At 36.7% G+C, this 60,948-nt stretch overlaps 2 protein-coding genes across 3 annotated transcripts in view; both read right to left on the bottom strand.

Annotated features, from left to right (window-relative positions):
• Positions 1–400: 400 nt before the first annotated feature.
• Hpgds (hematopoietic prostaglandin D synthase) lies at positions 401–33,138 on the bottom strand. 2 transcript variants are annotated; one of them, XM_047566201.1, is made up of 6 exons: positions 33,094–33,138; positions 24,066–24,207; positions 16,088–16,180; positions 12,567–12,676; positions 6,396–6,494; positions 401–3,189 (listed from the first exon to the last, which is right to left on the bottom strand). In XM_047566201.1, the coding sequence occupies exons 2-6, from the start codon at positions 24,196–24,198 to the stop codon at positions 3,025–3,027; spliced, it is 600 nt and encodes a 199-aa protein (XP_047422157.1). In that variant the 5' UTR covers positions 24,199–24,207; positions 33,094–33,138; the 3' UTR covers positions 401–3,024. The 2 variants fall into 2 exon arrangements, with proteins under 2 accessions (XP_047422157.1, XP_047422158.1); XM_047566202.1 differs by having other exon boundaries at positions 401–663.
• A 27,455-nt stretch (positions 33,139–60,593) lies between these two features.
• LOC124994207 (lysine-specific demethylase 4D-like) overlaps positions 60,594–60,948 on the bottom strand; it is a 1,353-nt gene continuing 998 nt past the window's right edge. The window contains exon 1 of the mRNA XM_047566002.1: positions 60,594–60,948. This exon is cut by the window's right edge and continues 998 nt beyond it. Within this exon, the coding sequence (XP_047421958.1) occupies positions 60,594–60,948 (355 nt within the window).

Raw genomic sequence — 60,948 nt, 5'->3', positions numbered from 1 at the left:
CTATCTATTTTTATTAGTCTTTTTGCATCTTAAATGCATCATATTAAGCAAACCATCTAAAATTTGGAATATTAACATAAAGTTTGAGTTTTCAGTTATTAGTTTAAAATGGATTCCTGGGTGATAATCTAAATGCATTGTTATTGGAAAGATTCTATTTAAATAACTTATTTATATAGGCAATTCTTGCTTTCCATGTTAGTGTGGATCTCTAAAAGTAGAAATAGTGCAAAACAACCCTAATAATCATTGGGAAAAATCATAATTATCCAAGACTTTTAAATTTTTTCATCAACATATTAAAAGCATTCTTATCATTGGTAATGAATGTATAAATAAGTGAAAAAAATAAAATGAATATTTAATATGCTATGTGACATTAGAGACATTGAGAATTAGTTTTATTTAGAAATTACTGAGTAGTTTGAACAGTACCATCTCTGTAATTTACAACAAGAATCTTTTTTTATGTGTTAGCAAATTGTCATACTCCTAAATTAAGATCAGCCTCCAGCATTTTATTGTTCTTTCCATATAAATACTGTTTTGTATTGTTCCTTATTTTTACAGACTACTGTAGTTTGGATCTGGAATCTCCATCAGAAGCTCCTATGTTGGGGGCTTGGTTGCCAGCCTAATGGCACTCTTGGGAGGTGGTGGAACCTTCAGGAGGTAGACATAGTAAGTTAGGTCATTGGGGCATACACTTGACAGGGTTTGTTAAGACCCCTCCCCTTCCTCTCTCTCTGCTTCTTACTGCTATGAGGTAAGCCAACTTTGCTTTATAACATCCCCCTGCCCCATAATGTTTTGCCTCCCCGCAGGCTAAAAAACAGTGAATCCAACCCACCCATGGCTAAACCATTGAAAATGTGAACCCAAATAAATCTTCATTCCTTTTAATGTACTTTTTATTGAATATTTTGTCACAGTGACAGAAAGCTAACTACCAGACTTTATTTTTTAAAACAGTTTTAGGTTCACAGCAAAATTGAGCAGAAGAGAATTCATGTATATCTCCTGTCCCTATATATGCACAGCCTCCCCCACTACATTTTTATAGTCAGAGGGGTACATTTGTTAACAATGAATAAAACTACATTAACACACTACTGCCCAAAGTCCACAGTTTACAATCTAGTTAACTTTTGGTGCTATATACTCTATTAGTTTTAACAAACATAATGATATATATCCACCATTATAATATTCAGCATTGTTTCACTGCCCCAAAACTCTGTGCCACCAATGGATCACATCTTTTCCCACATCTTGGCAACCACTTTTACTGTCTCCATAATTTTGCCTTTTTCAGCATATCTTTGAGTTGGAGCCATACAGTATACAGACTTTGCAGATTGGCATCTTACTTAGTAATATGTAAGGTTCCTTTGAGTTTCCCCCTCCACACACAAAAGATTAAGTGGACCAGCAGAGTGTCTGCCCTCAAGGGTGAGAGAGAGAGAGAGAGAAAATGGCAGGGGAGCTATTCTTAAGTAGTGGAAGTTACAGGCTAACCGTCAGACCAGTGGCTGACAAGGAAGTTCATGGGCTAACGATCTAGGTGTGTGTGTTGGGGGTGGGGGGGGCAGAATAATGGCAGAGGGGTAGTAAATGACTGCAGCCTTGTTAACCCATTGAATCTTTTTTCGTGTCTTGATGGCTCCTTTTTAGCACTGCCTGTTGTGTGTCTGTACCAGTTTGTCCATTCACTTGCTGAAGTACATCTTCGTACCTTTCAAGTTTTGACAATGGAGAATAAAGCTGTTATAAAATACCTGTGGTCCGATTTTCATGTGAACATGTTTTTAGCTCATTTGGGTAGATACCAAGGAGTGAGGTTGCTGGATCACATGTTAAGTGTATGTTTCATTTTGTAAGAAAGTGGTTCAAAGGTGGCTGTACCATTTTGCATTCTCAGTAGTGAATCAGAGTTCCTATTGGGCCATGTCCCCACCAGCATCTGGTATGGTCTTTGTTTTGGTTTTTGCCACTCTAATAGGTGTGTGGTGGCATCTTAATTTGCAGTTCCCTGATGACATCATACTGTGCACCTCATGATGCATTTATTACCATTTGTATGTATATTGTTGCTGATCTGTTCAGGTCTTATGCTAATGTTTTAATCAGGTTATTCATTAATGTTAAGTTTTACAAAGTTCTTTGTATTTTTCAATATTTTCTTTATCAGATAAATGTTTTGCAAGTATTTTCCTCCAACCTGTCTTGTCTTCTGAATTCTCTTTATCTCTTAATGTTAAGTTTTTTGATATTGACATGTACATATTTTTATCACAATCACTTTCCTTATTCTTGCCTATAAGTTCACCTTCACTGAATTCCTCTAACCACCTTTCCAGAGCCTCTTAAACTGCAACAGTGTTAAATCCTCAGAGTCAGCTCTTTTTATGTTACTCCATTTATGTTTAATTTAAATTTAAGTACAGCATATCATTTGTTTTTCCTTTGCTGCACTTTGTTGGTGAGTCTCTGATTATCCATTTTTGTAAGATGTCAAGTGGATTTATCACTAAGAAATAAGCAGACAATAGAACTATACTATGCCTTGCTATGTGTGAATAACAGTTGTACAGTAGCCAGTAACTGACATGATTGATTATTATGTGCATCTGTTATTAATGTAGTGATTTGTGGATTGAAGATCTAGCTACAAAGTTTTTATATTGTGCAATTACTTACAGTATGCTGGGGTAACAAATCCAGACCATTATTTGAGAAACTGATGTTCTTTAAAGCATTCATGCATGTTGGAACCAGTGCAAAGCAAAGACTACATGTATTGTAAACTATTTTTTCTCAATTTAAAATGTTGTTAAGCTATTCTAAAAAAAAAAAAAGATACTGGTAACTAAATACTTTTTCAAGAAGAATATGACATGAAAGATGAAAGTCATGGCAGAGGTAGGGAGGGGAGTCTGTGGATTATCTGATGGAAAGATACACCTGTCTTATCTGATGGAAAGATGACAGTGAACATCAAAACCTCAGCATGGCAACTATCAGCTAGAGTTTGGTTTGGGGCCTCCTTTGTATCCAGTCTGCAATGGCAGGAATTTCTTGGACTTTCTTCCGTAATGTCAGTAGCCTGGGATGAGTGTCCAACAGGTCAGGTTTGAAGACCAAAAGTGTGGTACTGCAAATATCCCAGTAGAAATCTGCCCAAGTTACCTAGTTAAAGGAAACAAAACTATTTTCTTTGAACATAAAGGCATAACTTTAACAGCATTCCAAAATTTCTTTAAAAGAATTTTTTAATCCAAAATAACTTTTTGTTATTACAAAAGATGAATGTGTGTATAATAGAAACTTGAAAAATGATACAACACCATATTCTTAACACCCAAAAATGTCCTTTATAGGATCCCTTCCAGGTGTATGCATTTCATCTTGTTATGCCCTTTCACTCTCCTAATTCAGAATAGTACCCCTTCTTTCATGGCATCAAATTACTGAAGATTCTACATTTACCCTGCAGATGTCCTGTGTTCAGGATAGGTATAACTATTTCATTTTGTTTCTCTTTTTCCTTTATATTTTGAAGCATAAAGAAACAAAGTAGAAGTTATCCCTAGTGGGTCTATAGTTTCAAGGGAAATATTTTTGGCTAAAATACATTATATTTTGTCACATCAGGAGAAGTATAGTCAGGTGTCTATTAGTGGAATGCTAAAATTGACACTGAATTGGGGGTGATAAATACTCTGGTCCTACTCATGTACAGTTTGAGTGTTTTTCCTTTGTGACTAGAAATTATTATATGTTACTTTGGTTCTGAATGAAAATTAAAGTTTCAGTGTGGATTATTTGTGTGTGTGTATGTGATTTCTGTCGTTTCATGAACTTAATAAACAGCTGTCAACCAAGAGACACTATTGGTTAAAGGATTTCAAGCTCAGCCAAGAAATATTTATTGAGCACCTACTGCCCAGGTCTAAGTACTGAGGATTAATTGGAGAACAAGATGTGACACAAGCCCTTCTCTAGTGCAGCTTTTGTTTTAGAAGACAAGTATGCACATTAGTACAGGTGATAAGAAAGTGAAGTGATTCTTGCTGTGCATGGTGGTGCACACGTGTAATCCCCAAAGCTCAGGAGGCTGAGGTAGGAGGATTTCACGTTCAAAGCCAACTTAGTGAGGCTGTAAGCATCCTAGTGAGACCCTGTCTCAAAACTTTAAAAAATTATTTTTTGAAAAAGGAGGTGGGGATGTGGCTCAGGTTGAGAGTCTTTGAGTCCAATTCCTGGCAAAGTAACTCTGGTGTGGTCAGAGGAGCCCTCTAGAGGTCATTCAAATTAAGACTTGAATGATAAGGGATCTGGACTGACCCAGTGTTCCAAGCACAGGGAACAGGGAGTATAAAGGCTTTTAGGGGGGAACGTGACTTGTGTCTGTAGAACAGACACAATTGTGTTTGGTGCACTGTAAATAAGGAAGAGTGCTCAGAGAAGGGATCAGGAGACAGTTTACAAAGGAATTTTAATAGAAGACAAATGTAAGTCTTTAGAAATATTCAATGAATATAATCGGGAGAGGACCATTTCAGGAAGAGCCATAAGGGGAGTCAATGGGAAGAAGTGAAGGGCTCTGTGATACAGCCAAAAGTTGAGAATGAAGGTGTGGCAAGATTACTTAACAATTCACCCCAAAGGGCAAAACAGGCAGACTGACCAGTGTCACCAGTGCTACAAGAAAGCAATCTGTGTCTTGTCTCCTAGAATGCAATCTTGTTTAAGGCAGAGACATCTGCCTACTACAGCATCTGCCCCAGAGTTTGGTTCGATGTTTGGGCAAGATTGCCTCTAAGTGGTGGTGTGTTCTATTATTGGTCGGCTCAGAGTGTCGACTGTCACTTTTTTGTGATATCAGCAGTTATTAATGGTCACTACAAAGGCCCATTAGTTTTTCAGGAGTTGGTCAGTAGTAATAGTTTATTTCAATTGTTTCTTTTTATTAACTGGAATATTATAGTGAAGAGAAACTTTGTCCGAATGATTTTTGTTACCTTGAGGCATAATTTGCATAGGAAAGGGGGAATAAATGCTGTGTTTCAAACTCCCAGTTTTTGTTTTTAACAGTTTCAGAAAAATAATGTGGCTCCATATCATCTTCTGAAGGTAAGCAATGAAACTTTGGGGGTTGTGTGTTGGGGGGGACTGGGGGGTCTATTGTTGTTAATGTTATTGAAGCTTGTATTTCCCATTTTTGGCCAGTGGGCAGTCTTCAAGTTGAATCCTGGATCTTTTCGATAGAACTCTGGTTATCTTTGATATTTTGCTTCTAGCATAATAAGGCATTTCCAGCTCAGTTTTTGTTTCCTGTCCCAAGTTGAGGACAAGACATTTCTCCAAGAAGCCCTTGTTCCATTCAGTATTTAAGAAACTAGAATCTGGATATGAAGGTGCACTCATGACTGGGGTTTGTCATATTTGAAAAAAATGTTTTTCTTTATCCTAAGATAAAGAACATCATGAGTTTATACTGTTATCTCTAGTTCAAATTCAGCAATGGGATGTTTACTTAAACTCCCTGATTTTACATCTCTACCTCCTTTTCTCCCACACTGAAGATCCTGGTTCTCGGTAGCATCAACATAATTTTTTATTTCTATACCCAAAATTTAGACATCATAATATCAGAAAAACAATACCAATAGTGCCCAGTTCCACCAAAAGTTTACTGAAAATGGCATATGATTTTTATTTTTTGTTCTGAGAGAATGTGTCTTGATGTATAATCAAATTACTGTGTTTTACAAATGATGGCATATCTTCATTAATAGACTACAATATATATTTTCTGTGTGTTCTATGCCTCTATTTGATACAAGTAGATTCATTTGTTCACTTGGGTTTTAACTTTTAGGATAGCTTTTTAAAATTGTTGTCATGTGAGTATATTAAATATTTCATGATTTCATAGTCAAATATATTATGAAAAGTTTCATTAATTTTTTTTCTTGTAGTGCTAGGGATCAAATCCAGTGCTTTGTACCTGCTAGGCAAGTGCTCTATCACTAGCCAGATGTCCAGCTTTTGTCTCTGTTGTATATCCTATTCCTTCCCTTCTTTTTTTTTTTTTTTTGGCAGGGGGCAGGATTTACTGGGGATTGAATCCAGAGGCACTTAACCACTGAGCCACATCCCCAGTCCTTTTTATTTTGTAATTTAAGACAGGGTCTTGCTAATTTCCTTAGGACCTCGCTAAGTTGCTGTGGCTGGCTTTGAATTGTGATCCTTCTGCCTCAGCCTTCAGAGCTGCCGGAATTACAGGCATGTGCCCTTTCTTTTAAGTAACATGCTTTCAATGAGGTTTTGGGTTTTTCTTTTAATTAAATACATTTGCTTATATTTTTAAAGATGTAAAACATACTTACAGAGTTACCAATAAGCCACTCTTTGTCCCCTAGGTATGTGTCCAAATCTTGTAGAAGATGAGGTGCATCATATGTGAGCAGCTTATTAAACATCTGATCCTACAAGAGGGGAAATATCAGTTTATGAATAATAGGAAAAATAAATAACATGATTTAAAAAGGAAATCGTTTTCTCATCTTTTTTCTCCCACATGAGTTCAGAAAAGAATAGAGGTAACTGTGTTTTGTTTCATTTTTTCACATTTATGATATTGTGAAGATTCAGGTCTGACTCTATGTAGATCCTAATCATTTCTTTATTACTCAGGATTTTTAAAAAAATCTTTGTCACCAGTTCTTACAGTTTTTTGTGTATAATGACTACATATTGCACTCCAAAAATCTTTTTGTGATTTTTGCCTTAATTTTTTGTTAATGGAAATGATTCTATTATGTTTTTATATTTGAAAATCTGCCTTTTTCTTAAAGTTAAATAACCTAAGTGAATATAAGTGAAGGAAAAGAAATTCATGTTTTTTGTGAGGCTAGACTCCTCCAAGTTGGGCAGTTCTGTTTCACCATTGCACTTGATAGATAAAAGCCACAATGCATCATTATGCTCTTGGGCCCTAATGGATTCTCTGTGTTTGGCCTGTCCTTGTGCCTTAGCATAAGATTTATCTGCCGTGAATATCATCTACAAAACACATCATCAGGGGTCTGGGGTTGTGGCTCAGTGGTAGAGAACTTGCCTAGCATGTGTGAGGGAGTAGGTTTGATTCTCAGCACCACATATAAATTAATGACTAAAGGTCTATCAACATCTAAAAAACATTTTTTTTAAAAAGCACATCATTTAGGTACCCTCTTTTGATTTATTTTATAAACTAATATTATAAACCAAATAATATCTTTGGAAATGAAAATATATATAAAACATTTACCTATAAAACAGATGCATTTTTTTTTTTTACAAATTGTCCTTATGGTTTTACTTGAGTCTCTTGAAGAACAAATAATTTATTCATGATTTTGTTCTTGATAAAAACTGTTTGTTCTTTATGTCTTTACTTCTGGCTGGTTTGAGTTTTGAATATGAAATATAAGCCAAACAAAAAGTTAAATATATATACATAAAATTTGTCAATATTCATAAATAATATATAATAAAATCCAATCTTTATTAAGATAAGTCAAATAGAGGATAACTGCCTCACCAATTTGCTAATTTACTTCCTGTTATGATATAGCTAGATTAATATACCTTATTATAATGCATATATTTATATAGTTTGCAAATGCATCATCACATATTTATATCCAGTTGCCAGACTGATGATTTACAAACTGAAGGTTGGAAAGCTTGTCATTTTTCCCCTATATTTTTATTGATTCATTATAATTATACATAATAGTAGAATTAATTATTACATAATCACATATACATAATATAACAATATAATTTGGTCAATATATTTCCCTAATATTGTTCATAGTTTTTTAAAAAAAACACAACACAAGAGTTAGTCCATCTGCTGCCTGAAGAGAATTTGTAAGGTGAGAGACAATGGGCCCAAAACCATGTGTCACTTCCCACAGCTCAGCGCAGCTCAGCTCAGCATCTGTGGGAAAAGTAATGGCCAACTTGGCTCTTCTAGAAGAGCTAGAAACAAGAGGGAGTTGAATGGAGCAGAATGTGGCTGCTGGACAGCTTTCTAAAAAACTGCTGTGTACATACCTGGGAGATTCTATTCTAAAGTGCATTTCCACAGCTTCGGGCACACCAATGCTGCATATATACAGAGCCAAATAGAAATGTTATAATATCTGCATTAGTGACTTCCCCTTAACCTAAGTACTCTTTACAAGTTTGGTAAATTATCTCTGTCTCATAAAATGTAAATTAGTAAACAATATAATCATTATTAAGATTCATTTTATGGGACATTTTATGGGATATATCAAAATACATAAAGAAATTAAATAAGATTATATGTCATTTTTCCAAGATGTATTTTTTTAAATGTTCCTGATAAATCCTATACAGTTACTCCTTTATAAAATATTTTTTTAGTTGTAGATGGACACAATATCTGTATTTTATTTATTTTTATGAGGTACTGAGGATCGAGCCCTGTGCCTCACACATGCTACCACTGAGCCACAAACTCAGCCCTACAGCCATTTTTATACACTTGGTAGGCTCAGAAGTTTCCTGCCTCCTCTTCTAGAAAGTTGTGAGGCAGGGGGTTTCTCATCCTGTGAAGTTATTGTTAGGTATTCTAACAAATGACTTTTAGGGGATGTTGGGAAGCTTTGTAGGTTTTCCCAAAGCATTGTTTTTAAACCCACATTACCAAGATCGCTTAGTGTTGGAAGTGCGCCATCACAGTTCTCTCAGTCCTGCTCATCCTCCATCCCCACCCTGCTCTTCAGTCAAGGAAACTCAAATATAGGCACACTGAATAGTCAAAGTGATAAATTCAAGGATTTTCATCACAACCAGTGTCCAGAGACACATTTTGTCTTTAATTTTTCTAAATCAGAAATGGAACTTTTACAAATACTGAAACATATGATTATTGTATAGTTAGTGGATTTTTTTTAAAGTACACATAGTAACAATATTTTCACTGTCCATCTTAACAGCATCAATATTGTTTTTGAAAATTTTTACCTGACCAGCAGGTGGCAGCAATGAACCCACTATGGAAAGATGAGGATGAAGTGCAGAACTATACTTTTCAATGTGTGTTTGTCAGGCCCTGCTTGTTAACTGGCAATGGTTCTGCATCATGCTCTCCTTTCATAGGATTTACTCATGAATTTAGATTCCTGACAGACTGCCATCAGTGGGATCTTTAGTACATGGAATCAAAAACTTTAGACACTTACTTTTTAAATTGACAAGTATGTATATCTTTGTATCTGCATTTATGAGGCCATGTAAAATATAGAGTTCAGGTCTGACAAATACAAGGACAATGCTGTGTTAATTATAATAGCTGATATTTATTGAATACTTTCTATCTGACCATACATACATATGCTACCATTTAATATTACCAACATACTTAAAGGGGGAGTCTATTATATCCCCACTTTACAGACAAAAAGTTTGGTCTGTTAATAGGAAGTTAAGTGTCAGCTTGTAAGAAGAAAATTAGAATTCAAGTCTGGCAGCCTGACTTCAGAGCACAAAAGTATTTGTCTAAAAGTCCCCAAAGTCTTTATATTTCATCCTCAAAGTTGAGTTTTTATTCAAGACTTTGTTATGGCTACACATGTGTGTGTAGACCCTAGAAGCCTCACATTTATATCAAGGAATCAGTAAATGTAAATACTTTTATGTCCAAATATCTCTATTGAAATCAGAAAGTCTCAATTAAATAAATGGTATTTAGAATAAATGTGCTTAAGTAAACTGACAAGGTTGCCATTTGTGGTTCTGGGCTGTGGCTTTTGGATGCAGGCCTTAACTTTGGTTAGTATCTGATAAATATAGTGCTGGGATGGCTCTTTATTGAGTGTTTAATGCCTACGATGTAAAAGGCACTGCAATGGGCTGGGAGTGTGTCAGCTGAGCAAGACTGACATGACTCCTGCCATCCTGACGCCTCCTATTGGAGTAATCAAGAGACAAACAAGTGAATGTTTTAAAAAAGATATTTTGATGAGTGTCCTAAAGAAAACCACAAAAGGGTCATAAATACAGGATAAGAGAACTCCAAACAAAGATGATGAATTCAACACACACACACACATTATTTTGTTTTCATTTCTAATGCATAGTGATGCATAGTTTTTAAAAGATGGAACCTAAATGAAGGTGAAAAAAAGAGAAGACAAGAGTAAACAATGTGAATTGTAGAGATGAGTGAATGGCACCTGCAGAGGAAAAGCAGAGAACCAACCCTACATACACCTCATGCACAGCCCTCAAGTAGCTCAGGAATGGGTAGATGTGTCTAGGTTGGGGAGGGGAAATGAAGCCTGGTGGAAAGCTTCCAAAGAAGTTTTAGTATGAGATTTTTTCTGTCATTTCATGCTGCTAGACAGGGGTCCATTTTCATCCTTTGCAAAAGACTGGAGATGGTAAATAAATGGTTTCTGGGACCAAGGATGTCACATAAAATATCAAAAAGATAGTATTTAATGAATGCATGCACACTGAACACTAAATTCTAATGTTCCCAGCCTTCTCTTACTACTTTTCTCCAGAACATGGCACCAGGCCTTTATCTCTGGGCAAGTTTTCTTGGCCTCATGATACTCGAAATCAACAAAGTCCATCCACATGCTTAGAGCTTTGAGCAGGCTGTTAAAATTCCTTACTCTTTATCATGGATTACAGAGGATGGTCTGACTTTTAAGGAAGGACAGCAACTAAAACAGTGAGATAAAAAGCAATTTTGCACAAACATACACTGGGTAGGGAGATAATGTTACAGCCATTAAATAAATATATTTTTAAAAGAAAAAATAACAAAGGAACTTGTTAAATTTAAAAATACAATATCAGAAGTTTAGAACCCAAGAGAAGATTGATGGATAAAGTTGAATTCTTCACAAAAAAAGATGGGAGATAGAGAAAGATCCACCATCTGCATAAGAGGAATTCTAGTATAATGGGACAAAGAAAATAAAGGGGGAGGAAATCATCAGTGAAAGAATTAAAGGAAATTTCCTTGAATTTCTGAGGCATGAGTCCCAGATAAAAATGACCCAACAAGGAAACAGCACAATGTATTAAAACATTGTCATGCCAAAGACTCATCATTGTGTAATTTTAGAAATCTAAGGGTAAATGTTCTACAATCTTTTAGAGTGGGAAAAAAATAGGTTGCATAACATTTTCCAAATAGTAGTGAAAAATTACTTTCAACACAGAATTCTATATCCAACCAACAAATGAAACACATAGAAGGATTAAATTAAAACATTTGCAGACAAAGAAGGTCCCCAATTTTTATTTCCTTTGAACGGTACGCTATATGGATGATTGTTCCACACACACACACACACACAAAAAAAAAAAAAAAGCAGGAGAACGGGAGGATGAACTCAGGAATGAACATTCAGGATGATAATTAAGATTCCAGGATGACAACTGTGCCCAAGTGTCTAGGGCAACCAAACCAGATTGAAGCATGGTGATTCACAAGACAGACATGTCATCAAACCTCAGTTTAGCTTTTGAAATACTAGAGGATGTGCCCCAAATCAACAATGAAGTATACAAAGAAAGAGGACAATATCCAGGAAACAGGACTCAAACTTAGTGAATGATATCAACGGGATGGCAGTGAAGGGAAGCCCAAAGATGACAGCTATGCAGAGACCTAGAGAGGACCACAAAGGAGAGAGGAGGTCTCCAGGTCAGACAATCCCAAGAAAACATTAAAAACAGCAGGTGATCTGATATCATTGGCCTTGTAGAAAATCCAGTTAGAAGACTTTGGATAATCAGGGAAGATTCAGCAATGACAATAAATGTAAGAAGAATTAAGCAAAACAGAAAAGGTAATTATTAATTTTGAAGAGGAAAAGTGAGAAATGAAATATTATTGAAGTACACTACAATGCACAGTTCTGGGTATTATTTGCATAGGCATACTAATGTAAACATGAACGTTAAGCACACTATTAGGAGTTCAGAGAAAGGCAAACAAGATGACTGTTAGATAAATTCTGCTATCATAAAAGTCCATAGAAATCATCTAAAATGGTGAGTCAGTATCATATTCACACATGCTACAGAAATATGGTGATGGGCAATCCTAAGGAAAAAACTGAAAAGATTAAAAAGAGGGTTGAATAAGGCAGGGGTTGATGTAAAGGGTAGGACAGAGAATTTCTGTACTCTGCTTTAAAACTTTTAATATAATTTGATATTTTAAAACTAGACCTTCATATGACTTAGATTAATTCCAGAGGCTTAGCAGGCTGAGGCAGGAGGATTGTGAGTTCAAAGCCAGCTTCACAACTTAGCGAAACCCTGTTTCTAAATAAAATATATTATAAAAAAGGGCTGGAGATGTAGCTCAGTGGTTAAGTGCTCCTGGGTTCAATCCCTGATACAAAATAAGAAAAGAAACAACAACAACAACAAAAAAAAAAACTTTAAAGCACCTAAGAAAATTTCTAGAAAGTGGTATATAATTAATAGTAATAGTGAACTAATCACATTACTTTTACATCTTGGTTTTTCTCTGCCCAAGGAAAATGTGACATGAAATCATCCAATGTGTCTGCAACAGCATCAACTTGACATTGTTCCATCTCTGTTTTTCCAGCCAAATCTATGAAATAGAGAAAGACCATGTTATACCTGTGAATATGTTCAATTTACCACATTAAATAGGCAATATACTCATGTGGTTGAAAACTCAAAGCAATATGAAATAGTATCCAGTGAAGGCCAGCTTCCATCCACTCATTTTGATCTTCACCTACTTAACTTATTGGTTACCACTTGTAATAGTATTATTCTTCCATCCTATTTTGCATGTGGGGGGCTGGTTACTGGGGATTGAACCCAGGGGTGCTTTGCCACTGAGCCACATCCCCAGCCCTTTTAATTTTTTGAGACAGGGTCTCGTTAAATTGATTAGGGCCTTGCTAAGTTGCTGAGGCTGACCTCAAACTTGTGATCCTCCTGACTCAACCTCCTGAGCCACTGGAATTACAGGTATGATCCATTGTGTCTTTATAAAAAAATACAAATAAGAATATATTTTCTACTACCTATGCCCCCTCATCTACCATATACCAGAGATCCTCCCTTTCAAGTACCTAAGTGGTATCCTTATTCTTTTTCAGTTGCGTGTGTGATTTTTTTTTAGGTAGATGTGTCACTATTTATTTAACTAGTCTCAACTGATGTTTATTTTCAGTCTTTTGTAATATTAATAATATTACAACAAATTACCTGTACACACATTATAATTTATTTTGTAAGAATTGTTGTTTTTATAAAACTTTCAGGCAAGTTTTTTTTTTTTTTTTTTTTTTTTTTGGTACTGGGGATTGAACTCAGGGGCACTCGATTACTGAGCACATCCCCAGCCCTATTTCATATTTTACTTGGGGACAGGGTTTCACTGAGTTGCTTAGTGCCTTGCTTTTGCCAAGGACGGCTTTGAACTCTTGATCCTCCTGCCTCAGTCTCCTGAGATGCTGGGGTTACAGGCATGCACCACCGCGACCAGTACAGGCAAGTTTTGATAGAAGTATTTGTTTTCTATCTAGAGAGTAACAGTTTAAAATAATAGAAAATATAAAAAGGGCTGGGGGCATGGCTCAGTGGTTAAGTGCCCCTGGGTTTAATCCCTGGAACCAAAAATAAAACAAAATAATATAAAATTTTTTCCATCCTGCCATTTATTAATAGTTCTTTTGCTAATAAACCATGGTCTTTTAAAATATTTTCTCAATGTGGTCAATTTAAAATGCTTCAGCATGGAAACATTCTAAAAGAGATTGCTTTTGAACAATTACATAAATTTACTAAAAGTCAAGGAACTGTATACTGACAACTGGTGAATCATGTGTAAATTATTCCTCAATGAAGGTGTTAAAAAGTGAAAGAAAGTGCTTTAGTCATTTGAAGTTCCTCTGTAAACTGTGTGTGTTGTGTGTGTGTGTGTGTGTGTGAGAGAGAGAGAGAGAGAGAGAGAGATTCAAGGATGGATTCTCCTTCTGACCAAAAGTCCCTCCAAATCCTATCATAGGATCTCCTCACTCTTTTTCATCCCTACTTCGACTTTTATATTACAGGCTTCAGCTATGATTTTATGCAGACGATTCCCATTCAACACTTTTATTCCTAACCTGCAGGCCCATATCCGGCCTCCCTTTGACTGTGTCTCTCACTATTCTCTCAACTCCTGAACTTTTTTTCAACAAATTCCAAGATGGAGTTATCACAACCTGCCTCAGACCAGGTCTTCCTTTTCCATTCAACAAATAACAGGAGGGCTCCATCTGTGAGTCAGCCTTAACTGGGGCTAAAACATTGAATCAAAGAGAGGAATCATTTGCCTACATGGCACATTTGGTGGATTAGAAAAGACAGACCTGAAAGGGTTTGCAGGTTAAGGAGAGACTTTTAAAATGAAGGTGTAGGAGAAGTAGTAGCAGTAGTACCTGGTGCACTGTGAAAGACAAACCAAGTCCTTACGCTTCCTCTCCTAGCACCAACATTTGTTTTCTAGTACCTTCGACGATCCCACATTGGCACATTTTCTCATATTTTTCTGTTCCCTCTTATTTTCTAATGCCATCTGGATTGTTTTCTGGCAGACATGGCAATCCAGTGTGAAGTATAATCAGAATAACCTTCCCAAACTCATAGCTCTTGTTATTCTGCTTTTCTAGATAAAAACCTACCACTGTTCAGTGAATTCCGTACTCTGGATTTTCCTAACCAGATCTGATGTATTTTCCTAAGAGTTTTCCTTTCTACTCCTCAACCCTGCAAATTTAAAGTTCATTTCTTTTTCTTGTGTCTTTTTCCTTCTGCCTACAATAGTCTAGCTCCGTGATTCTCAAAGTGAGGACCATGAACCTGCTGTGTCAGCATCATCGGGGAAATTGTTAAGAATAAAAATTCTTAGTTTCCCTCTCAGGTCTACTGAAGCAAAGTCTCCAGTGTCAAGACTGAGCAAAGTGTGTTTTAAGGAACCGCCTGGTTATCCTGATGCACATAAAATTTGAAAAACACTACCCAAGTCCAAACCTTCCTTTTGATATTCTAAGCATCCTTTAAGACACAACTCAAACGTCATTTTCATTTCAAAGCCTAACTTCCATAGTCAGAAATTATTTGAATCATGTTAATATAAGACTAATTTTTGTATTTTTAACATATATAACTTTATTCTAAAAATGGGAATCTAGTAGTTATAGCCCATTTTACTTACAAGCTAACCATGCTTGGCCCAGTGATGGGACAGTGGTGGTGGGGTGAGAGAGTTGGGGGCAGAGAGTGGTGATTCTGGAGATTGATTGGAAAGAAAGAGTCTTTAAAAGAGGCCAAGATTAGATTTTTAGTCAAAAAGAATGAGAAGATAGAAGAGGAGAAGGGAAAAGAAAATGGAGCATAAGATGGAAAAGGGGGATAAAGCAAAACCAAGAAGTCACAGTTTCTGTTATTTCTCATCAGTGCCACAGGTACAGGCACTAACAAAACAAAACAAAACAAAAAACACCAGAAGTCACCTTCCCACTTAAAACCGCCTCAGATGACCCTAGGTGGATGCAAGAAGACTTCCTTTCTTTCTTTTTTTTTTTTTTTTTTAAAGCATTATTAGGATGAAGAACATCATGAATACCTGATTTTAATAGTCCAAGAAGTTTTAACCTTCCTGTGTCATATGTATTTCTGGTTGAATTTAATTTTCTCTGGTAATTTATAAATACTTAATGCTAGCAAAAGTTTGGGTTAAAATATACTTGTCCAATTTTTCAGCTAAATTCAAAAAAGGACTTGGTCGGGGGGCAAGGAGTTGAGAAACGGGGCAATATCAGATTGTCTAGCTGTCTAGGAACTCACAGAAAGTTAAACTAAGATAGATGGTACATTGATACTCCTCTAGCATTTAATCCCATACTTATTATAGTGTTCAAAAATAGTTACTTAATAGATATTAAATAAATGTCATTTTTTTCTCCCAATTATTCAAAAGACTTAAGTACAATAAACAAATTACCTGTGTTTTTGGTCAAGTATCTTGCTATTGCCAGGCTCTGGTGAAGGATAAAACCATCGACTTCCAAAATGGGAATTTTGCCAAAGGGAAGAGCTTAAAACAAAATAAACAAAGAATTGACTTTATAATAGAACCAAGAGTTATGATACTTCTGTTTTTTCTGATAACTGTGGAAATAAAATATGATTTTAAAGTCATAGAATTCTTAAATATTTATTCCTAAAAGGGTTATTTGACATCTAGTGGAATCCCTACATTTTGGAAGTGAAAAAGAAGCAGTTACAGGGCTGGGGCTGAGCTCAGGGGCAGAGTGCTTGCCTAGCACGTATGAGGTACTCAGTTCGATCCTTAGCACCACAAAAAAATGAACAAATAAAATAAAGTCATCTTTCCATCTACAAGTACAAAAAATATATTTTTAAAAAAGCAGTTAGAAACCTGGTTATAAAGTTAATTACAGAACTGGTTCTAGGTTTTCAGTGTTGCTATATCCTACATCAAACATGTTCTCTTAGAATTACTACTTTTTTTAAAGGTAAACTTCATTAATTTTTTAAAAATATTCTTAGTTGTAGATGGACATGATATCTTTTTTATTTTGCGGTCTGGGGATCGAACTCAGGGCCTTGGGCTTGCGAGGCAAGCACTCTAACAGCTGAGCTATCTCCCCAGCCCTTTTCTTTTTTTTTTAAATTTTAATGTGGTGCTGAGAATTGAACCCAGTGCCTCACATGTGCTAGGCAAGTGCTCTACCACTGAGCCACAACCCAGCCCTAGCTTCATTAGTTTTGTGGCCTCAAAAATAGATCATTTTGGGCTGGGGAAATGGCTCACGTTGGTAGAGTTCTTGCCTTGCAAGCACAAGACCCTGGGTTCGATCCCCAGCACAGAAAAAAAAAAAAAAGATCATGTTAATTATTATTTAAAAACACAGTTTGAGTATTATAGTTTAACTTGCAGATGAGTTATGATGAAATTAACCAGGGGTTATAGCTCAGTGGTAAAGCACTTGCCATAGCATGTGTGAGGCACTGGGTTCAATCCCCAACACCACATAAAAATAAATAAAACAAAGGTATTGTGTCCATCTACAACTAAAAAAATAAAAATTAAAAAAAATTGGCCAAAGACTTATTTTGATGAGGGACTATGTGACATATACAATAAGGCTGCAACCATTTTTGTACAAATATAGGATAGACTCATAACAGATGCACTATTAATACTTTGTAAAACTTATTTTTTTTTAACATGGTGATTGAACCTAGAGGTGCTTAGCCATTGAACCACATCCCCAGCCCTTTTTATTTTTTATTTTGAGACAAGGTCTCGTCAAGTTGCTTAGGGCCTTGCTAAGTTGCTGAGGCTGGCCTCGAATTTGTGATTCTCCTGCCTCAGCCTCCCAAGTTGCTGGGATTATGGGCATGCACCACTGCACCTGGACCTATTTTGTTTTCTTATATAAACCTATTTTGTCACAAAGTAATAATCATTTATTGTAGAAAAATTATAAATTGAAAAAATAACTCTACTGGTTATGATCATTTTAATGTTTTAATTGATTTTCCATATATATTAAAAATCATGATATACAATATTTTGTTAACTTTTTTCTATTTGACAGTATTTTAAAAAAACTTCTAATTATGGCATTTACAGGCAAATGGATGAAATTGGAGACTATCATGCTAAGTGAGATAAGCCAATCTCAAAAAACCAAAGGAAGAATGATCTTGCTGATAAGCAGATGATGACACATAATGGGGGGTGGGAGGGGTTAGGGTTAGGGCCAGGGTTAGGGAGGGGGGCAAGAATGGAGGAGGGAAGGACTGTATAGAGGGAAAAGAGGGGTGGGAGGGATGGGGGGAAGGGAAAAATAACAATGACTCAAACAACATTACCCTATGTAAATTTATGATTACACAAATGGTATGCCTTTACTCCATGTACAGAGAAGCAACATGTATCCCATTTGTTTACAATAAAAAAATTCTAAATTAATGAAATACCTCATTTTAATGATCATGTAATACTTTACCATGTGCATGACCATAATTCTACCAACTAGTGCCTTAAATTTGGACATATAAATATTTTGGAAATAGGGAAAAGAATAAAATGTTACTCATAATCTCATGATGCTCACAAAAATACTGGAATCAGCTTTACATCTTGTGTTCAATTCTTTCATCTGCATACTAAGTACAGAATGAAGGACAGTTCATATCAGGAATAAAAATATCTTTGATTACCTAGGGGTGCCAAGTACTATTCTAGGTACCTGAGATATTGCTGTTAGCAAAACAAAGTCCCAAATAAAGTTGACATGTATTGAGACACCTTATTTACACAGTACATACACAAGAGAAAGTTAGCATGCTTAACTTGGGGAGTTTCCTTGGTACCAGGCATATAAATACCGAACATGCCCATGAGATCTTCTACTACTTAAAACTCTAGGAAGAAGGTACTAATGTGATTGGGGCTGTAGCTCAGTGGCAGAGTGCTTGCCTAGCATGTGTGAGGCACTGAGTTCTACAACTTAAAAAAAAAAAAAATGTTTTTTAAGTTTTTTGTTTTGTTTTGTTTTTAAAGAAGGTACTTATCAATCACTTTTAAAAATGCAAAAATGTTAGCAGAGTTTATGTAAATTGTCCAGCTCACACCTGAGGGAAGTGGGATTCAAAGAGCTCAGCTGGAACACTTGCTCAGTCGTTTTGATAATTCTAAGAGCCATATTTTGACTGAGATATTAAAAATCACAGCAAGCTCAGAGGATAGTATCCAAATTAGAGAAGGGTACAAAGACCATCTTTTATGAGGATTGGCTGAGGAACCTTGACTCGCTTGGTCTGGAGAAGCAAAACTAAAATATAATGTCCATCTTCAAGTATGGCAAAGCTACCAAATGGAAGAAAAAATTGACTTATTCTGACTAGCTCTAAAATGCAAAACCAGAAACAAAAAGTAATATAGAAAAAGAGGTTTTAACTCATATGAGGAATAAGTTTGTTAGCATCAGGCTATTGACAACCTGAAGCATTTGAGCCAACCCTGGAATAACTACCAACAGATGAAACATTGTCTGCATTTAACAAGCAGAAATATAAGACAAATACAAGGTCTTTCAATGGTTCCAGAATAATTCCAAGGTTGTTGGAGGTGTCACTTAACAGAAACACCTGTCAAAAAACTTTAAGGAAGTTAGTGACACTGAATATCCCTGGTGGGATATGGATGTCAAAATAGCTACCAAATAACTTGATAAAATGTCTTAGAATTAAAGTTTAGACTTGTAATAGAGGTTGTGGGGGTTAACCTTGGTTGCCAATTTGATTGCATGGAGAGATCCTGAAAATTGGTAAAGAACTTCTGGGTGTATCTGTGAGGGTTTTCCCAGAGACAGATGGCACGTGTGCCAGTCAACCGGTGGGGAAGAACGGCCCTGAATGTGGGCCGCACAGTAGAAGAAATGGGGCAAGCTCATGTGCGGGGAAAGCTCAATTCTTCAGAGTTTGCATTTTTTGCTGCTACCGTCGTTCAAGGATATCAGACTCCAGATTCTCCAACCTTTCCATATGGACTGCGCCAGTGACTCTCCAGGGGGCTTCCAGGCCTCCACCCTCAGAATGGGACCCCCTCGTTGGTCCCTCTCGTTCTGAGGCTCCAGCTTCTTGGACTGAGCAGCGGCTCCTTTCTCCTGCTCCCGCACCTATGGTCGGCCATTGTGGGCCCTGCCTTGGATCACGTTAGCCAGTCTAAAAAAATCTCCTCTTACAAGGATACCCGTATTCTCTTGGGTTTGTTCCTCCGGAGAGCTCCGACTAATTCTGATGGTGGTCCCATTCTACCCTGTGCTGTTCTTCCTGCGAGGTCAGGGCCTCCCACCAGCAAGACAGATGTGGAGCCGAGCTTGTTCAGAGGACATCTACTTACCATCTAAGGAAATGGAGCGGGGATAGAAATAGAACCCTCGGGAAAGAGAAGAGAGTGGTTTGTTGAATTTGGATGTTCATATAGTCCATGGGAAACACTACCTAAATCTAGACGTAGAATCAGAGGTGGGAAGTTGGACTGAAGTTCACAGCGATGATCAGAGAAAGAAGGAAGCTGATAAAGTTATGTAGATGCCTGAGTTAACATGCACTCCATTCTGAATTCTGCCAAAGATCTTTATCTTCACTCAGAGCGTTGTGACTGAACTCACCAGAGGCTTTTTTCTTAAGATGTCTTTTTTCTTCCCTTTTTATTAATGTATTATAAATATACACAACAGAGGGATTTGTTGTTACATATTCATGCATGCACAGTACCTATGATATCTTAAAGAAAGTTTCTTCACATACTTAGATATAAAATGAAGAATAATTTGTTCTAGATGGATTAAAATGATGTTAAGACTAGTATGAAAGCCATAGGAGAGAGATTTTATTTATTTATTTTTTTCAGTGCTGGGGACTGAACCCAGGCTTTGCACATGGTAGAAAAGTGTTCTATCACAAGCTACATCCCCAACCCCAGAATTAAATTTTATGTAAAGGATTCTTTTAAAAATTTGTCTCCTTTCCATTTTCTGTTTCCTACCTATTCCCAGAATTCCATTTGGAAGTTGGTCTTCCTGAACTGATTTCACTTATCTTTTTCCTTTACTTTCGTATTTCCTAACCCTTTGTTATATTTTCTGGAGGATTTCCTTATTTTCATCATTTTAGTGATTTATTTATATTTTATTTTTAATTTTCAAAAACTTTTTGCCTGTGAGCACCCCTTTTTATAACATTCTATTCTTGTTTTGAGTGTAGAATATTTTATTTATCCCTGGGGATTTTATGTTTTTTGAAAGTTTTTTGGTTTGGTTTGGTTTGGGTTTGTTTGTTTTTCTTACCAAACCATCTTGGTTTCTTCAGAGTTGCCTTTTTTTCCTGCCTCTTTGTTCAGATCTGCTTTGTATTGGAGACTTTTCTCAAATATTTATTGATTTTTGTTTTGACATTCTTGTTTTAAGGGGCAAAGAAAGAAACACTAACTGGATATTCAGTGTGTGGGCAGGGACTTGCCAACAGAGCTGAACCATTTCACTGAAAGACCTCCATCTGTTCTGCATCTATTAGACATTTTTCTTGGACTGCTCAGTTTCCTTAGAGAGAATTTCTTCAGGTCTTTTCTTCTTCCTTCTTCTTCTTCCTTCTTCTTCTTCTTCTTCTTCTTCTTCTTCTTCTTCCTCCTCCTCCTCCTCCTCCTCCTCCTCCTCCTCCTCCTCCTCCTCCTCCTCCTTCTTCTTCTTCTTCTTTCTTCTTCTTTCCCCTGAGGGATATTAGCATGTTTATAGCATTTTAATTTTAGAGTTGGGGAAAGGGGATATGGGCCTCGCCATTTAGTTTGTAGACTTCCATTGAATCCCATCTTCATTGTAGCATTGCGTCCTCAGACACATCTGTCCTTCAGAAGCCTCTGGTTCATCCTCTCCATGCTTCGCCCAGGGAGGGGAGGGGATCTGCTACTTCACATTCTTCCAATCAGTCCTCCCAGCTCAGCTATTAGGTTATCTGTTGCTACTAATTCCAGAGACATTTTTAGGATCTTTGGAGTGATTCAACTTGCACTGTCCTCCTCCAGGTTATATCTGAGCATTATGGACCTGCTTAGTCAACTGTCCATTCTTCTGACCTGCATTCTAGCTTCTAGAATTTTTTAAGCACTTTTTTTGTAGTTGTAGATGGACAGCATTCCTTTATTTTATTTGTTTATTTTTTTATGCGGTGCTAGTGATAGAACCCAGTGCCTCACACATGCTAGGCAAGCACTCTCCCACTGAGCTACAGCCCCAGCTCCTAGCTTCTAGAATTTAGTGCTATTGTATTTAAGTTTGATTTCTTTATATGGAATTTTTGCTTTGATGAAAAGTACTTTAATGTATTAAGGGAGAAAGTGTAGACAGATATACACAATTTACCAGGTTTAGCCAGGAAGAACTTTTTAGAAGAAATACTCAGTGATGGAATGTGTTGACTGGAGACTTAGTTAGTTCTAGGTCTAGCAGAGGGGATATCCTGGAAGGTTTCAAACAACCAAGAGCACAGCTAAATTGAATGGGAGATGAAACCAAATAACATTTGTAATAAAAACTGCTTCTCAATATCTATTCTTTCCTTTCTTCCCAAAGTAATATAACTCTCAAGTTTTAGATGGGCAAGTAGTTTTCCACAAGAAGGTTAACATTTCCCAGCTTCCCTTGTGGTAATATGTGACCATGTGACTAAGTTCCTGCCAAAGCAACGTAAATCATAAGTGAAGTAGGCAGCTTTCTGATATTGCTGTTAAAGAAAGTACTGTGCCCCTCTCTCTTTGACATTTCCCACGAACTAGACTGAAGGAGAATAACCTCTTACCTTATGCAACTAAGTCAACAAAGAATGGCAGATCAACAAGGCAAAAGGAGCCTAATCTTTGACAACTTCTTGGAGTAATATCATTGTGCTAACTTAGGGTTTTGTTTTTATTTTTGTTTTTTTGGTACCAGGGGTGCTTAACAACTGGGCTATATTTCCAGTCCTTTTTACATTTTATTTAGAGACAGGGTGTCATTGAGTTGCTTAGGACCTCTCTAAGTTGCTGAGGCTGGTTTTGAATTAGTGATCCTCCTGCCTCACCCTCTGGCACTGGGATTATAGGCATGTGCCACCATGCCCAGCCTCACTTGGGTTTTTATGCTGAAGAAATTTTTATCCTCTTTAAGAAAATTTTATGTTGAAGCTCTGTTTATTAAAGCACTTAAAACTATTTTTAACCATCATGAATTTTTAAGGTCCCTTTCAACTCCAGGAATCTCTGAAAATGTTAAGAAAATGCAGAAACTCCATTTTCAATAACAATGAAAAGTCAAGGCATAAAAGGGAATGAGGGAGGGCTGGGGATTTTACTCAGTTGGTAGAGTGCTTGCCTCCCAAGCACAAGGCCCTGGGTTCAATCCCCACCACCGCAAAGAAAAAAAAAAAAAAAAAAGAAGAAAAAAGAAAAAGGAATGAGGGAAAGCCAGGAGAAAAGCTAAATTTAAAAACTAAAAGGCAAAATTTGTTATCAGTACTATTGCTCTACCTCACTATCCATCTTGACCTAGTTAATTAGTGGATAATAAAATGAACGTTTCCTGTTTTATATCCACCATCTTAAAAACCCATAAATAAATTCTGTTATCAGAGGAACATTTAGATATCAACAGTTAAGTTTCTTGAAAACAGGAAATAAGATAACGTAACCCTACAGAGAAGAGATTTCTGCTAAGAAAAGGAGCAAATCTAGGGACAGTGAGTTTTAAGGAATTCATGCTTTCAAAAGGCAGGTGGCAATTTATTGTTGGTATTTCAATTATCATAGTCTCAATGTTGTTGGCATTGTCTAGTGCAAATAATTTGGGCCATGGCATTAAATTGAACTGGGTTTAAAAGTCAACTCTACTTGCCAGGGTTATGAAAATGGAAAAACTACCTAAACACTGTGCACTTTAATGATCTCAGCTATAAAATGGAAACTATAATGTGACCCAGGTCATTCAACTCCTCTGATCCTGGTTTATAATCTCTGTGAGGTTTGTGTTTTCACTTATAATAGAAAATTTGCTGAATCACAGAGCATTTATTTTGTTTGCCTGAACTGCTGCTTCTCAGTTTAAAGTTATGTGAGATTGGAAAATTATTGGTACTGAGGACTGAACCCAGGGATGCTTTAGCATTGAGCTACATCCCCAGCCCTTTTTTATTTTATCTTGAGACTGGGTCTTGATAAGTTGCTTAAGGCCTTGCTAAATCGCTGAGGCTGGCCTTAAACTTGTGGTTCTTCTGCCTCAGCCTCTCAAGTAGCTGAGATTACATGTTTGTGCCACTGCACCTGGCTCTTTATTTTCTCATTTTCCTCAGGAAAGATGAAGATTCTAAAAGTATATTTCCCTGCATATTCATGAATTCTTATTTGTGCTACTTACTTGATTTTATTTCAGGCCAGTCAGCTTGTTCTATTCTGTGATCTTCATACTTTATATCCAAATAAGCAAATATGTAACGGATAATTTCTGCTCTCCCCCTCATATTAAAATAAGTCAGTTTGTAGTTTGGCATGGTGAGATTCTGGAAAGAGAAAAAGAAGGGAGTATTGTAACAGCCCTCTAGAGATTCTCAATATTTTTCTTTGTTGACTTTTTTGAAAACTTTATAGCATATTTTGAGATAACTAGAGATATTAGAAGATATTTCAAAACCAAATCACTAGCTAAAAATCACTAGCTAATAGAAAGTTGATAGAATACCACACCACCACCCCCCCCCCCCACTCCACAGTCTCTCTTGCTCAGCACCAGGTGGAATTCTCCAGTGAAATAAACAAATCCAAATTTTATTTGTAAAAATATTCAGATAAAGATAGCTCGTAGCCTCACTAGTAATACATAAATTTTAATTTATCTTTATCTATAGCAATATTTATGTCTAAAGACTGAGAAATTTAAATCTTTTTTTAATATACATATATATTTTTAGTTATAGAGGGACACAAGATCTTTATTTTACTTATTTATTTTTACGTGGTATTGAGGATCAAACTCAGGGCCTCACATGTGCCAGGCAAGTGTTCTACCACTGAGCCACAGTCCTAGCCCGAGAAATTTAAATCTTTTCCAGTTGTTTTCATATGCTTTATTTCTCTTCATTAATTGGGTTATTGAGCATCTAAGAACCTATTCATTATCTCTACCCAAAATATACTTCAGTAAATCAGTTACTGTTTTGCTTGCAATTTTTTAATGTTACACTATAACTTTTCAGTATTCCACTTTTATCAGAATATCTTTAGCTCTTTTGATAAAAATATCAAAAGAAGGATTATTGAATCATTATAAAGCATTGTTTCCAAAATTTGGTTCAAATGGAGTATCTGAGCCTTATCAATTATTTGGAATAAAGTTTTGTTAACCTAAAAACAAAGTTGTAAATACTAAAAGTATGCATAATGGTATTCTCTAAGAAAACAGAATTTTGCAATGGTTAAAAACAAACTCCTTGCTTAGACGTAATTCAATATTTATTCCTATTTTTTGGTTTGGTTTTGAAGTGATGGTCGTAAAGTATCTAATCTACAGTATGAGGGGAAAAAAAGATGATGTATCAGAAAATGGAGTAGAAACTTTCCTTTTGAAGATGTTTTTGCCCCTCAAGTATTTTGTTTGGTTGGCTACTCTGGTAACAGCTGGGAGGTGGTGAGGATAGCGGGATGAGGGCTGCAAGGGCCGGTACCCCAACAGGACTACAGATGTGCCCCGCCACCTGTAGTCCCCCTTCCCTCACTTTGGCTTTTCACTTTCCGCATCAAAGGCTTTGGGAAACTTTGCTCTGCGTTGTGTCCTGCAATGTCCACACTACTGGTTTTTTGCATCACTTGTACCATACAAACTCGTCCCATCTTGGGGTGAGACAAGAGTGAGCAGATTCCTCCATTGTTCTGGAGAGGAAGAAAGTAAACTTCAGTTTCAGAAAGTTTTGCTAATACCAGCTGTACCAGTTGAATGTATGTCATGATTTTCTGAGTATTCTGTGATTTATACATTTCATTTCCAGTGTTTATTAAACAGTTAACGATTTTAAGCACTTTTAGTGGAAAGTGCCCAGTTTTATAATAATCAGGCAACAAAGAAACATTTTCATTTAAAATTAAAATTTTCACTTAATTGGTCCCTGAATTTCAAAGTCCACTTTTAAAAATGGGGATACTGATGTAGACTTGGAGATTAATGAGGTAATGCATGTAAAATACTTAGCAAGTGCTAAACCCTTAATAGTTATTAGCTTTGATAATAATTGCTCTTGCACTATAGTCAAGATTAAGCACTCTGAATACAACCCAATAATATAATAATTACAGTAATTGAGTGACAACATATCATGACAATTCTTCATTTCAAATGGTGAGTTAAAGCACTTTATTCTCTACTAAAAAAAAAGTCTTTCAAAGAATATTAATGGGAATATTAGATCAAAAGAAAAATTGGGCTCAAACCTAAAAACAAATTCCTATCTGAAATCACACCACATAAAATCTCAAACGCAAATAATAAAAGCCTGAATTTCCAAGTCTGACCTCAAGTTCATCTACTCCTGGAGCCTGCCTGTGGAGAGGATAGTCTGGAAGTAAGTGTCTGGTTGCCTGTTGTCCCTCTCTGGACCCAGGAAATGACAATGGTGGCAATTCCTAGCACGTTCACTTTTCTGGCCCTAGATTTCCCAGGTCCAGAGGTTGTGGAGTGAAGTGGGTGCTTCTTGTTAGAAACTGAGTGCCATACCCAGGCATTTCCTGTTCTGCTAGTCCAGTCCCTGCCCCAGTGACATGCAGCACAGACCTCACGTGGAGGGGGGTGTTCTCTGAAGAGAGGATTGACTGAAGGTAATGAAAATTCCTAGATTCATAGCCTTAGGTTCTCTTGAAGAAGAAATACACATTTTAAGGATTTCAAATTTGGAGGACTAACCAAACTTCTCATCGGAACAATGAATTGTCATTAAAGTTACTTAGAAATGTTGAGTTTAGGAATAAATAGTGGGAAAGAGGTGAAAGCATGAAACTAATAAATTATGATTTATGTTAAAATATGAAGTAATAAAAAATCCTTCTGGAAACAAACATTTTAAGTTATCATAAAAAGAGATTATTCTTATCTAGGAAATATAAAGCACAATTGTTACAATTCCTTGATCTATTTGTTTTAAGTCTCAAAAGAACAGAAAGCTCACAAAGTAGGAAAAGTATCCTTCTTGGCAATTATCAAGAATACAAGTAATAATAAATGTTGGCAAGGATGTGGGGAAAAAGGCACACTCATACATTATTGGCAGGACTGCAAATTGTTGCAACCACTATGGAAAGCAGTATGGAGATTCCTTAGAAAACTTGGAATGGAGTCACCATTTGACCCAGTTATCTCACTCCTTGGATTATACCCAGAGGTCTTAAAATCAGCATACTACAGTGATTCGGTCACACAAATGTTATGGCAGCTCAATACACAATAGCCAAGCTATCAAACCAACCCAGGTGCCCTTCAACAGATGAATGGATAAAGAAAATGTGGTATAGATACACAATGGAATATTACTCAGTTATAAAGAAGAATGAAATTATGGCATTTGCCGGTAAATGGATGGAGCTGGAGAATATCATGCTAAGTGAAATAAGTTAATCCCCCAAAAAACCAAAGGCCATATGTTCTCTCTGATATGTGGATGCTAACCCATAACAAGGGAGGGTAGGGGGGTTAGGGAGGGGAAGACATATAGAAGTTCATTGTATTAGACAAAAGGGAATGAAAGGAAGGGAGGGGGCATGAGAATAAGGAAGATAGTAGAATGAATCGGACATAACTTTCCTATGTATGAATACATGATCAGTGTAACTCCACATCATGTACAACCACAAGAATGGGGTCCTAACTGGAATGGAATGCACTTCATGTGTGTATAATATGTCAAAATACACTCTACTATCATGTATATCTAAAAAGAACAAATTTTAAAAAGGTGTCATTCTTAGTTGTTCTATTGAACATTTTATAGATTTTTATAGATTTTTGCTGTTATATGTCAGTGTTTCCACACACAAAGAAATAATATATTTTCCTCATTATATTTCCACATTGTATGTTGTATAGATGCATATGAACATTATGATCAGCAATAAAAAATTAACCATATAACTTTCTCTCGTTCAATCAGATATCAGCATCCCCCTCCTGAATTCTGCATGGAAACAAAGGGGTTGTTTTTGTTTTTAATTTCAAAGTTATGCTATTGTATTTCACTCAAGTAAAGAAGACATTTTAAAATTCTTAGCATGTGTTGGTAGCTATCTATATTTTCCTGCAAACATATCTTTTAATCTAAGATTTGGCAGAGGTCCAAGAACATCTGACAAATGCTTATCTTTCCCTCTAGAACATTCTTTCAACAGTCGTAACTCATTAATGAAGCTGTACTTGTATATCGCATTCCTGTAATTACTTGTATAGCTATATTTTCTACTGAGCAAAAGTCTGGTTTCTTGATTTCTACAACTACAGAATTCCAATCTTTAGTGACTCTTGTTTTTTGGGTTTTATGTGCACAGTTTGTAACATAAAAAATAAGTAAAGCATAAATTCAACTGGAAACACTAGTTCTAAAAATCTTTTCTCAATTTTATAAGGCTTTTGCATAATAAAATAACAGAAGGAATTTCAAGTAAATGCTCCTAGGATCAATGAAAATCAATAAGAAAGTCACAATAACTGACAATGAAAAACGTAGAGGACACTGTCTAGAAGTGTGTAATTTTTCCTCCCATTGCATTTGGCAGTACCTCTCTGTTACAATAATCTCACTTTGCTAAAGCTTTTATTTATTTATTTATTTATTTGGGTATGGTGGATTGAACCCAGGGGCACTGGACCACTGAGTCACATCCCCAGCCTTATTTTGTATTTTGTATTTTATTTAGAGACACGATCTCACTGAGTTGCTTAGTGTCTTGCTTTTGCTAAGGCTGGCTTTGAACTCACAATTCTTCTTCAACCTTCCGAGCCACTGGGATTATAGGCGTGAGCCACCTGGCACTAAAGTTATTATTTATCAGGTTGATGGACTAAAAGGATGAAGGAAAAACATATCCTGACAGGGTAACATGAGTAGCATGCTCAGGGGCCAGAGCAGGTAGATGGGGTGGAGTTGGGGGTGTGGGAAATGTAGTTTCCCTTACTACCTGAATGACTTTGGGCAAATGTCCTGGTTCTAGCTGTAAAATGGTAATGAAAATAATGTTTGTAAAGTATCCACAGTATGTGTTCAAAAAAAGAAAAAAAGGAAGAAAGAGAGAAAAATGGAGGACAGGAGGGAGGGAGAGGGAGAGGAAGGATTCTTTCCCATAGTAGAGGTTATAGTCCGGGTTTGGATTATTTTATTAGACTCAGCTCCTTGAGATCACGTTTCTTGATAAACCCATCCTGCTGCTAGTGCATGAAGGTGAAAAATTAAATATAAAAAGAAAAAAATGAAAATATATGGTCAGGTTTAAAGCAAAATAAACATACCCTAGGCCAAAAGAAACAGAAACAAAATAGAGTGAGCAGGGACCCACAGGGCTGTGGTAGATAGTGGCCAGCAGGGGGCTCAGCCCCTGCAGAATAAAGGACCCGGAAGTACTCCATACAAGGTAGGCACTGGAGTGGTGGGCTGCCAGAAACCAGGGCCTGACAGGCTCTTTCTGTAACATAAAGTAGGTTAAAATTGCAAACTTCAAACAAAACTGGTAGGAAGAAAAAAGAGGAAATCACAAATAATTAGTATTACCAACCAACGGTCATAATAGCAGATAAAATAGATACGTTATCTATATATGTGCGTGTATATGTATGTATACACACACATACAGAAACACTATGCATAGATGCACATGAATATATCATTTATTGTAACCTCCCAAAATTTAAACTACTTAGCTTTAGAAATACCAGTTTATAATGTTTGAGATTGTGTTGACCAATAAAGTTTTCAGAATTTGAAAAAAAAGAAGTGATAAATTAACAAGACAAATAACTTTATATCAATAACTCCAAACACTTAAATTGAAAAAAATTTGAAACGTGTATGTAAACTAACACAGTCCAATCAAAAAGACACTGAAAGACTATTTAACAACAATTAGTAAAGAATCTGTAAAGAAACTGAACTGGCAATTGGTTACATTCTTCAGTGACAGCAGGATCAGATGGTTTTACAGGTGAATTTTACTAATCTTCAAGGCAAAGGTGATTCTTATCTTTTTTAGTTTGAGAGGGTAGAAAATGGGGGGAACACATTAAAAAAGGAAATTATAGACTAATTTCACTTACAAACCAACATTTTAAATTATTAGCTATTCAAATTTAGTAGTATATAAAAAGAAACAAAATGTTAGAAATTATCCCAAGAATGAAAAATATTTTAATATCAAAACTTACATCTGTATGATAAACTACATTACTAGATTAAAAGACAAAACCACAAATCTTACTGTCATCTTAGTAGGTACTAAATAAATTTTTTTAAGAAAAAAATGTTAAAATTTACCACTCAGTTGTGAACAAAACTTTCAGGGAAAAAGAAAAAACTTATTGGTGAATCAGGAATAGAAGAAAACTTCCTTAACCCCATAAAGAGTCTCTGTTAAAAAACGGAGGAAACATTGTGCATAATGGTGAACCAGTAGACTTCTTTAATTTATTTTGGTTGTAGATGGACACAATACCTATGTTTTTGATTTTTATTTTTTATGTGGTGCTGAGAAGTGAACCCAGTGCCTCATGCTTGCTAGGCGAGCGCTGTACCACTGAGTCACAACCTTGGCCTGACTTATTTTCTTTAATGTCAGGGATGACAATAATCCCATTATTACCTCTTCTTTCCCACACTTATTTTAGTAAAATAAAACAACAACAAATAATGTGTAAGGAGTAGAATGGAATAGAAAAACCATGCTTATTCATACTCAAAATAAGTACAACAGAATGTGATAAACCTGTTTCTAACATTCAAATGGAAATGCTGAGGATCAAAGTAGTCAAAATGAATTAAGAGAACATAAGGAGAGGACTTGACTTATCAAACAATGAGATTTACATTCAAAGCCTTGTATTGAGGTAATGTGAAATTTATTTGTTCAAGACTCCTATACTCTTATCTCCATTTGATGCATAAGAACAGAACCTCACATACATGATATGACATTATAGTGGGGTCACAGAGGGGCTCGTCTAAAATGGTTCTGAGACAATAGAAGAAAAGTATATGAAATTAGATCCTCATTCACAGAAATAATTTGGCTATGATTTGACTACATGTGATTTGAGTAGCCCAGGAGAGCTCCCATGTCATGCTGGTCTCCTATTTCCTGTTAGCTTCATCCTGAACCCTTCCATTATCATTCTCTGTTGAAATCCCATGTCTAGAAAACTGAATGTATTTCTTAAAATAATATAGAATCAAGAAGTAGAAAAGTTGATTGTGCTTGACGATTTCATTACACTAAAAATAATTCTGGCTTTCTTACTTGCCAAATAAAACCATGTAAAACTCCTGATTCACCCCAACTGGGAGGCACTAGTACATAGTTAATGACCTGAATGATCCTAATTTGTATTTCTCTGCAAGTCGCATTTTCACAAAGACTTTAAATTTGCATTGCTGCGATATGTTTTGTTTACACACATCTTTCATAAGACCCATATCGTTTAAAGTAAACCCGAAGTGGGTCATTACATTACTTATCTGGAGTGATAATCCTTATATAAATTGATACCTTTATATAAATTAGTAACACATACCTATATGTTTTAGAAATTTAATTCCAGCTATAATATCAGGACAGCTCAATGAGAAGATCCAGTAAAAAACCTGTGTGCATTAGTAAGCCTGCAGATTCTCCACGGAACAAATTTAAAGTCAGGCTGATTTTCAACTTCCAGAAAATCATACCCATAGCGGGCAATACCAAGCTGTTAGTTCATATATTTCCTATTTCTAAAGTGTTTTTAACATTGAAAAATTTGTTTACATCCATTTATTACAAACAGAAGAAATAAAGGTAAATACAAATATCACTTCATAAAAATTTTAATTAAGAAGACACAATGAAACCCCTTGCCCTCCCACCGAAAAAGAAAAAAAAAGATATATCAAAATAAAATACAAATGACAGTGGGAAATACACACAATTAAGACTTTGTATTTATAGACTTTAACTGAGTTATTTATTATTATTTTTAAACCTTTTATTCTCATACCATTTTAATCCCTATTTTGGAGATTAGGAGTCTCTTAGGAAACTGAGATATAAGGAAATTAAAAATATTTGGAAAGTCCAGACACAGTTTTTTACCTGACTAATAATTGTGCAATAACCTATGAGTTTGAAGTATAAAAACAAAAATTACTTGTCAATTTGCTGATAGTTCTTCTTTGCCACATCTTGTCTAGTAACAAACCCATATGAAATGTAGTAGCACAGAGAATAATATTTGCACTCCATTTGTGCATACTGGTATTTGAAGTGCAAAAACTGGATTCAGGTAGCCATCATGTGAGATGCCATTATCCACATAGGAACTTGTATATACTGACATTACACAATAGCAATTTATTGTCTCCCAACAGTTGATGGCAAAGAATGCAGATTTAACATCAGGAATTAAATCAACATCCCAGGACATTTCTAGGTCAGTGCTGGAAAGGTTGCCAGGTTGGAGTTAAGTTTAGAACAAGAGAGAAATAGAATTTTTGTTAACTGAGTAAGTTATTGATTTCAGTCAAACACTAGATGTCTAATTTTGAATTGGCAAGCCAGGATCTCTATTTTCTGATCAAATACCAACTAAATATTATTTTAAATGCATGTCTCACATTATAGCCAAGGCATGAGGAATAACTGAAATATCCTTGGGGAGCTGTGAGTTCAAATTTCTGGCCTGAGGTAAATCTCTCAAACTATCTCTGGAACCAAATGACCATAGAATGTAATTCTTGGCAAAACAAGGAGACACTTCAACAAGACATGCCTTAAAATAATAGAACATATTACAAATAAAATCCCTGAGCTTAAAACAAAAGAGCAAAGAACCATGAAATGAAATTCTCTGCTGCTTTGCACATTGAAAAAGCACCTGGGAAAATTCTGGAAGAAGTCACAAACTGGCTAGGACAAATTTTGACTCTTTTACATTTTAAAATTCACTTAAAGGAATCTTTTAAAATCTCCTGGATATGTATTTCTCTTAGAAATTACTGTTTGATTTCCACGTGGTTATCAACATAGGGAGGAGGTTACAGGTGAGAAAAGATTATTAAAATGGTGAAAATAAGTCACAAGATAGTCACAAGCAGGATATGACAGTACTAAAAAGAAAACCCTAAAGAAAGAACATCTCACTTCTTATCTATGTGGTGCTGAATAATACCACTTACTAGTGCTGTGTCTCTGTGGAGTCTGTGGTGTCTTCGGTGCCTGGTGTGTGACTGCACTGTGGGTTTATATGATGAGTAAGTGATGGTCACAGGCCAATGAGAGAAGAGTGTTTACTTCCACTTCAGTGTCTTCCTTCATGTCTTAGATGAAATATGCATACCAACAGTTCAAGACTTCTGGTTTTTCTTGGTGTTTTGTAAGATGCCTATGTATGAATAATTCAGCATATTTGCATGCAGGGTAAAGTCAAAGTTATGGTACTTACATATGCCAATTGTATGCTCATTTATTTTGAGTCATTCACCACAGGCTTCTGGTGAATGAAAAGACGTGAGTTCAATTGCATATTTTCCCAGATATGCATGGCTCACTTCCTTACTTTAGAAAGGTCTTGGAAATTCCTTTAGTGACCACTCCTCACCAGAGCCCTCCTCCAACAATCTCACCTTTACCTGTTGTTATGTTTTTTCATCACAGTGTCTGACAATTCAGGATATTTCATCTGTTTGTAGTCTCCATCTGCAGAATGGAAGCCACATAGGACTGACACTTCATTATTTTTTTTTATTGTCAACTCCTTGGTACTGAGAGGAGTGTCAGGATATTTGATGACTGAATTATCCTAATCTGTATTTTCCCTTAAGTCACATTTCCACGAAGACTATGTATTAGGCACTATTATGTATTAGTATTTCCACTAACTATGTATTAGGCACTAATACATAGTTAATGACCTGAATGATCCTAATTTGTATTTCTCTGCAAGTCGCATTTTCACAAAGACTTTAAATTTGCATTGCTGCGATATGTTTTGTTTACACACATCTTTCAGAAGACCCATATCATTTAAAGTAAACCTGAAGTGGGTCATTACATTACTTATCTGGAGTGATAATCCTTATATAAATTGATACCTTTATATAAATTAGTAACAAATGCCTGTATGCTTTAGAAATTTAATTCCAGCTATAATATCAGGACACCTCAATGAAAAGATCCAATAAAAAACCTGTGTGTGCATTAGTGAGCCTCAGATCATTCATGAAACATTTGAAGTTGAAGGCTGGCTTTCAAATTCTAGAAAAATCACACCCACAGATGCCAATATCAACCTATTGGTCATGGACTATTTCCTATTTCTAAAGTGTTTTTAACTTTGAAGAATTTGTGCACATCCATTTATCATAAGCAGAAGGAATAGAAGCAAATATAATATTACTTCATAAAAAGTTTAATTAAGAAGACAAAATGTAGCCCCTTGCCTACCCACTTTAAAAAAAAAAAAGATATGTCAAAATCAAGTGCAAGTGGAACAAGAGGAAGCTATCCAAAATTAGCACATTGTCCTTATTGTCTTTCACTGAGTTTATATTTATGTGTGTGTGTGTGTGTGTGTGTGTGTGCATATATATGTGTGTGTGTGTGTGTGTGTGCATATATATGTATCTTTTATTTTTTATTTGCAAAATAAAAAAGTGTTAACAAACAATAAAATAAATCTGTTGCTGTGTACCATATGATAAATGAGAGAATGAACAATTGCAGCAAAAGCAACACTCTGAATCTGACAGCAGGACTATTCAACCCATTTTCCAAAATATTACATCATCAAACCTATCATTTACCCAATTTTCCTCTGACATTTTTTACAACAATATCAATAATTAATTTAAATATAAATGAACTAGATATTATAATTAAAAGGTATAACTGTTCAACATGTGTCAAAAGCAAACAAAAACTATATGCTCCATACATATGTCACACTTTAAATATCAATACACCAATAGATTAAAAGCAAAAGAAGGAGAAAATAAGCATGAGAAATCTGAAGTAGAGCTATTAATATAAAATAAATTTCAAGAAAAAGTATTTTCAGAGATAAAGGGGAAAATTTCATAACCATAATAGGGCAACTTCTTCAAGAAAGTATAACAATCCTAAATGTGTATGTACCTAATAACAAAAGTTCAAAATATAGGAAGTAAAAATTAATAAAACTAGAAAGAAATCCACATTGTGTTTGGAGATTTTAAGTCCTCTTACTCTGCTGGAAGGAGTAATGATATAGAAGGCTTAACAAAATTATCAGCCACCTTGACCTACTCGTTTAAACATTTATAGAGAACTATACACAAATATAACAAGTAGAAAATTAATAAGGATAGACTATATTTTGTCATAAAATAAGCTTTGAGAAATTTTAAAAATGTGAAATCTTGCAGACTGTGTTTCCTGCATGATTTATTATGTTAGAAATCAATCACCTTAAGATATATAGAACCTCCCCCACATCTCAGCTACCTCAAAATTAAACAGGACTCTTATAAATAAATCACAGATCAGAAAAGAAAGCACAAGAAAAGTAAATAAAAAGTGCTTTGAACTAACTGATAATAAAAGCTTAAAATATCAGAATCTCTGGGATGAAATAGTACTCAAAGAACACTTTATAACTTAAATTATTTGTATCAGGAAGAAGCTAGGACTGGGGTTGTGGCTCAGTGGTACAGTGCTTGCCTAGCATGTGTGAGGCACTGGGTTCGATTCTCAGCACCACATATAAATAAATAAATAAAGGTCCATTAACAACAAATAAAAATATTTTTTTTAAAAAGAAAGAAGCTAGATTAATAATCAAATTATTTTCAAATTAGGTAGTAGGAAGGGAAAAATAAGAGTAGGAGCAGAAATATGTGAAATAGAAAAGTTCAGCTAAAAGTTGATAAAAATCTAACAAGTCTAATCAAGAAAAAAGTAAGAAAAAATATCAATGGAAAGGGAGCTATCAAAACAACCCTATAGATGCTAAAAATGTATTAAGGTGATATTACAATTGTATAATTATAATTATATAGCTTACATAACTTTGTCTATTTTAGAGGATAGAAACTCCTGCTTGTTTATGCAGTCCATGTGACTGATACATTTTTTCCTATCTTTTCACCTTTAATCTGGATGTCTTTGCCTATGAGGTGAGTCTCTTGGAGACAGCACATTGTTAGGCCTTGTTTTTTAATTCATTCTGTCAGTCTATGTCTGTGATTGATGAGTTTAGGCCATTAATGTTCAGGGTTATTATTGAGATAGAATTTGTGTTCCCAGTCATTTTGGTTTTTTCTAGTTTTTAATTTGAATTAGTTTTTCCTTTGATTGACTATTCCTTTAGTGTAGTTCCTCCCTTTGCTGGTTTTCACTTTTTTTTCATTTCATCTTCCTGGAATATTTTGTTGAGAATATTCTGAAGTGCATGCTTTCTAGTTGCAAATTCTTTTAACTTTTGTTTACCATGGGAGGTTTTTTATTTCATCTTCAAATCATGCTTAATTTTGCTGGATATAGGATACTTGATTGGCATCCATTTTCTTTCAGAACTTGGTACGTTATTCCAGTACCTCCTAGCTTTAAGGGTCTGGGTTCAGAGATCAGCTGAGACCTGGATTGGTTTTCCCCTATATGTAATCTGATATTTTTCTCTCACAGCCTTTAAAATTTTATCCTTATTCTGTATGCTAGGCATTTTCATTATAATGTGCCTTGATATGAATCTGTTGTAATTTTGTACATTAGGGGTCCTGTAAACCTTCTTATATTTACTTTTCTGTTTCATTATTTAGATTTGGGAAATTTTCTGATATTATTTCATTGGGAAGATTGTGCATTCCTTTTTTTTTTTTTTTTTTTTTGTGGTGCTGGGGATTGAACCCAGGGTCTTGTGTTAGCGAGGAGGCAAGAACTCTACCAACTGAGTTATATCTCCAGCTCCATCTGTCCTAATAAATCTTAAATTTGATCTTTTCATGTTGTCCCACAAGTTTTGGAAGTTCTATTCATGGGTTTTTTTTTTTTTTTATATCTTCTCTCCAAAATCAACTTTATTTTGAAGATGATATATTTTGTCTTCGTGCCTGAGGTTCTGTCTTCCAAGTGGTCTTGTCTGTTGGTAATGCTTTCTATTGAATTTTTTTTAATTGTAAACAAATGGGATACATGTTGTTTCTCTGTTTGTACATGGAGTCAAGGCATACCATTTGTGTAATCATAAAATTACATAGGGTAATGTTGTTTGATTCATTCTGTTATGTTTTTCCTCCCCCCCCCACCCTCCCACCCCTCTTTTCCCTCTATACAGTCCTTCCTTCCTCCATTCTTGCCACCCTCCTTATCCCTAACCCTAAACCTAACCCTAACCCTAATGCTAATCCCTCCCACCCCCACATTATATGTCATCATCTGCTTATCAGTGAGATCATTCATCCTTTAGTTTTTTGAGATTGGCTTATCTCACTTAGCATGATATTCTCCAATTTCATCCATTTGCCTGCAAATGCCATAATTTTATCATTCTTTATGACTGAGTAATATTCTATTGTATACATATGCCACAGTTTCTTTATCCATTCATCAATTGAAGGACATCTGGGTTGGTTCCACAATCTAGCTATGGTGAATTGAGCAGCAATGAACATTGATGTGGCTGTATCTCTGTAGTATGCTGATTTTAAGTCCTTTGGATATAGGCCAAGGAGTGGGATAGCTGGGTCAAATGGTGGTTCCATTCCAAACTTTCTGAGGAATCTCTATACTGCTTTCCAGAGTGACTGCACTAATTTGCAACCCCACCAGCAATGTATGAGTGTACCTTTTTCCCTCTATTGAATTTTTATTTTGGAAAATTTTATTTTCCTTCATTTCAAGGATTTCTGTTTTTTTTTTTTTTCCAGAATCTCTATCTTTATTGAAGTGATCTTTTGCTACCTATATTTGCTCTCTTACATTTGCCCCTTTACTTTGCAGATCAGTTTTACTATGAACATTCTAAATTCCTTCTCTGACATTTCTTCCACTGTGGTCTCAATGGATTCTGTTATTGGAGTGTCTTGGTTTGCTTGGGGTGATTTGTTCCCTAGCTTTTTCATGTTGCTTGTGTGTCTATCCATCTAACAGTATTGGTCTGAGGTAGTAGAGTTTCTTCCCTGTGAATTTATAATGTCCCTGAAGATTTCCAGTACTTCCCTTGTAGAGAAGCTGCCTGTCTGCTTTCTTGTTTTCATACAACAGAATAGCCAGGAACACAACCTCCTCTATTCCACCATCATGGATCCCTCCCTCTCTTTTGCTAAGTTTTAATTTCTGTTTTTTTTTTTTTTAAGATGTAGATGGATACATACCTTTATTTATTTATTTTTCATGGTGCTGAGGATTGAATCCAGTGCCTCACATGTGCTAGGCAAGCACTCTACCACTGAGCCACAACCCCAGTCCTAATTTTCTGCTTTTTAAAAAATTATTTTATCCTCACCCCAATCACATTATTTAATCTCTATTTTGGAGATTAGGCAACTGAGATAATAGGAAAATTGCCCAGAAATTTTTGGCGGAACAAGTAGAATGAAAACCCAGGCCTTCTGATGAGACATTAATAATTTTTCCTACATAATGATGCTTGTCAATAATGACAGACAGCTCCAGTTTATTAAAAAAAATTAAGATATGCATAAATAACATTTTCCTCATTTTCTATAACAATAACAAGTCCACCCACCCAGTACTCAACACAGCTATTTCTCCTCCATTATCTCACCTCCTCCCTAGCAGCACAATGGGTCGCAGGGTCCTCTGCCTTCATAAGCCACAGATTTCCCTTTCTCTCACTTCTTTTAATCCTAACCCAGATAGAGAGAGATGCTCCAGAGTCTCCTAATGTACCGCCAGCTATGGGACCAAAGTCAAGTTACCTAACCTCTCTGTGCCTCAGCTCCTCATCCTTAGATGAGATTTATTCAACAATTAATCTTGATTTGTACCTAATCTTTGCCAGGTACTGTTATGGACATGAGTGATATAGGAGTAAACAAAACCAGACAAAAACAAATCTTCACGAACACTTTCACAATATTAGGAAAAACTCCAATGTAGGATTTTTAGAGGGCTCCTGAGTATATAGATATGATTTAAGAGGTGCCTAGTACATAGTTAGGGATCCACAGGTGAAAGAGATTGTTCATTTTATTAGCAGTTCATCTGAAGAGAGGATCATTTCCCCTTCCAGAGTCTAGACTCGAAAGTCTTTCCTCTTCTGAAGTTGGGTATAGGAACTAAAGATCAGGAAGAGAATCTCAAAACTCCAAAAGACGAATGATCTCACTGATAAGTGGATGATGACACGTAATGGGGGGTGGGAGGGGGGCAAGAATGGAGGAAGGAGGGACTGTATAGAGGGAAAAGAGAGGTGGGAGGGGTGGGGGGAAAGGAAAAAATAACAGAATGAATCAAACATCATTACTCTATGTAAATGTATGAATATGCAAATGGTATGCTGTTACTCCATGTACAAACAGAAACAACATGTATCCCATTTGTTTACGATAAAAATAAAAAAAAAAATTTAAAAAAAAAGATCAGGAAGAGAAGTAGTTGAAAGACAACTTTTATTTTTCACCTGGCTTCATTTTCTCCTGAGGAAGTGAGCAGGGAACCAACTATCTGCTTGAACAGGGAGAAGGAAAAGGGGAAAGTGCAGGGGCAGAGCCCATGGATCATCCCACAACCCTCTCCCAGCCAGTGCAGTTCCCTCTCAAGTCCCATGCCCTTCATGAGCATCCTGTGCATCCCGATTGGACAATATGAGAAATAACTGAATAAAGTCTCAGTCTGTGTGATCATGTCCACACAATAATTTGAAGGACTACTATAACAATTGAATATATCTTTATTTTCTCTGATAGCTTCTAATTGTAGAACTTTATGGGAAATCTTTATGGGAAGATGAAAAAAAAGAAAGAAAAGGTTACATCACAAAAATCCTTCAGACATTAAAAAGAGAAAAACAAAACTATGGTCAACCTATGCCAATAAGAGTCCTTGAAGTTACAACTTACTAATCTTACACAGAAGAGCCTGAATATGCCTATTAGAAGCTGAATTGTATCCCCCAAATCTACAGTTGAAGTTCTAATCCAAAGGGTCCCGGAATGGGACCATATTTAGAGATAGGATGTATCAAGAGTTAAGTAAGTTAAAATGAGGTCACACCGTTTTTTCTCCTTACTATGGTTTAGATAGTGTGTCCTCCAAAGGCCCTTGTGTTAAAAGCTTGATCCTCAAACTGTAGCACTGCTGAGAGGTGCTGGAGTCTCTGAGAGGTAGGGCCTCATGGGAGGAAAGCAGGTCATGTGGGTGTGCCTTCCAAGAAGACAAGTAGGACTTTGATCTCTTCTTCCTCTCTTTTTGTTTCCCAACCACCATGAGGGGAGTAGCTTCTGCCATCATGTAGTTCCACTGAGATGTTGTACCTGATCACAAGGACAAAGGCAATGGGGTCTGTCAAGTGACCATGTAATGAAACCTCGAAAACTGTGAGCCAAAATAAACATTTCCTCCTTTAAGGCTGAATTATCTCAGATGTCCCATTAGAGTAACTGAAAGATAAATGACACAGCCCTTCTCCAGATGAGTAATGTCTTTAGAAGAAGCGATCAGGATACAGATAACCCTCAGACAGAGGGTAGGTCAGGAGAGGACATAGCAAGAAGGCAGCCATCTGCAAGCCAAGGAGAGAGATCGTGGGAGAAACTGGATCTTCATGACTCCTTGATCTTGAGCTTGTAATCAGAGAACTCTTAATCCTGCGACTTAATTAGCAAATTTGTCATTGCTGTTCAAAATCCTATGTTAAGTCAGAGTCCAATTTTGTTCTTGTTTTCCTTATTTTCCAACCTGGGTAGGATGTGGTGGTACATGGTGGTGACCGAGAGTTTTAGCCAGAGTCATAAGCACTTAGGTGGAGTCTCATCTGTACAGTCTCTGAGCTCTGGAACTTCCTGGGGATCCTGCACTCTCTTGGCATCAGTTTCCTCATTTGTAAAATGGTGATGAGAAAAATCATTCTTACTTTGCAGAGCTGAAAGGATTAAATGAGTTAATGTGTGTAAATTACTCAATGCACCACTTAGTAAGTGGCAACTGCTTGATAAATATTAGCAGTTAGTACATGTTTCCTTTATAATGGAAAAATAATTTTTGAAAAACAGCCCATATATTAGTTCCTCTTTATTTATTTTGGTCAAGGGGAAGTGTTAAACCTGTTTCTCCTTTTCTAGCTGCTCTCTTAATGGGGAAGGAAGGAAGTCTCCAGGAGAAGCCCACAAAGCTGTCTTTACTTAGCTTCTAGAGGGTCTGGGGTTGTTCTAGTATATTCTATTTAGTTTCCCTTTCATAATCATTTGTTCAGGAAACTAAAAATGTATAAAATGAGAGTATTTAAACCTTAGGTTGAGAAGGAAATTAAAAAAATGTTTCTTTCTGTGCTCATAAATTTTTTAGTGTCTGTGTCTTCCCAGATTTCAATAATAATACTATTTTCTTACCTACCTCTTCAGATACTGTGAGGAATGATATGGTAATTATCTTAAGATTGTGTAAAAATTCTTTTGACTAAAAGGATTCTTGATGTAAGCAAATAATAGTAACAAATGAGCTAAAAGTCATTAGGTTCTTCCTTTTGGTCAGGTATGAAACAGAGTGTTTGCCTTATATTATCTCATTTAACACACACAAACCATTACAAATGACTTGCATATCCTTGAATGTGGTCACATAACTGATTAGAGCATGTCAAGAAAGCAAAAATAGATATGAAATCCCTTAAACACTTGAGTCTTATTCATGAGATTTCAAATTTATTCTTCTTTCAAGGATAGGAGAAAATAAACATTAAAACACAGTAAGTTATCTCACTTTTCAAGATTTTTCCAGACTCAATTACTATCACCTCTGTATCATTGCATCTTGTGCTGTAGGAGGAAGGACTATGCATTAAGCCCCACCTCTGCCTGCCCCCAGTCCTGAGACCACAAAAGAGTCCCATCTCTCTCAACTCCAGATTAGAAAATAAGAGTTGGCTAGTGACAACTGAAGTCACTTTTAGCTTTGTTATCCAAAGATGTTCTCCCATGAAGACATTTCTCTGTGTTATGTGACACATGAATGAAAACTTAAGTCCCAAAGGGCTCAGAGTTCATGGATTGAGAAGGTAGGTCCATAAGTTATCCTTGTCCCCAAATCTAGCATCAAAGACAAGATACTCAAAACAAAGGAAGACCAACCACTCTGATAATCCCAGATCACAGGATGAATTTACTATTTACAGGGACTAAAGGAATGTAGATAAAGCTGAAAGAGAATTTTTTGGATTCAAATGTCTTCCTAAAAGTTACTGAGGAGCAGACAACCAAGGTGTACCTGTTAAAATGACTTGTCTGTTTGAATTTTTTACTTATTTTTGAAAATAAACTAATCCGAAGAGTTCCTCATGAAAACTATAAGAAACTTTTGGAGATTAAGAATGTGTTGGGGGGGCGGTGCTGGGGATATAGCTCAGCTAGTAGAGTGCTTGCCTCACATGCACGAGGCCCTGGGTTCAATCCCCAGCACCACCAAAAGAAAAAAAAAAAAGGGCTGGGGTTGTGGCTCAGTGGTAGATCGTTGGTTTTGCTTATGTGAGGCACTGGGTTGAATCATCAGTACCACACAAATAAATAAAATAAAGGTGTTGTGTCCATCTACAACTAAAAAAAAAGTTAAAAAAAAAAAAAAGAATGTATCAGGGGACAGGTGTTGTGGCTCAGTGGTGGAGCACTCACCTCGCATAGGTGAGGCACTGGGTTTGACCCTCAGCACCACATAAATAAATAAAAGTTATTGGGCACTCCTACAACTAAAACTGTATATATTTTTTTAAAATGCGTCAGAAAATTTCCAGGATCCACAGGTGGCTAGTAATAGCCAACATTGACATTATTGCTTATTATGTATTTTTTAATGGATTTTTTAATTTGTCAAAGTCTCAAAGCCAACAAACAACAGATCCAATATAGACCAACTAGTCTGCCTTTAGAGTCTTTGCTATTAATTACTGTTAGATTGCATCAAAGATATAGATCAAGTAAATTTCAGTTGTAAATTCTTTCTCCTAAATGATTTTTTTGTTTTCCTACTGTTTCTTTCTGGAAATGATTTTGCATGCCTTCATATCAAACAGAGATTTCTGGAAAATATTTTGAGATTTGCTTAGGACGCAAAGAGAGGAAACTACATAGAACAAAGGAAATCAAGACATCTTGCTTTCTGCTGACACAGTTAACATCTGCTGCCCTGTGGCTAGTTGAAAGAGAATTCTACAGTGAAAGGAGAATTTTAAGGGCGTAAATGAGGCTTCAATCCTTAGCGCACAAACTAATACAAGACTATGAAAGACATACAGCTTGTATAAGCAAAGGAGAAACATTTTTCATTTCTATCAAAGTAACAAAACAGATCTAGATAACAGTGAACAAAGTTATACTAAAAATATTTTTCTGACTTCAAAAATAAAATTTTACTACTTGGGGACTTTGGTTCTTCACAAGCCTGAGCCATAGAGAAAGAAAATACCAACTCTTTTTAAAATGCTGGGGTCCAGTTCATAAAGGCACATGGTCTTTTTTCTGGCATTGTGTACATTTGGTTGGTGGAGACAGTATGCATGTGGCATAGGAAGCTACAATCCTCAATTACAATTGACCATCAAAGTTTGGAGATGAGATCCAGAAATGTCACCAGGCCTGGGTTTTGGAAGAATTCAAATAAAGTTAAAATCTGTCCTCTGTGAACACCAACTGATAGATAATGTATAAATGTGATCCTGAAGACTTGAATGCTTCCTAAATAAGTTCAGAGCCTATGGCCCATGTAACAAATGTCACACATCATAATGTCAGAAATGGCATCTTTGGTGTGATTTAGTTGCTACGGTGGTTTGACAATTTGGATGCTCCTATCCCCCTTCCAAATCTATTTGTTTTCCTCTCAAAATTCTATGTGCTTTCATAGAGAGCAACCTACCTTAATAAAATGGTGCTGTTTAATCAAGGAAAGAAAAGTATACACATACGTATATACTAAATGTAAGATTATCATTCAGTTAACATTCCTGCAGCCAACAGGCATTGAATACTGGTACTGGCACTATGAAATGTCTCCTGGTTCTTATAATGTGAAGTTTGTTTTTGTTTGTTTGTTTTTGGTACTGGGGATTGAACCCAGAGGCACTTTGCCAGTGAGCTACACTAAGCCCCAACCTTATTTATTTATTTATTTATTTATTTATTTATTTATTTATTTATTTATTTATTTGAGACAAGTTCTTGCTAAGTTGCTTAGGGTCTCTCTGAGTTGTTGAGGCTGGCCTCAAACTTGCCATCCTCCTACCACAGCCTCTTCATTCACTGGGATTACAGGAGTATGTTACCATAACTGGCATAATGTGAGTTTTTTGATGTCTGGAAAGAATACTGAAAAGAAGGAACTTTCTAATGCTATTTCCAGGTTTCCACTAAGGTGAAAGATATTTGAATAGACAGAGTCATGGATCATTTAATGACAGGGATACATTCTGAGAAGTGCATCATTAGGTAGATTTGTCATGTGAATGTCAATGAATGTGCCTACACAAATCTAGATGGAATAGCCTACAGCATCCCCAGGCTATGTGGTATAGCCTCTGGCTCCTAGGCTGCAAACCTTTACAGCGTGTTACTGTACTGAATACTATATGCACTTGTAACAGAATGGTAAATATGTGTATACCTAAACATACCTAAACATAAAAAAGGTGGAGTGAAAGTATGGTACAAAAAGTTAAAAATGGTAACCTGTGTGGGGCACTTACCATAAATGGAGCTGGCAGGACTAGAACTTTCTCTGGTGAGGTAGTGAGTGAGCGAGTGAGTGGCAGGCCACAGACACAGCCGGGCATGAGTGGAGGCTTTATAAACAGTCTACACTTAGGCTACATGATTTTATTTTTAAAACTTCTTTCTTTGGTAATCAAATTAAGCTTACCCTACTATGACTTTTTTACTTTATAAACTTTTTTCTTAACTTCTCAACTCTTTTATAATAATGTATCTTAAAATACATACATATTTTATAGCTGTCCAAAAATATTCTTTTTCCTATCTTTATTCTATCATCCTTTTTCTTTTTTTTAAGCACACGGTAGCCAAGGCGTACCCAGGTCAGGAGCATGGGTAACACTGTCTTCCACCTCCACACCTTCAGGGGCCGGAACACTCACGGCCCAGGCACCCCCCTGACAGCGATGCCTCCCGAATACCTCCTGAAGGGCCTGCCCGAGGGTCTTCTTGAGGAGTTGTCGCTCCTTCTTTTCAGAAATATGTCCATGGTGGGTTGTTTCCTTTTTATTTTTGCACATCTTTGCTCATAAATGGATAATGCAAATGAACATTCCCCTTCATTAATGAAAATCTTTTGATGTTTGGGTCTAATTTTAAAACATTTTTAAGGAGCTTGTTGAGCTCCCATTAAATTCTTCACTGTAAATTTTCTTGAGGGTTCTTCCTTTTATTTTACTTTTTCCCCCTGAAACTGGGAATAGAAACCAGAGGTGCTCTATCATCAAATTACATCTCCGGTCCTTTTTTTCTACTTTTTTTTTGTTGTTGTTTGTGAGCCAGGATCCTGATAAGTTGCCCAGACTGGTCTTGAATTTGCAATCCTCCTGTTCTAACCTCCCAAGTGGTGGGTTTACAGGCATGTGCCACTGTGCTCAATTTGTACTTTCCTTTTTCTCTTGCCTCTTTTTCAGCTCTGTATTTCTATTCCATTTCCAACAACTCCTCATTAATCACTTCTTCAGGAGCATCCTCTAGGAGCTGCTCAACGCCATTCTTATCCACATCCAGTGTATGTTGTATCATCTTAGTTGTCAACAGAACTGGATGGAGAGAAGCATAGAAAATTGGTAAATCACACTTGTGGGTGTGTTTGTGAGGGTGTTTCCAGAGATGATTGGCATTTGGGCCAGTGGACTGAGGAGAGAAGATCTGCCCTCAATGCGGGCAGCACTAGCCAAAAGGTTGGGGTCTTGATAGAGCAAAAAGAGGAAGAAAGGGGAAGCTCACACACATGACAAGGGTGAGTCTGGAGCAGGCATGTTACTGCTGCCATTGCCTGTGGACATCAGACCCCAGGTTATAAAGCCTTTGAATGCAAACTCGTGTCAATGACTCTTCAGGGAACTTTCAGACCTTCAGTCTCAGGCTGGACTATATCATTGGTCCCTATCGTTGTGAGGCTCCAGCTTTTTGGACCGAGTAGCTACTGGTTTCACCAGTGTCCCACCTGCACGTGGCCATTGTGGAACAATCTAGACTCTATAATCATGCAAGCCAACTTAATAAATCGCTCCCATAAATACACACGCACACTGTTGGTTCTGTTCCTCTAGAGAACCCTGACTAATTCAAGTTGTTTGCCATCCCTACGAAAGCTGGTTGAGTTTTGCAACCTCATCATCCTTGGCAAATCCTTTGAAGTCATGGATGAATATCTTGAGTGTCTGCTTTCAGATATCATTCCCACCCTCCTTGGTGAAATCATCCGAAGCCCAAGAAAAATTCCTGATACAATCATAGCTGCTGTTATCCTTCCAGAATTGCATTCGTGTCTTTACATCTTTCTCAGCTGCAGCAATAGTTGGGCAAAGGTCCCCTTCAGAATGAAGGCCTTAAACCTACTGTATAACCCTTTGACCCACTGGTCAGAGGAAAGAGGTATTTGGAGGGAGAAACAGCATTTTGCAGTTGGGAAGAAGATCACCATAAAAAGAGGATGTGTGGTCACCTTATCAGCAATAAGTAAGATCTTCTCCAAACGTGTTTCTCCATTTCACTGGCACAGCAGTTCAGGAGGCTCCTTGGAGGAGAAGCTGGGTCATCCATGGCTTCTTATTGCCCTTGCTGTACACTGGTAGTACATACTTACCGATGCACTTAAAGGCTCTGGGGTTCTCTCTGTGCCACCTCAAAGGATTTCAATTTGTAGCCTGTAGCATTGTTCAAAGCAAGACTGTTTTCCTGTCCTTAAAAGCCTTGAAACCTGGAATTGATTTGGCCTCCTTACAAAAGTCTTGTCAGAAATCTGTTTCCATGGAAGGGAAGTTTTGTCCATACTGATTTGTTCAGGCAAGTAATTTTCCTCCACCATCAGCTTATACAGAGTTTCCAAAAATTCTTTAGCTGCCTTCACGTCAGCACTCACAGACTCACCACTGGCTTCCACATTATGTAATGAGTAAGGATTCTTGAGTCGTTTAAACCACCCAGAACTGGCAGTAAATTCAACACTGTAGTGCAGACTTTTCTTCCAGCATCACAAACTTTTTGCTTTGGCTGTGTTTGTCATGGAGCTGAGGGACAGGCCTCTGTGTCTTGTCTTCAATCCAGGTCATTAGAACATTCTCCTTGTCTGATGTAGGACCTTCTCAAATCTTCCCTAGTCTTGTTGCTTCAATGGAGCAGATCCTTTACAACTTCAGCTACTCTGTTCTTGTTCTTCGAGATTGTAGCTATGGCGGAATGGATGTCTCTGGCCGGCGAACAGTATCATCACTGATTTTCCATCTTTGAAGGCCTTCATCACTTTTAATCTTGTTTCCAAATCAGTCACTCAAAGTGGCCTCTTAGTGGCAACATTAGCAGTTGATTTTGTATGCATTTATCATTTTAAATGATTTTTTGGTATGAGATCATATCAAGCAAGAAAGATAATCACAAGAGATACATGCGAGCTATCTGAGGCTGCACTGGCATGACATGGCATGCTGTTTTATAGCGACCATTTTGTTAGTAAGTAGGAGTAAACTCTGAAAGAATGACAAATAGTTTAGTGAACATGGAAGTCAGTAATACAGCCACATGTGATCAAGTATTACGTACCGCGCATAGTTGTGTGTGCTGTACTATGACTTGTTTACACCAGTGATAAACAAACACTTAAGTACTGTGTTGCTCTATGACTGTGACGATGACATCGTGAGGTGATAACGGTTTTTCAGTTACCTTATAAAACGACAAAGTCGACGGTGAATGGGAAAGCACTCTAGTAAAGAAGAACACTTAATTATTGAATAATTTTCTTATTTGATAAAACTGCAGTAAATTCAAACATTAGGTATATTTATTTCATAATAATGGTGGTAAGCCACACAGCAAACCCACAGTGCAGATACTATTAGACCCATTTTATAGATGAGAAAATTAAAGCTTAGAATGATTAAGTAAAATACCCAAGGCTGTGCAGCTATTAAGTAGTGGCACCATATCACACTCCAGTTGTGTGAATTATAACTGTGTCAAAATGCTTCACCAAGTTCTGGTTAACAACTCTGAACTAAGAGTCTCCTGGATAAAGGAGTTGTCAGGAAGCATCCTCTACAAGTTTAGAGCTTCTAGTTATTTCATTGTTTAATTAGATTGAAATGTAAAGGCTGGGCTAAATACTTTCAAGTGTTGCTATTTTGCTAAAAGCATTAAATACACAAAATCTAATTTAGACATATAAATGAAATGGAAAACTGTGAGGCAGTCTTATCAAGTGTTTCTTATGAACCCGTTTTTTTCTTTTGCCTACAGGCTTCCCTCCTGAGAAGTTTTTCCATGGCTAGTAGTTGAGCCCAAGCTCCTTAATATGATTTCTACTCATTTCAATATGAGATGAATAATTTCATATTATTTATCAGCTTTCTTTAGGTAACCCAAATAGCAATTAGCATATTCACATATGGAGAAAAGTTTCTGTTTTCTCTCTGATAATTGTCAGAGAAACCCGTTAGGAGAGCTGGGTTGAGGTGAGGGGATTGGATAGGATGGATGGAGGAATGAATTAATTTGTGGGACGATCTAGAAGGAAAACGCTTCCTGTTCACCTTTGGTCCATGTTTTAGTCAGTTTTTTCACTGCTGTGACTAAATGATCTGACCAGCACAATTATAGAGGAGGAAAGGTTTATTTGAGGGCTCACGGTTTCAGAGATCTTAGTCCATAGTAGATTGGCTCATTCCGGAGGCTGAACATCCTGGCAGGAGTGAGTGTCAGAGGGAAGCAGCTCACATCACTGTGATCAGGAAGCAGAGAGAGAAGAGAGAGAGAGTCTCCACTCTCCAGATACAAAATATATACCCCAAACCCATGCCCCAATTCCAATCTCCTCCAGCCACACCCTACCACTTCAATTAATCCATCAGGGATTAATTCACTGATTGGTTAAGACTTTTACAACCCAATCATTTCTCCTCTGAACCTTCCTGCATTGTCTCACATGTGAGCTTCTGGGGACACCTCGCATCCAAAGCATAACAGCCCACCAGCCATGCTCTCCATTTTTAAGCAGGTTAAATAAAAATGAAAAGTGTGGAGAGTGGTCATTTGAAAGAAATCATGGCCTCTGACTCAAGGCTGCATTTGTGCTGGGAACTGCCTGTGCAAAAGTGTAGGTTGAGATGTTCCAGTTGCTATGGTGACACCAGCCAGAGCTGGCCTTGAGTTCAGCACCAATTCCCCGGAATAGAGAATTCCAAGCAAAACAAGATGACCCCAAAGTTTCACCAGTCCTGCTTCCTTCAGATTGGCGGTTTTGCTGAAACTTCCCACAATTAACCTTTTTTTTCTTCTTTTATTATTATTATTATTATTTTGATTCATTGTACACAAATGGGGTACAATTATCATTTCTTTGTACACAAATTAGACTCATACCATTTGTGTAATCATACATGTACATAGGGTAATGATGTTTGTCTCATTCTATTATCTTTCCTTCCCACACCCCGCTCCCTACCCACCCCTCATTTCCCTCTACACAGTCCATCCTTCCTCTATTCTTCCCTTACCTCCTCCCTGTCACCGTTATGTATCATTCACTTAACAGAGAAATCAATCAGCCTTTGGTTTTATGGGATTAGCTTATTTCACTTAGCTTGATATTCTCCAACTCCTTCCATTTACCAGCAAATGCCATAATTTTACTCTTCTTTATGGCTGGATAATATTCCATTGTATATATAGATATATACCACAGTTTCTTTGTTCATTCATCTATTGAAGGGCATCTAGGTTGGTTCCACAACCTAGCTATTGTGAATTGAGCTGCTATAAACATTGATGTGGCTGCATCACTGTAGTATACTGATTTTAAGTCCTTTGGGTATAAATCAAAGAGTGGGATAGCTGGGTCAAATGGCGGGTTCATTCCAACTTTTCTGAGGAATCTTCATACTGCTTTGCAACCCCACTAGCAATGTATGAGTGTACCTTTTTCCCCACATCCTCCCCAACACCTGTTGTTGCTTGTATTCTTGATAACATCCATTCTAATTGGGGTGAGATGAAATCGTAGGGTAGTTTTGATTTGCATTTCTCTTATTACTAGAGATATTGAACATTTTTTCATGTATCTGTTGATTGCTTGTAGATCTTTTGTCTGCTCATTTCCTTAACTCATTTATTGATTGGGTTATTTGCATTCTTGGTGTAAAGTTTTTTGAGTTTTTTATAGATTCTGGAAATTAGTGCTCTATCTGAAGTGTGTGTGGCAAAGATTTTCTCCCACTCTGTAGGCTCTCTCTTTTGTTGATTGTTTTCTTTGCTGAGAAAAAGTTTTAGTTTGAATCTATCCCAATTATTGATTTCTGCTTTTATTTCTTGTGCTTTGGGAGTCATGTTAAGAAGTCTGGTCTTAAGCCAACATGATGAAGATTTGGACCTACTTTTTCTTCTATTAGGTGCAGGGTCTCTGGTCTAGTTTCTAGGTCCTTGACCCATTTTGAGTTGAGTTTTGTGCAGGGTGAGAGATAGGGGTTAGTTTCATTTTGTTGCATATGGATTTCCAGTTTTCCCAGCACCATTTGTTGAAGAGTCTATCTTTTCTCCATTGTTTGTTTTTGGCTCCTTTGTCTGGTATGAAGTAACTGTGTTTATGTGGGTTTGTCTCTGTGTCTTCTATTCTGTACCACTGGCTTGCCTGTCTATTTTGGTGCCAATACCATACTGTTTTTGTTACTATTGCTCTGTAGTATAGTTTAAGGTCTGGTATTGTGATACCCTCTGCTTCACTCTTTCTTCAAGATCGTTTTGGCTATTTGAGGTCTCTTATTCTTCCAGATGAAGTTCATGATTGCTTTCTTTATTTCTATGAGGAATGTCTTTGGGATTTTAATTGGAATTGCATTGAATCCGTACAGTGCCTCTGGTAGAATGGACATTTTGACAATATTAATTCTGCCTATCTAAGAATCTGGGAGATCTTTCCATTTTCTAAGGGTTTCTCTAATTTTTTTCTTTAGTGTTCTATAGTTCTCATTGTAGAGGTCTTTCACCTATTTTGTTAGATTGATTTCCAAGTTTTTTGTTTTTTGTTTTTTGTTTTTTGAGGCTATTGTGAATGGGGTAGTTTTCCTAATTTCTCTTTCAGAGGGTTCATCACTTTGAATAAAAATACATTAGATTTATGAGTGTCGATTTTATATCCTGCTGCTTTACTGTATTCATTTATGAGTTCTAGAAGTTTTCTGGTGGAATTTTTCGACTCCTCTCTCTAAGTATAGAATCATGTCATCAGCAAATAGTGATTGTTTAAGTTCTTCTTTTCCTATTTGTATTCCTTTAATTTCTTTGGTCTGTCTAATTGCTCTGGCTAGAGTTTCAAGGATGATTTTGAGTAGAAGTGGTGAAAGAGGGCATCCCTGTCTTGTTCCAGTTTTTAGAGGGAATGCTTTCAGTTTTTCCCCACTTAGACTGATGTTGGCCATGGGTTTAGCATAGATAGCCTTTACAATGTTGAGGTATGTTCCTACTATTCCTATTTTTTCTAGTGTTTTGAGCATGAAGGGGTGCTGTATTTTATCAAATGCTTTTTCTGCATCTACTGAAATAATCATATGATTCTTAACTTTAAGTCTGTTGATGTGGTGAATTACATTTATTGAACCAACCTTGAATGGTTGAACCAAACTTGTATCCCTGGGTTGAACCCCATTTGATCATGGTGCATGTTTTAATATGTTTTTGTATGCAATTTGCTAAAATTTTGTTAAGAAATTTCGCTTCTGTGTTCATTAGGGATATTGGTCTGAAATTTTCTTTCCTTGATGTGTCTTTGTCTGGTTTTGATATCAGGGTGATATTAGCTTCATAGAATGAGCTTGGAAGGGTTGCCTCCTGTTCCATTTCATGGAATACTTTGAGGAGTATTGGAATAAGTTCTTCTTTGAAGGTCTTGTAGAACTCAACTGAGAATCCATCTAGTTCTGGACTTTTCTTGGTTGGTAGACTTTTGATGACTTCTTATATTTCTTTGCTTGAAACTGATCTATTTAAATTGTTTATGTCCTTCAGGTTCAGTTCGGATGGATCATATGTCTCTAGAAACTTGTCAATGTCTGAGATTTTCTATTTTGTTGGAGTATAGATTTTCAAAATAGCTTCTAATTATGTTTTGTATTTCAACAGTGTCTGTTGTGATATTTCCTTTTTCATTACGAATTTTAGTAATTTGAGTTTTCTCTCTCCTCTTTGTTCGTGTGGCTAAGGGTTTATCAATTTTATTTTTTCAAAGAACCAACTTTTGTTTTGTCAATTTTTTGAATTGTTTCTTTTGTTTCAATTTCATTGATTTCAGCTCTGATTTTTTTATATGCAATTGAAATTTGTCATCTTTATTCAATTTACAAGTTACACACAGAAATGCATACAAATACACACATACAATTTTTTCTTTTACATTCATAGGATCACACTGTTACAGTATTTTGAAACTTGCTTTTCCCTTTCTCTTTTTTTTTTTTTTTTTTTTTGTGTGGTGCTGGGGATCGAACCCAGGGCCTTATGCTTTCGAGGCGAGCACTCTACCAACGGAGCTATCTCCCCAGCCCCAGCTTTTCCCTTTCAACAATGTTTATTTTTTTATATTAAGTATTCTTACACTATATAATTTTAATGATACCATAGTAAACCACTATGTAGTGGTATTATAATAATATTTAGCCAGTCACCTATTGGTCTATTTGTGTTTCCAATTTATTATTATATAAATATGATGCACTAAATATTCTGGTAGCTGACTCATGTGCAACTATAATTACTTCTTTTTTTATTTTGAAGATTCAAGATATTTAATTAACAGCTACTACAAACAGTAAAATAGCTCAATTAGATTACCAAGTATAAAATCAACATACAAAAATCCGTAGTTTACATATATTCAAACAATCTATTGGAAGATTTAATGGAAGGAAAGATTCCATATATAGCAGTAACAAAAATATTAATGTTTATCAATAAAAATGTGAGATGTATTAAAAATAAAAATTAAAATACCACTGAAGGCAAAAAAATAGACTTTCCACAAATAGAAGGATCATATTATTGTGTAAATTAATTTGTAAATTCAACAAAACCTCAATGAAGCAGGCTCTTTCCACGGGGCAATCCAAGATGGCGGTCTAGAGGGTGACTGCATCTCCAGTCTCTCCAGAACCCGGGATTCAAGAAGGGGAGGCATTGAGAGACTCGGACTAAAATAGAGTCACGGGGTGAGTCTCCCCACCGGGTGAAGCTCGGCCTGGGCAGCAGGCACAGATAGGGGCGGCTTATCAGAGCAGGGCAGGGTAGCTAGAGTCTTCCCCAGGTAGCCCTGTGCACTCTGGCGGTGGGCTCCTCCCACATGGCCAGCTTCTCGGAGCAGGCCCCCCAGTGAGAGCCTTTCCACACAGAGCCAGCTCCAAGCCCTGGAACCAGTAGCAGTCTAGGGGCAGCTTTCTTTGGAAGCACAGCATTATCAAGTTCCTCCAAGACTTCAGGCTACTGAAGGCTGGGAGGTGATACACTGGAAATCTACAGAGACACTATAAGCCAATAGAGGAAATCTGCAATATCTCAGAGTCCCACTGACATGTGACCAATATGAGAAAACAAGGGAAGAAAATGTCTCAAACAAACCTAGATACTATATCAATAAAACCCAATGACAGCACAGCAGAAGAAATGTCAGAAAGGGAGTTCAAAATGTACATAATTAAAACAATCAGGGAAGCAAACGAGGAGATGAAAGAGCAAATGCAGACATTGAAGGAGGAGATGAAAGAGCAAATGCAGGCATTACATGATCGCACCAATCAACAGTTAAAAGAGCAAATATGGGAAGCAAAGATCATTTCAATAAAGAGTTAGAGATATTGAAAAAAAAACAAACAGAAATTCTTGAAATGAAGGAAACAATAAACCAAGTTAAAAACTCCATAGAAAGCATAACCAATAGGATAGAACACCTGGACAGAACCTCAGACATTGAAGACAAAATATTTAATCTTGAAACAAAGTTGACCAAACAGAGAAGATGGTAAGAAATCATGAACAGAATCTACAAGAATTATGGGATATCATGAAAAGGCCAAATTTAAGAATTATTGGGATTGAGGAAGGCTTAGAGAAACAAACCAAAGGAATGAACAATCTATTCAATGAAATAATAACAGAAAATTTCCCAAATCTGAAGAATGAAATGGAAAACCAAGTACAAGAGGCTTATAGGACTCCAAATACACAAAATTACAACAGACCCACACCAAGGCACATTATTATGAAAATACCTAACATACAAAATAAAGACAGAATTTTAAAGGCCGTGAGAGAAAAGAATCAAATTATATTCAGGGGGAAACCAATAAGAATATCAGCAGATTTTTCAATCCAGACCCTAAAAACTAGAAGGGCCTGGAACGACATTTACCAAGCCCTGAAAGAAAACGAATGCCAACCAAGAATCTTATACCCAGCAAAACTTACTTTCAGATTTGACAACGAAATAAGATCCTTCCATGATAAACAAAAGCTAAAGGAATTTACAAAAAGAAAGCCAGCATTACAGAACATTCTCAGCAAAATATTCCATGAGGAAGAGATGAAAAACAATGATGCAAATCAGCAAAGGGAGGAACTAGCCTAAAGGAATAGTCAAATAAAGGAGAAACCAAATCATGTCAAAAAACAAAAATGAGTCAAATGACTGGGAATATAAATCATATCACAATAATAACCCTGAATGTTAATGGCCTGAACTCATCAATCAAAAGACATAGACTGGCAGATTGGATTAAAAAGAAAAATCCAACAATATGCTGCCTGCAAGAGACTCATCTCATAGAAAGAGATACCCATAGACGAAAGGTGAAAGGATGGGGAAAAACATACCATGCACACGGACACAGCAAAAAAGCTGGAGTATCCATCCTCATTTCAGAAAATGTGGACTTCAAGCCAAAACTAGTCAGAAGGGATAAAGAAGGACATTACATGCTGCTTAAGGGAAGCATAAATCAGCAAGACATAGCAATCATAAATATCTATGCCCCAAACATTGGCTCATCCATGTACATCAAACAAATCCTTCTCTATTCCAGAAATCAAATAGACCACAACACAATAATACTAGGCGATTTTAACACACCTCTCTCACCACTGGATAGATCTTTCAAAAATTGAATGAAGAAACCATAGATCTCAAGAACACAATCAACAATTTAGACTTAACCAACTTATATAGAATATACCATCCAACAAAGAATGAATACACTTTCTTCTCAGCAGCACATGGATCCTTCTCTAAAATAGATCATAGTTTATGCCACAAAGTTACTGTTAGCAAATACAAGAAGATAGAGATACTACCTTGTACTCTATCAGATCATAATGAATTGAAATTAGAAATAAATGACAGAATAAAAAACAGAAACTTCTCCAATACCTAGAGATTAAATAATACACTATTATATGATGAATGGATAACAGAAGACATCAGGAGGGAAATAAAAAAATTCTAGAAGTAAACGAGAACAAAGACACATCATATCAAAATCTCTGGGACACTATGAAAGCAGTACTTAGAGGAAGATTTATTTCATGGGGCACATTCAACAAAAAGGTAGAAATCAACAAATAAACGACTTAACACTACAGCTCAAAGCCCTAGAAAAAGAAGAGCAGACCAATACCAAAAGTAGTAGAAGACAGGAAATAGCTCAAATCAGATCCGAAATCAACGAAATTGAAACAAAAGAAACAATCGGAAAAATTAACAAAATAAATAGTTGGTTCTTTGAAAGTAAACAAAATTGATAAACCCTTAACCACACTAACAAAGAGAAAGAGGGAGAAAACTCAAATTACTAAAATTCGGAATGAACAAGGAAATATCACAACAGACACAAGTGAAATACAAAACATAATTAGAAGCTATTTTGAAAATCTATACTCCAACAAAACAGAAAACCTCGAAGACATCAAGTTTCTAGAGACATATGAATTACCTAAACTGAACGAGGAGGACATACACAACTTAAATAAATCAATTTCAAGCAATGAAATAGAAGAGGTCATCAAAAGCCTACCAACAAAGAAAAGTCTGGGACCAGATGATTTCTCAGCCGAGTTCTACAAAACCTTTAAAGAAGAGCTCATTCCAATACTCCTCAAAGTATTCCATAAAATAGAAGAGGAGGGAACCCTCCCAAACACATTCTATGAAGCCAATATCACCCTGATACCTAAACCAGACAGAGACACATCGAGGAAAGAAAATTTCAGACCAATATGCTTAATGAACATCGACGCAAAAATTCTCAACAAAATTTTAGCAAATCACATACAAATATATATTAAAAAGATAGTGCACCACGATCAAGTGGGTTTTATCCCAGGGATGCAAGGTTGGTTCAACATTCGGAAATCAATAAATGTCATTCACCATATCAACAGACTTAAAGTTAAGAATCACATGATTATTTCAATAGATGCAGAAAAAGCATTTGATAAAATACAGCACCCCTTCATGCTCAAAACACTAGAAAAAATTGGGGTAGTGGGAACATTCCCTAACATTGTAAAGGCCATCTACGCTAAGCCCGTGGCCAATATCATTCTAAATGGTGAAAAACTGAAAGCATTCCCCCTAAAAACTGGAACAAGGCAGGGATGCCCTCTTTCACCACTTCTATTCAACATTGTCCTTGAGACTCTAACCAGAGCAATTAGACAAACCAAAGAAAGTAAAGGGATACAAATTGGAAAAGAAAACTCAAACTATCCTTGTTCGCTGATGACATGATTATATATTTATAGGAACCTGGAAATTCCACCAGAAAACTTTTAGAACTCATAAGTGAATTCAGTAAAGTAGCAGATTACAAGATCAAAGCTCATAAATCCAATGCATTTTTATACGTAAGTGATGAATCTTCAGAAAGAGAAATTAGGAAAACTACCCCATTCACAATAGCCTCAAAAAAAATAAAATACTTGGGAATCAATCTCACAAAAGAGGTGAAAGACCTCTACAATGAGAACTACAGAACACTAAAGAAAGAAATTAAAGAAAACCTTAGAAGATGGAAAGATCTCCCATGTTCTTGGATAGGCAGAATTATTATTGTCAAAATGTCCATACTACCTAAAGTGCTATACAGATTCAATGCAATTCCAATTAAAATCCCAGTGATGTACCTTACAGAAATAGAGCAAGTAATTATGAAATTCATCTGAAAGAATAAAAAACCCAGAATAGCTAAAGCAATCCTCAGTAGAAAGGGCGAAGAAGGGGGTATCGCAATACCAGATCTTCAACTCTACTACAAAGCAATAGTAACAAAAACAGCATGGTATTGGTACCAAAATAGACAGGTAGATCAGTGGTACAGAATAGAGGACATGGACACAAACCCAAATAAATTTTTCTCATATTAGACAAAGGGGCCAAAAATATGCAATGGAGAAAAGATAGCCTCTTCAACAAATGGTGCTGGGAAAACTGGAAAACCATATGCAACAGAATGAAATTAAACCCCTATTTCTCACCCTGCACAAAACTCAACTCAAAATGGATCAAGGACCTCGGAATCAGACCAGAGACCCTGCATCTTATAGAAGAAAAAGTAGGTCCAAGTCTTCAACTTGTTGGCTTAGGATCAGACTTCCTTAACAGGAGTCCCATAGCACAAGAAATAAAAGCAAGAATCAACAACTGGGATAGATTCAAACTAAAAAGTTTTCTCTCAGCAAAGGAAACTATCAGTAATGTGAAGAGAGAGCCTACAGAGTGGGAGAATATCTTTGCCACTCATACTTCAGATAGAGCACTAATTTCCAGAATCTATAAAGAACTCAAAAAACTCTACACCAAGAATACAAATAATCCAATCAACAAATGGACTAAGGAAATGAACAGACACTTCACAGAAGAAGATATACAAGCAATCAACAGATATATGAAAAAATGTTCAACATCTCTAGTAATAAGAGCAATGCAAATCAAAACTACCCTAAGATTTCATCTCACCCCAATTAGAATGGCGATTATCAAGAACACAAGCAACAATAGGTGTTGGCGAGGATGTGGGGAAAAATGTACACTCATACATTGTTGGTGGGGTTGCAAATTAGTGCAGTCACTCTGGAAAGCAGTATGGAGATTCCTCAGAAAGCTTGGAATGGAACCACCATTTGACCCAGCTATCCCACTCCTTGGCCTATACCCATAGGACTTAAAATCAGCATACTACAGAGATACAGCCACATCAATGTTCATTGCTGCTCAATTCACCAAAGCCAGATTGTGGAACGAACCTTGATGTCCTTCAGTTGATGAATGGATAAAGAAACTGTGGTATATATACACAATGGAATATTACTCCACCATGAAGAATGATAAAATTATGGCATTTGCAGGCAAATGGATGAAATTGGAGAATATCATGCTAAGTGAGATAAGCCAATCTCAAAAAACTAAAGGACGAATGATCTCGCTGATAAGGGGATGAGGACATATAATGGGGAGTGGGAGGGGTTAGTGTTAGGGTTAGGGTTAGGTTTAGGGTTAGGGATAAGGAGGGTGGTAAGAATGGAGGAAGGAAGGACTGTATAGAGGGAAAAGAGGGGTAGGAGGAGTGGGAAGGGTGGGGGGGAAGGGAAAAAATATCAGAATGAATCAAACAACATTGCCCTATGTAAATTTATGATTACACAAATGGTATGCCTTGACTCCATGTACAAACAGAGAAACAACATGTATCCCATTTGTTTACAATAAAAAAAAAAACCTCAGTGAAAACTTAACAGTTTTAAGCTATATCACCTGATTCTAAATTTAGTCAAAAAAGTAAACATAAAAGTGGGACCAGCATTAAAACACATTAAGGCATTTTTAAAAGCCTAAATAATTTAAGAGTATCATACTGGTCTATTAGCAAAATAGAATGCCTAGAAGTAAGTACACTCAGATTCATATAGAAATTGAATGTATAAAGAGGACATCATCTCAATCACTGGGAAAAAGAAGTGGATAGTTAATGTTATAGGGATAAGTAAAGTAATATCCTTGCCTTATCTCATATACCATGATAAATTCCACATGTACCAAAGATATTTTTTTTCATTAAACAAACAAGAAATAACATTTATTAAACATTACAAAATTACAAAACATCTAATAGCAGAACACTGTGGCCAACTCCAAAAAGTCAGACGTTCTTTTCTGCATGAAAAAGGTTGGTGGTGGCTGGGAGGTACAGCATGTCACAGTTCAAAGAACTCTGATAGGCCCTGGGTTTCACCAAGGCTGTAGTAATGTCCGATGGCAGCCAGAGTAGTCAGTTGCTTAGTGGCCCATATACAACCTGGGGATGAAGTGAGGCTCAGTCATCCTATATTGGCCCAAATGATTGTGGGGGCCAGACTAGAGCACCACAGGGGAGGTATCCTGAGGGTGACATAAAAACAAGAGGTGGCCATGATATCTAGGCTACAGTAGGGCCCACAGGCACAACCATGTTCAGAAGTGGGCTGAGAGTCCTTGAGAGGTACCACAACCTCCTGTGGCAGCTTATGGGGTGGAAAGATCCACTTCTGAGGCACCCTGAGCCCTGGTTGCCACAGTTGGAGAAAGCATCAAACATCTCAAAAACGTGTCCACTCTTGGGTAAAGGGTCTCCACTGGTGACAGATTCAGGCCTGAATTGTTGTTTGATGGGGATGTTCTGTGGTTCCAGGTGTTGGGATCAGGGGCACAGCTTTGGCAACATATTCAATAGTCATGGGTTCAGAGGATTGATAAAGTATTTCTGACCTCAAAGGTGCAGCTCCATCTAGCTTCAGCTGGGAGGAATCGCAGCCAAAAGCACAAGGGATTTTGGCAACCTTAGTTAAGTTTAAAATCCTAGAGGAAGAGTGGTCCAACACTAGTCTTCTGCCAGTTCACAGGGTCATTCAGTACCCAACAGTGGCCCTGGAGAGCCTTCTAAAAGGCACGATGAAGTTGAAAGCAGTCAGCAGGACAATTTCAGGGAGACATCTATGGTAATGCTGTCTAGGGATAGCAAGCATGGGCCCCATGCACCGGCTAGTCAGGATCCAGTGGGGGCCCCAAGGGTTGAAGATTAGGGGCACGGCAGTATCCAGGAACCTTGGTAGAAAAAATGAGACCTAGGTCTTACAGAGGCAGGCTTGTGGGTCAAAGTTCCATTCGGCCGCAGTGGCTGAGGCTCTGGGCTGCAAGGTGTGCTCTTGGTGCAGAGCAGAAGGCACCTGTTGGATGGTGTCTGGGAGGTTGTCGCCTAGAATTCCACTTTGCGAAGACCACGACCACGTCTACCAGTTGATGGGTGGAGAGTCACGGTGGACCTACAGCGTTTCTTTGACCAGGTCACGACAGGCAGCAGGGACCCATTCGGGACTGTCCCAGGCTTTGCATCAGCTCTGTAGCCAGAGGAGGGGCACCCAGACTCTGGACTCACAGGTGCACATAACAAGCCACCAGCCAGCACAGATCTCAAGGAACCATAAGCCTCTGGAGACTGGAGGTATCTCAAGCCCAGCGCTGCTCTCCAGAGTGTCCGGTTCTTTCTCTCTGTGGTCAGCAGCTCTGGCCTGGCAGGCTTCCTGGACTCAGTGTGGTCTTCAATCGTGCGG

Source organism: Sciurus carolinensis, chromosome 10, assembly GCF_902686445.1.
Source record: "Sciurus carolinensis chromosome 10, mSciCar1.2, whole genome shotgun sequence".
Classification (NCBI taxonomy): Eukaryota; Metazoa; Chordata; class Mammalia; order Rodentia; family Sciuridae; genus Sciurus; species Sciurus carolinensis.
Note: the sequence above shows the minus strand (reverse complement) of the source record. Positions and strands in the feature narration are given on the sequence as shown.

What these genes read in the sequence shown, in the direction of transcription:
- Hpgds (XM_047566201.1), bottom strand. Translation starts at nt 24,198, where the DNA reads ATGCCAAACTACAAACTGACTTATTTTAATATGAGGGGGAGAGCAGAA. An exon ending in CTGGCCTGAAATAAAATCAA is followed by an intron (nt 16,181 to 24,065) that starts GTAAGTAGCACA and finishes TTTTGTTTTAAG; the next exon opens with CTCTTCCCTTTGGCAAAATT. An exon ending in ATACTTGACCAAAAACACAG is followed by an intron (nt 12,677 to 16,087) that starts GTAATTTGTTTA and finishes TCTATTTCATAG; the next exon opens with ATTTGGCTGGAAAAACAGAG.